General features: G+C 41.8%; 9 protein-coding genes and 1 long non-coding RNA gene across 12 annotated transcripts; 6 read left to right on the forward strand and 4 right to left on the reverse strand.

The window, feature by feature from the left end:
* Positions 1 to 723: 723 nt before the first annotated feature.
* Positions 724 to 2,587, reverse strand: LOC149907351 (uncharacterized). The gene is made up of 2 exons (XM_090102441.1): positions 1,755 to 2,587; positions 724 to 775 (listed from the first exon to the last, which is right to left on the reverse strand). The coding sequence occupies exons 1-2, from the start codon at positions 2,585 to 2,587 to the stop codon at positions 724 to 726; spliced, it is 885 nt and encodes a 294-aa protein (XP_089958567.1).
* Positions 2,588 to 11,197: 8,610 nt separating this feature from the next.
* On the reverse strand, positions 11,198 to 16,558 carry LOC149907352 (uncharacterized). The gene is made up of 2 exons (XM_090102450.1): positions 15,731 to 16,558; positions 11,198 to 11,305 (listed from the first exon to the last, which is right to left on the reverse strand). The coding sequence occupies exons 1-2, from the start codon at positions 16,556 to 16,558 to the stop codon at positions 11,198 to 11,200; spliced, it is 936 nt and encodes a 311-aa protein (XP_089958576.1).
* Positions 16,559 to 20,399: 3,841 nt separating this feature from the next.
* Positions 20,400 to 22,087, forward strand: LOC149907353 (neuronal acetylcholine receptor subunit alpha-2-like). The gene has a single exon (XM_090103302.1). The coding sequence runs from the start codon at positions 20,854 to 20,856 to the stop codon at positions 22,066 to 22,068; it is 1,215 nt and encodes a 404-aa protein (XP_089959428.1). The 5' UTR covers positions 20,400 to 20,853; the 3' UTR covers positions 22,069 to 22,087.
* A 2,970-nt stretch (positions 22,088 to 25,057) lies between these two features.
* Positions 25,058 to 27,099, forward strand: Xpac (DNA repair protein complementing XP-A cells homolog Xpac). 2 transcript variants are annotated; one of them, XM_090102354.1, is made up of 4 exons: positions 25,058 to 25,275; positions 25,573 to 25,847; positions 26,190 to 26,402; positions 26,506 to 27,099. In XM_090102354.1, exons 2-4 carry the CDS (start codon positions 25,609 to 25,611, stop codon positions 26,936 to 26,938), a joined length of 885 nt encoding a protein of 294 aa, XP_089958480.1. In that variant the 5' UTR covers positions 25,058 to 25,275; positions 25,573 to 25,608; the 3' UTR covers positions 26,939 to 27,099. The 2 variants fall into 2 exon arrangements, with proteins under 2 accessions (XP_089958480.1, XP_089958481.1); XM_090102355.1 differs by having other exon boundaries at positions 25,067 to 25,200.
* Positions 27,100 to 29,875: 2,776 nt separating this feature from the next.
* LOC149907355 (transcriptional regulator Simba1) lies at positions 29,876 to 32,968 on the reverse strand. Of its 2 annotated transcripts, none has more exons than XM_090102356.1 (3): positions 32,850 to 32,968; positions 32,120 to 32,264; positions 29,876 to 30,144 (listed from the first exon to the last, which is right to left on the reverse strand). In XM_090102356.1, exons 1-3 carry the CDS (start codon positions 32,879 to 32,881, stop codon positions 30,055 to 30,057), a joined length of 267 nt encoding a protein of 88 aa, XP_089958482.1. In that variant the 5' UTR covers positions 32,882 to 32,968; the 3' UTR covers positions 29,876 to 30,054. The 2 variants fall into 2 exon arrangements, with proteins under 2 accessions (XP_089958482.1, XP_089958483.1); XM_090102357.1 differs by lacking the exon at positions 32,850 to 32,968 and adding an exon at positions 32,530 to 32,843.
* A 3,858-nt stretch (positions 32,969 to 36,826) lies between these two features.
* Positions 36,827 to 45,341, forward strand: Acadvl (Acyl-CoA dehydrogenase very long chain). Its single transcript, XM_090102378.1, has 7 exons — positions 36,827 to 37,100; positions 39,265 to 39,454; positions 39,532 to 39,869; positions 39,963 to 40,104; positions 40,184 to 40,342; positions 40,757 to 41,005; positions 44,459 to 45,341. Exons 1-7 carry the CDS (start codon positions 37,033 to 37,035, stop codon positions 45,176 to 45,178), a joined length of 1,866 nt encoding a protein of 621 aa, XP_089958504.1. The 5' UTR covers positions 36,827 to 37,032; the 3' UTR covers positions 45,179 to 45,341.
* Positions 42,225 to 43,515, forward strand: LOC149907357 (uncharacterized). The gene has a single exon (XM_090103303.1). It carries the CDS (start codon positions 42,570 to 42,572, stop codon positions 43,239 to 43,241), a length of 672 nt encoding a protein of 223 aa, XP_089959429.1. The 5' UTR covers positions 42,225 to 42,569; the 3' UTR covers positions 43,242 to 43,515.
* On the reverse strand, positions 45,272 to 48,938 carry beg (malonyl-CoA-acyl carrier protein transacylase beg). Its single transcript, XM_090102379.1, has 5 exons — positions 48,785 to 48,938; positions 47,898 to 48,298; positions 46,506 to 46,731; positions 46,244 to 46,432; positions 45,272 to 45,667 (listed from the first exon to the last, which is right to left on the reverse strand). The coding sequence occupies exons 2-5, from the start codon at positions 48,242 to 48,244 to the stop codon at positions 45,272 to 45,274; spliced, it is 1,158 nt and encodes a 385-aa protein (XP_089958505.1). The 5' UTR covers positions 48,245 to 48,298; positions 48,785 to 48,938.
* Positions 48,939 to 51,324: 2,386 nt separating this feature from the next.
* LOC149907359 (uncharacterized) lies at positions 51,325 to 51,953 on the forward strand. Its single transcript, XR_016456778.1, has 2 exons — positions 51,325 to 51,465; positions 51,769 to 51,953. It is a non-coding gene; the product is annotated as an uncharacterized LOC149907359 (long non-coding RNA).
* A 3,758-nt stretch (positions 51,954 to 55,711) lies between these two features.
* Positions 55,712 to 64,719, forward strand: Hydr1 (abhydrolase domain containing Hydr1). Its single transcript, XM_090102358.1, has 5 exons — positions 55,712 to 55,952; positions 56,109 to 56,278; positions 62,232 to 62,451; positions 62,726 to 63,221; positions 64,516 to 64,719. Exons 1-5 carry the CDS (start codon positions 55,848 to 55,850, stop codon positions 64,713 to 64,715), a joined length of 1,191 nt encoding a protein of 396 aa, XP_089958484.1. The 5' UTR covers positions 55,712 to 55,847; the 3' UTR covers positions 64,716 to 64,719.
* The last annotated feature ends 5,119 nt before the right edge of the window (positions 64,720 to 69,838 follow it).

Genomic DNA, 69,838 nt, shown 5'->3' on the forward strand with positions numbered 1-69,838 from the left:
GCGATCTGGACGCCGTGACGCGGCGATAAACGTCCGCCAGCATCTCGGCATCCAGGTCCCACGGGGGCGTCCCAGCCATGACACACGCGGCCTCGAAGGACACTGTGCGATATGCCCTCACGACTCTGAGCGCCATGACCCGCTGCGGTCTACGCAAGTATGGTCTGGTACGGACGCTCAAAGAGTCGGCCCAAATGGGCGCACCATAGAGGGCCATGGAGCGAATGACGCCGGTGTATAGACGACGACACGCACCCCCAGCCCCTCTTAGATTCGGGAGCAGACTTCCAAGTGCCCCGGCCACCCCAACAAGACGGGGGGCGAGGCGACGAAAGTGCTCCACAAATGTCCACCGGCTGTCCAGCACGATGCCCAGGTAGCGCAAAGTGGAACCGACGCCGATGGACGTGCCACCCACCTGGATAGCTGAACCAGCAGCCTGCGCCCTTCGACGGCCGCGAAACAAAATTGCCTCTGACTTGTTCAGAGCGACCTCTAAGCCAAGTCGTTTGATTCGGCGCACAACATCCGCCACACCAGCGGTCGCAATGAGGGCTGCCTCCCTGTACGAGGCCCCGCGTGCAGTTACCAGGGTGTCATCCGCGTAGCAAAGCACGCTGACACCCGGTAGATAAGTGGCACGCAGGACCCAGTCGTAGCCGATGTTCCACAGAAGGGGCCCAAGAACCGAGCCCTGTGGAACACCGCACGTCACTTCCTTTTCTAGCCACCCACTACGCGCGGGGTACGCCACAGCCCTCTCCGATAAGTAGGACTGCAACAAGCGCACCATATACCCGGGCACGTTGTGATAGCGGAGCGCTTCGATCACGCAACTCCACGGCAGAGTGTTGAATGCGTTGGCGATGTCAAGGGACACCGCCAAAAGCACTCCGCCTTCATTATCTGCATGATCAGCGAGGTTCCGCAATTCAGCAATCGCATCGATAGTGGACCTTCCCCGGCGAAATCCAAATTGGTTCTCGCTTAGGTCCGGCCCCACTCCCTCCAGATGGTCGATGAGGCGAGCTGCGAAGACGCGCTCAAAGAGCTTGCTCACCTCATCGAGCAGCACGATCGGCCTATAAGCCGAGGGCGAGTCGCGCGGGCGTCCCTCCTTCTGCAACAGGACCAAGTTCCCGGTTTTCCACCTACGGGGAAATTGGCCCTGTTGGAGGCATTTTGTGAACAGCTGTTCCACCCTGGGTCCAAGAGATTCTAGCGCCAGCACCCAGGCCCGCCCGGGAACACCGTCAGGGCCGGGGGCGGCATTCTTCGCCTTAAGGCGCTCTACTGCCACAGCGAGCTCGTTGCGAGTGACTGGAGGGACATTTTCGTTGTTGAGCTCCTCCTGCGCAGTCATCGTGGGTGCCATCGGTGGGGGAGAATGTCTTCCCCGACTTGGAAACAAGGACGTCACCACTTGCTCCAGAAATCGTGGCTCGAGACTTTGAGACAAGGGCGGGGCCCAAGGGCGAAGCTTTTGCCTCACCCTCTTATACGGCCGACCCCAAGGTTCGCGGTTCAAACTCTCGAGCATCTCTTCCCATGCACGGGTCTTAGCGCTGCTGATGGCGTGCTGCAGAGACACAATGCAGTCCCTATAGACGGCGTATAACCGCGCTTCCTCCTCTTCGTCACGCCGCCTACGGCGCCTGTGCCTGGTGTACGCCCGCCTCGCAGCCACGCATGAAGCACGCAGCTGGGCAACATCGGCGGACCACCAGTACATTTGGCGCCTACGTGGAACCGACCGCACCCTCCGCATGCTCGCGTCGCACACCTGAGACATAGCTTCGGCAAGCCAAGTGGCCTCCTCCTCTACGTTTTCGCCGCCATTCTGCTGCGACGGGAGCCAAGCCTGCACTAAGGCAGCCTCAATGAGGAGCTCCCTATCGAGGCTACCAAGTGCCCAGCGTGGACGACAATCGCCAGGGGGGAATTGACTGGGAGCCGTCGAGGGCGTGGAGACGCTAAACCGGATATAACGGTGATCCGAGAGCGTCTCCACGTCCAAAAGAACCCTCCAGTCTTGTATACGACGAGCGAGAGGGGGGCTCGCAAACGTGACATCCACAATGGATCCACCCCTCTGCCGAACACACGTTAATTCTGCTCCACGGTTAACAACCGTCAGTCCCGACGCAACTGCCCAGTCAGCGAGTGTCGAGCCACGTATATCACTTGCCACGCAGCCCCAAGACACCGACTTGGCGTTCAGGTCCCCGGCCAGAAGTACAGATTGAGGTTGTGCGAAGTCTAGCAGATCCCTCAGCTCAACCAAGAACTGCTCGAAATCGGCGAGGCAGCGGTTCGGCGAGAAGTACGCCCCCACAACGGTGAAGCCATTGACAACCGCCGAGACGCATCCCCGTCGCCTTATGATTTGCTCAAGCTGTGTGTCGCCTTGAGCAACCAGCGCCACCAAGCCATCCAGATCGCCCACCCAGTTATCCCGGGGGGGCAGATTGTATGGCTCAGACACTACCGCCACGTCAATCTCCCACTCTGCCAGACTCTGATGTAAAAGGTCCTGGGCCCTGGCACAGTGGTTGATGTTGGCCTGTAGAAAACGCAGTGGGGCCATTACTGCGTTTCCATGGCTGCCTCCGTTTGCGGTACCTCATCAGGCACCGGAGCAGAGCGTGATGGCGTTGGAGCGCCATCTTGCTTCCGCATTCCACCTCTTTTAGGCTTCGGGGCCTTACAGGCTGCGCTTCCAAGCCGATGCTCTGCCGGTAGCTTTGCCTCCGTGCATAGGGCACAGCGAGCGGAGGCGGCATCGCATCCACCAGCTTTATGGCCTGTTTCACTGCAGCGGAAGCAAGTGGCACTCCTGTCCGTCGGCGAGGAGCACGTGGCGCTGACATGGCCCACCTCCAGGCAGCGGTAACAGCGCAGGGGCTTCTGCTCGGTGAGAGAGACTTTCGCCGAAGCCCACCCAACCATTACGCGCCCCGCCTGCGCCAGCTTCTTCGCCGCAGTCACCGGGCAACTAACCCAGGCTGATACAGCACCTCGGGGGCCCGTGCGCAGGCCACCACACTTCACATGCTCCGCGGTACACTCCCCTGCGCGCGATACCGCAGCCGCAATGTCCTCGACTGTGGCCGAGTCATCCAGGCCAGTGATTCGCAGGTCTGCGCACTTGACCGGCCTGGACACCTTAACGTTATCCTCACCGAGGACCTCCCGCAATTTGGCGGCAAGGGAGTCCGCTTCCTTGGTGCTGGTAGCACCGGGGATCTCTAGTATCCTGGCACCAGTGACAGCGCGCTTAAAACGCATTGCACTGATGCCAATTTCGGCGAGGTCTATTCCACGCCGCGCCTCCGTTAAAACACCGGCGTAGGTTACGCCACGCTCCTTCGCACTTGGCTGCAGGGTAAGGACGACAGCCGAGGAATTCGGAGCGTGGAGCTTTCGCGACTTCTTCTTGCGGGACTTAGCCGCAGGCTTCTTCCCTTTCCCCTTATTTTCTTTTCCTCGCTTTCCGACCACAGTCCACTCTCCGACCTTTGACGGCTGCTGCGGGAGGCCGGATGACGTGGCCAGCGTATCTTTTCTGGGGGGCTTTGAACCCGCCGGATCAGGCTGCACGGGGACCCTTTCCTTCCCCTTCGCCAATTTCTTTTTCCTCTTCTTCGAGGTTGCCTCGATCTCCAAAGCTGGGACCGCCGTCTGCTTCGCGGTTTTCTTAATTGCGGGCCCAGACACCGATCTACCGGGTTGCGATGAAGCCGCAACACCTGCATATGTCCTCGCCTTTGATGGAGGGGGCGGTGCGAGGTCATCAGCCATCGCTTGTTCAGCCGCCTTTGCCACTTTCCTGCTATCTGCCGCCAGTGGAGGTCTTATGCGCTTTTCCGGCAGCAGACGCTCCTCTAGAGCCTCAAATCTCGCGTTAATCATTGCTCCGACCTGGCGCAAGATATCCGAATCTTGGGGCTGAGCAGGCAGCGACGAGCCCTGAGAGGCCTTCACCTCTTGGAGTTCCCTTTTCAGGGAGTCGAGCTCCGCCTGTAGGCGGGAATTGGCTGCCTGCAGCAATCTCGTCTCCTCAGAGACAGTGTGTTTCTCTAATAGAGCTACTGACTGCTCAATGTCATCGTGGGCCAATTTCAAGGCCTTTTTGAAAGTGCCCTTGAGATTTGATGACTTGGTCATCACCTTCACGATTGCAGCCAGGTCATCGGCAATGCGGCGACTGAGAGCCTCCGACGTGTTTGTCTTTGCTGGAATGGGAGGGAGAGGAGCGCTAGCTTGCGCCACTTCAATGCGCTCGGCGCACTCAGCAACCTCCTTCTCGGCCTGCGCCTCCAACTCCCTCTTACGCAACCTCGTCATATCGAATGTGGCCTCGCGCCGAGTGGCGCTTGAACCCGATGGGCGGCCCTTCCCTCTTTTTGAGGTGGTCTTAATAAATGGGGATGTAAAAACCCCTGTGCCATCCTCTGTGTCGGAACCAGAACAGCTGGTGTCCAGCGTCCGCTTCCGCCACAGCCTGTCTTTTCCATCCATTTCTATGATGCTGTTGACAGAGCTGGAGCTTGAACGCAGCACAGCCCTGCCCCGCCTTGTCTCGACACGCGCCGGAGACATACTTCCGTCAGTGTCTTCGAGGTCATAGAAGTTTTCAGTGTCCATAATTGTGTGTTTGCTAAAGTCGTCGTTGATCGGTTCAGAGTTAAAGGACATTTTTGTTCCCACGAGTATGGGGGATATAAAACGTCCATCCGGGCGGTGCCCCCTGCACCCGGATAACCCTTTTACACCATGGAGGTCGGGCGGTATCCATGGGTGTACACAGCTAAAAGCTCACGCTCTCCCGAGCCAAACTGTCCAGGAAGGACAGGAAATCCACGCCGCTGGACTACAACGCGGATTTGAGGGTTTTTGATGAGGTGTCCTTCCTCTCAGGCCAGCCGATTAAGGCAAGCCTCCTGGTCCGTCGTAGCTGCTAGACGTGACAACAACACTACGACGGATAACAGGTTGCCCGACGGGAGGCCGAAGCCTCTTACCAGGCGACAGAAAAGCCTGCCGCCCAGCCCGCCGCGCCGCGATTGATACAACCGCCATCCCTCGCTGCAAAGCAGCCCGTCGTCCAGTAGGACTAAATCGTCCGCAACCACTGGTCGCCATACCTCGCCGCAAAAGCAGCACTGTTCGAAAACAAACCCAGCAATTTCTCTGCAAAGCAGAGATTGCAACGAGGACGTGGTAGCCCTCGAGTTCCTCCACGCTGATTTTGGTCCGCGCCGGCAAGACCACCGGTACCCCCCATATCTGGGAGGCCTTCCCCTATCCGCCACCTGAGGACGCGCCCGATGGGAGACCAGAAACTCCACACGGGAACCTAACCTAACCTAACCTAACCTAACCTAACCTAACCTAACCTAACCTAACCTAACCTAACCTAACCTAACCTAACCTAACCTAACCTAACCTAACCTAACCTAACCTAACCTAACCTAACCTAACCTAACCTAACCTAACCTAACCTAACCTAACCTAACCTAACCGAGTCATTTGCCCGAACGCGGTCCGTAGACAGCGAAATCGCATCGCTCCTGAGTTTATTTTTTGCAAAAGTGGTATTTTTTCATCTTACACACTAGTGTAATATACCAGTGGATGCGCGCTTGGACAACAGATACGGACGCGAAAACGGTTTTAAAATCGAGTGAGCCTGTGAAAAGTTATTACCGAAAGAAATTTTTACTAAATTAACAAAAGTACGGCGTCGCTGGGAAGTCCCGATTTATATCGGGGACTTCGCGAACCGGAACTGTGGTGTTGTGGGTATTAGTGAAACGAGTGCCTGTGAAAATTTTGGGATTTTTAGGACCCATACATAAGGTAAAACAAACAATTTTCGGCAAGCCGGGCGGTGGCAATCCTCCCTAACTCAGTGCATGGTGGAACGATACAAGTGTAAATAGACGCGTCTTATTAAAATAAAGCCTGTGGTTTTTGTCCCGGGGAAATCGGTTGAAAATTGGCGAAGATAGACACCAAAGAGTGTTCTAACCTACAAGTAGAAACTTTCTTCTGCCAAAACTATACTTTTCCCCCTTTCCCCCCACCGTGTTTCCTACTTAAATTAGTGTGTTGATATTCTATACATCTTCCCGCACAAAGATAATAAATTATCTTAACTTCTCATAACGTATTTCGGGAGAAATATCTAAGTAGGTCACGGGTGCAAGATTCAACAAAACAGTAAACACGTGGTGGCGAATTAATGTTTTCTTTTTAACCTAATTTATATTTTGTATTTGTATATTAGTATTTTGTAAAAATAGACCAGCTACATCATTTTTGGTGTAGCTGTTAGACTAAGGTATTATATACTGAGTGCTTAGGGACCATATACCACACAACACAAATATATATATATATATTTATAATATTATTATTTATAATAATTTTATTTATAATATTATTATCTTTCATTCATTTATTTCTATTCATCATAAACAGGCGACTCCCCTATTGGGAGACCTGATAGTCTTAAGTAAAAATAATAATTATTAATTATTGACTTGAGTGGTTAGTACTGACTAGCTAGCTTTAGTAAGCTAGTGCTAGCTTAGTAGGTCGAACCGTACGATAATAATATCGTATAACTTATAGATTGACTTTTTAAACTGAACTATAGACTATAATACTTGCTGCTCATTTCCATTTTTATTTTATTTTTTATTGTTGACCAATTGTAATTATTACGGACGTATTAATATTAATATTTTATTAATATTTTAAATAGTGATAAGTTGACAATTTTTAACTTTCAGTGACCTATTAATATTTTATATTGCACGCCTCATAAGCGAAGCGTTGAGGTGGGTACTACTGTCACTTCGCGCAAAACATCTGATTTTTCCAACTTAAAATGTCTTTATGTATCATACATTGCACTTGTAAGATAATACATACACACACATATTAAGAAAAAACACTATTTTTAACGTTCATGATATTTTTGATGTCATTTTTGTTATTTAAACTAGTTAAAAAACAGTTTAAAAAAGTTCTGTCTTGGACGTCCGTGTGTCTGTATGTGCGGATCCTTTTTCTTGTTAACACGATAGCGACCGAAATACTTTACTAATCGAGTCTTTTTTTTTCTCTTACGCTTGAGTATGCTCAGGAATAGAACCCTTTCATTTTTCAGGGTCTGATTCGATGTGGTTTAATTGTTATTAAATAAACAAAAATAATAATTAATAAATAATTATTAAAAAAAAAATTATGAGGCGTGCACTTTTGGATTTTCCAAACTATTTTTATTTTATATTATATTTTTATATTATTATTTTATATCTTATATTTATATCTGTGATATTTATTTTAATTGTAATTATTGACAGGTATCTCCCCTATTGGGAGACCTAATAGTGTTAAGTTGACCATTTTTAACTATCAGTGATCTATTAATATTTTATATTTTATATTAATATTTTATATCTTATATTTATATTTGTGATATTAATTTTTAATTGTAATTAGTGACAGGTATCTCCCCTATTGGGAGACCTAATAGTGTTAAGAATAATTATTATTGACAGGGGTTTTTTTTTTTTTTTTTTTTTCCCCTAAGTCATCATGATCCACACTCCCCAGAGGCGTGCCAGTGACACGTTCACTATCTCCGAACCAGTGAAGAAGCCTGCAACACCTAAAAGTCGGACTGCAGAAGGGAAAGCCCTTCTGCTGAAAGGGAAAGCCCACCTGCGCGAGTCTCGAAATTTAAAGACAGACATAAAGGATGGGGTTATTACGGCGCTAGAAAGGATGTATGAAATAATAAAAGAGGTGGAGTTTGAACTCACCAATGCCAGGGCTGGTAGTGGAGGGCGTAGTGGGGACCCTATACATCCCCCCCCGCCATCCGATGCTGGTCCCAGCGTAGTTGACGACGCATTGGTGAGAAATCTGGACCTAAGTGAAGGAATGAAAGAAAGTATGAAAGAGATGATGACAAGAATGGAAGATATGAGAGTAAGCATGCGGGAGAATGAAAATAAAATGGACAAATTGAGCTCGCTTTTGGAGGGCAACATGACTGTCGCCAAAACGGCGAGTTATGCGGGCGTTGTCTCGAAGGGAGTCATAGAGAAACTCCCCGAAGCAAGAGCCCTGCATTCGGTCATGGTGTCATCCAAAGACGAACAAGAGACGGGTGATGAGGTGTTAGAAATGATCAGAAAGACTGTGGATGCAAAGGACGGATGGGTGAAAGTAGAGAGGGTAAGAAAGGTGAAGAACAGGAAGGTGGTCGTCGGCTGTGCGAATGAGGAAGAAAGAATCAAGGTGAAGGAAAGGCTGAGAAAGAATGAGGGATTAGTAGTGGAAGATGTAAAAAATAAGAGCCCTCTACTAGTCTTCAGGGATGTAATGAAATGCGAAGTTGACGATTTCGTCACAGCATTCAGTAATCAAAATGCAAGCATCCTTGAGGGCCTGAAGGGGGAAGAGAGAAAGGTAGAAGTAGCGTACGTGATGAAAGCAAGGAACCACCTCCAGAACCACGTAGTGGCCAGGGTGAGTCCACAGGTATGGAAGAGATGCACGAGTGAAGGACACGCCCATATAGGGCTAAGTAGAGTGAAAGTGATGGATCAAAGTCCGTTAGTGCAGTGCTCGCGCTGTCTTGGGTACGGGCATACGAGACGAATGTGTAGGGAGGAGAAGGAACGATGCAGCCACTGCGCCGGTCCTCACATGAAGACCGAGTGCGACAAGTGGCTGCGGGGAGAAGTGCCTCACTGCATCAACTGCATAAAGGCTAAGAAAGGCAGCGCAGAGCACAGCGCCTTTGACAGAGAGTGTACGGAAAGAAAGAGGTGGGATGCTCTGGCCAGATCGGCGGTAGCGTATTGCTAGGGTTGCCCAAGGTGAGTCCTTCCAGTACCGAATGCTGCAGGCCAATCTCCAGCGGAGCCAAATCGCCACACGGGAGCTACTGCTCGAAGCCACCAAGCGTAAGGCATGCGTAGCATTGCTGCAAGAGCCCTACGTTGGTGGGGCGAAAAGTATGAGGACATACAATGGAGTGAGGATCTTCCAGAGCGAAGGGGAAGGGGGTGGAGCAGTAAAGGCGTGTATTGTAGTACTCGACGACACACTGGATGTCGAACTACATACACGCCTTAGCAGTAACAACATCGTTGTGGCCACTCTCAGAACCAAAGCCTGGGAGATGATTGTAGTGTCCTTCTACTTCGAGCCCGATAAACCAGTGGGGCTCTACCTGGACCATCTTAGGCGGATAGGGAGTGAGCTGGGTATCCATAGGATGGTCCTGGGAGGCGATGCGAACGCAAAAAGCCCGTGGTGGGGTGGCGAAATGGAAGACTCGCGAGGAAGAGATGTGTCTGCTGTACTGGAAGAAATGGGAATGCACATACTCAACACCGGGGACATCCCTACGTTCGATACCATTAGAGGTGGGAAAAGGTACTCTAGCTACGTGGATGTGACAGCGTGCTCCGACGATCTGCTGAACCGAGTGGACAACTGGAGGGTTGAGGAGAGTCTCACGAGCTCGGACCACAACGGCATATCCTTCGGCATCAGACAACATAAATCCACAGGCACGAACATAATACGAACTACACGCATATTTAACACACACAAGGCAAACTGGACTCAGTTTCATGAGAAACTGACCCAGCTGATGTCGGACAGACAATTAACTATACAAGACATAGACACAATACACAGCACACAACAAATAGATGACGCAATAGACAGATACACTGAAGCAATCACACAGACATGCAGAGACACAATGCCGACCAAAAAACACACACAGAAATTCACCTTGTCGTGGTGGAATGATGAGCTCGCGCAGATGAAGAAGCAGGTGGCCACGAGGAGACGCAGGATCCGAAACGCAGCACCTGATCGCAGAGACCGCGTGGTTGGATTGTACCTGGAAGAAAGAGAGATGTATGAAAAGGCAGTGAAAGAAGCGCAAGAGAAGAGTTGGAAGGAGTTTTGCCGGAAACAGGATAGGGAGGGGGTCTGGGAGGGCATCTACAGGGTGCTTAATAGAGCCACAGGGAGAGAGGAGGATCTGCCCCTTTCGAGGGGCGGTGAGAGCCTCGATGCCCGGAGCTCGGCAGAACTGTTGGCGGAGACCTTCTACCCCGAGGACCAGGAAAGTGGTGAAAGTGAGGGACATCGTCGGGTGCGCGGGTGTGCGGAGTCCTTGGACACCGAACCACCGGCGGGCCCGGATGACCCTCCTTTCATCATGGAGGAGTTGAAGAGAGCCGTAAGGTCCTTCAACCCCAAGAAGGCCCCCGGGGCGGATGGCCTCACGGCCGACATCTGTCAGCACGCTGTGGATTGTAACCCGGGATGGTTCCTTGCCTTGCTCAACAGATGCCTCTCTGCCGCCTACTTCCCCGCACAGTGGAAGTGGGCGACCGTGGTTATACTGCGAAAGCCGGGCAAGGAATCATATCGGGTACCGAAAGCCTATCGACCGATCGGCCTCTTACCTGTGCTCGGCAAAATCTTCGAAAAGATGCTGGTCGGCCGACTCAGGTTTTACCTGTTGCCCAAAATAAGCCCCCACCAGTATGGCTTTATGCCACAGAGGAGCACCGAGGACGCCCTCTATAGACTAGTGAACCACATCAGAAATATGAGGGAGGAGAAGAAGATTTCTGTTGTGGTATCGCTGGACATAGAGGGAGCCTTCGACAGCGCCTGGTGGCCAGCCATAAAGGTGCGGTTGGCTGAAGTTGGGTGCCCGGGGAACGTGAGGCGGGTGATCAGCAGCTACCTGAGTGAAAGGGGAGTGAAAGTTAGATATGCGGGCGTGGAAGTGAGTAGGGGGACCAGCAAGGGGTGCGTGCAGGGATCCATAGGTGGACCAATCCTGTGGAACCTCTTGCTGGACCCTCTGCTATGGATGTTAGAGGAGATGGGAGTATTCTGTCAGGCGTTCGCCGACGACATTGTGTTGGTCTTTGAGGGTGATACGGCCCTTGAAATAGAAGGAAAAGCGAACCGTGTCCTAAACGTAATAGATGAATGGGGAAAGGAAAATAAACTTAAATTTGCACCACATAAAACTTGTGCCCTCCTGTCCACGAGGAGGTTAAAATATGACGTGCCACGGCTCGCTATGGGGAATGTGGAAATAAAATATTTTTCTCAGATTAAGATATTAGGCCTAACGATTGACAGCGGCCTCACTTTCAACGCCCACGTCGGGACGGTATGCCAAAAGGCAATCGCTCGATATAAACTCTTGGCTAGGGCAGCCAGAGTTGGTTGGGGACTTAGCCCAGATATTATTAGGACTATTTATGTAGCTGTTATCGAACCGACTATTATGTATGCATCGGCAGCGTGGGCACCCACCGTGGAAAAGATGGGGGTCCAAAAAAGGCTGAACACCGTACAACGGGGCTTCGCCCAAAAGATCTGCCGAGCATATCGGACCGTCTCCCTGAACTCAGCTATGCTGTTGGCTGGGATACTCCCCCTTGACCTCAGAATTCTCGAAGTCTCGAGACTATATGGGATCAAGAAGGGGGTGTCGCACCCAGCGTTGGGAGACAGGGAGGTGGAAAGAATGGCTCCGGCGATTGAGGACCCACATCCGGCAGAGCAGGAAGGGCTGGGGTTCGGGCTGGTGGACGAGGACTCGTATTCCGACGTGGCTAATAGCCACGTACATAGGATCTACACGGACGGCAGCAAGATTGAGGGTCGAGTCGGAGCCGCCCTTTCCATATGGGAGGGGGAGGCCGAGACGAATGCCGTCAAGCTTGCTTTGCCGCCGTATTGCACCGTCTACCAGGCCGAACTCCTAGCGCTCCAAAGAGCAGTAATTAGAGCCTGCAAGAGTGGAGTGGCGAAAGTCGGCATCTTCAGCGACTCCAGATCGGCCCTCCAGGCAGTCACACTCGGTTCCCCCCACCCCCTTGCTGTGCAAACAAGAGCGGCCCTCCGAAAAGCTGCTTCGCAGAGGCGGGAGGTCGCTCTGTTTTGGATCAAGGCGCACGCAGGGCTAAGGGGGAACGAAAGAGTGGACCAGTTAGCCAAGGAGGCCGCTCTGGGGTCGAAGAAGAAACCCGACTACGATCTGTGTCCTGTTTCATTCGTCAAGCGTATCCTGAGACGGGATACGATCGGGGAATGGGACAGGAGATATGATGTGGGGGAGACGGCTGGAGGCACGAAGCTCTTTTTCCCAAGCGCTGCTGCTGCATACAAAATAGTACGGAAAATAGACATCACACACCACACCACACAAGCACTGACTGGACACGGTGGATTCGCCTTCTACTTGAACAGATTCAAGCTGAAGGAGAATCCATCGTGCCTGTGTCAGCCCGGAGTCGACGAGACGGTTTCTCACCTGTTGCTCGAGTGTCCGATTTTTGCAAGAGATAGATATGTTATTGAGCAAAAATTGGGCATCGCGATGACGGGTGAGAATCTGCCCGCGGCCCTGGGGGATGAGACGAGAACTGAATTCTTGGAGTATTGTAAATACATTGTTGGGGTGGTTAACAAACGAAACTGTGATAAGCTGTGATGTTAGGGTTAAGTTTAGGATAGTTGTGCCGTGATAATTTGTATATTTATTTGTATTGGTTTTATTTTTATTGTAATCTTTGAATTGTAAATTTTAATGTGATCTTTAATTATTGTATTTTATTATTATTTTGAAAATTCCATTGTATATTGTAAATTCGTATTTTAAAATTTGATTGTATTTTAATATTATGTGCCCATATTGTAAATAAAGAAAATTGTGTTTATTATTTGATTAAAGAAAAGAAATGTCTCTAGACTATACTCTAGAGAAAAAGCAGACAACACCCTGCGATGGCGGGTGCTTTTACAAAAAAAAAAAAAAAAAAAAAAAAAAACCTAACCTAACCTAACCTAACCTAACCTAACCTAACCTAAACTAACCTAACCTAACCTAACCTAACCTAACCTAACCTAACCTAACCTAACCTAACCTAACCTAACCTAACCTAACCTAACCTAACCTTTTTTTTTTTTTTTTTTTTTTTTTTTATAGTGGAGAATGCATTTAGGCATACCCAGAGCGCTCGGGGAAAGGGCCCTGGGTTATGTCGGACTCACACCGCAGAATGCGGCGACTACCGACTAAAGTCCACTGTGTTCCGTCGCTCCGCTATATTGGCAGGGTCGCGGGTATTTGGTGTAACCGCTTCCGTAACCCTGTCAGCGGCAGCCTATTTTTTATATAGGCCCATCGCGATTTAGACCTGGCTAGTGTTCGCCAGTTCCTCCTTCCTGGGGGGCGGCGTGAACGGAACACGTCTCACGCCGCCTCACCGCACCGGACGATGGATTATGTCCCCGTTCCACCGTCCGCCACCCAACATTAGGGAAGCAAGTCGCGACCGTGTACAGCGGTCGCGACTCGGCGACTGCGCCCAATAAGACGTCGCCGCCGAATAGGATCCGCGTTGGGATCTCCCTCGCGGACCCGCTCTGCTTCCTCCTTCTGCGACATCACATCTTCACAGAATGTGATAGCCGCGCGCCACGTTCTGTCGCTGCCAACCATTGCGCGAGCTATGGAAGGCAGGGAGAGATCAGGGCCGACGACTGCGACTAGGTGAGCACGGGGCTCGGACCACGCGGGGCACACGGCGAGAGTGTGGTCTGCCGTGTCCTCCGGACTGTCACACCAATGGCAAGCCATTTGCGGCTCCCGCCTGGCGACTTTGCACAAGTACCACCCGAAACAGCCGTGTCCGGACAGCACCTGTGTCAGGCGGAAGGTAATTGCCCCATGCCGCCTGTCGCACCACTCGCGTAGGACCGGTCGAATAGCTTCGACCGTCCTCGCTCCTGCGCTGGGCCTCTCGAGCCGGCGTTCCCACTCCCTGAACCGCCGCTCGAGAGCATCAGCCCTCCATTGCTGGACTTGCTCCAGATATGGATTAATTCCATGCGATCTGGACGCCGTGACGCGGCGATAAACGTCCGCCAGCATCTCGGCATCCAGGTCCCACGGGGGCGTCCCAGCCATGACACACGCGGCCTCGAAGGACACTGTGCGATATGCCCTCACGACTCTGAGCGCCATGACCCGCTGCGGTCTACGCAAGTATGGTCTGGTACGGACGCTCAAAGAGTCGGCCCAAATGGGCGCACCATAGAGGGCCATGGAGCGAATGACGCCGGTGTAAAGACGACGACACGCACCCCCAGCTCCTCTTAGATTCGGGAGCAGACTTCCAAGTGCCCCGGCCACCCCAACAAGACGGGGGGCGAGGCGACGAAAGTGCTCCACAAATGTCCACCGGCTGTCCAGCACGATGCCCAGGTAGCGCAAAGTGGAACCGACGCCGATGGACGTGCCACCCACCTGGATAGCTGAACCAGCAGCCTGCGCCCTTCGACGGCCGCGAAACAAAATTGCCTCTGACTTGTTCAGAGCGACCTCTAAGCCAAGTCGTTTGATTCGGCGCACAACATCCGCCACACCAGCGGTCGCAATGAGGGCTGCCTCCCTGTACGAGGCCCCGCGTGCAGTTACCAGGGTGTCATCCGCGTAGCAAAGCACGCTGACACCCGGTAGATAAGTGGCACGCAGGACCCAGTCGTAGCCGATGTTCCACAGAAGGGGCCCAAGAACCGAGCCCTGTGGAACACCGCACGTCACTTCCTTTTCTAGCCACCCACTACGCGCGGGGTACGCCACAGCCCTCTCCGATAAGTAGGACTGCAACAAGCGCACCATATACCCGGGCACGTTGTGATAGCGGAGCGCTTCGATCACGCAACTCCACGGCAGAGTGTTGAATGCGTTGGCGATGTCAAGGGACACCGCCAAAAGCACTCCGCCTTCATTATCTGCATGATCAGCGAGGTTCCGCAATTCAGCAATCGCATCGATAGTGGACCTTCCCCGGCGAAATCCAAATTGGTTCTCGCTTAGGTCCGGCCCCACTCCCTCCAGATGGTCGATGAGGCGAGCTGCGAAGACGCGCTCAAAGAGCTTGCTCACCTCATCGAGCAGCACGATCGGCCTATAAGCCGAGGGCGAGTCGCGCGGGCGTCCCTCCTTCTGCAACAGGACCAAGTTCCCGGTTTTCCACCTACGGGGAAATTGGCCCTGTTGGAGGCATTTTGTGAACAGCTGTTCCACCCTGGGTCCAAGAGATTCTAGCGCCAGCACCCAGGCCCGCCCGGGAACACCGTCAGGGCCGGGGGCGGCATTCTTCGCCTTAAGGCGCTCTACTGCCACAGCGAGCTCGTTGCGAGTGACTGGAGGGACATTTTCGTTGTTGAGCTCCTCCTGCGCAGTCATCGTGGGTGCCATCGGTGGGGGAGAATGTCTTCCCCGACTTGGAAACAAGGACGTCACCACTTGCTCCAGAAATCGTGGCTCGAGACTTTGAGACAAGGGCGGGGCCCAAGGGCGAAGCTTTTGCCTCACCCTCTTATACGGCCGACCCCAAGGTTCGCGGTTCAAACTCTCGAGCATCTCTTCCCATGCACGGGTCTTAGCGCTGCTGATGGCGTGCTGCAGAGACACAATGCAGTCCCTATAGACGGCGTATAACCGCGCTTCCTCCTCTTCGTCACGCCGCCTACGGCGCCTGTGCCTGGTGTACGCCCGCCTCGCAGCCACGCATGAAGCACGCAGCTGGGCAACATCGGCGGACCACCAGTACATTTGGCGCCTACGTGGAACCGACCGCACCCTCCGCATGCTCGCGTCGCACACCTGAGACATAGCTTCGGCAAGCCAAGTGGCCTCCTCCTCTACGTTTTCGCCGCCATTCTGCTGCGACGGGAGCCAAGCCTGCACTAAGGCAGCCTCAATGAGGAGCTCCCTATCGAGGCTACCAAGTGCCCAGCGTGGACGACAATCGCCAGGGGGGAATTGACTGGGAGCCGTCGAGGGCGTGGAGACGCTAAACCGGATATAACGGTGATCCGAGAGCGTCTCCACGTCCAAAAGAACCCTCCAGTCTTGTATACGACGAGCGAGAGGGGGGCTCGCAAACGTGACATCCACAATGGATCCACCCCTCTGCCGAACACACGTTAATTCTGCTCCACGGTTAACAACCGTCAGTCCCGACGCAACTGCCCAGTCAGCGAGTGTCGAGCCACGTATATCACTTGCCACGCAGCCCCAAGACACCGACTTGGCGTTCAGGTCCCCGGCCAGAAGTACAGATTGAGGTTGTGCGAAGTCTAGCAGATCCCTCAGCTCAACCAAGAACTGCTCGAAATCGGCGAGGCAGCGGTTCGGCGAGAAGTACGCCCCCACAACGGTGAAGCCATTGACAACCGCCGAGACGCATCCCCGTCGCCTTATGATTTGCTCAAGCTGTGTGTCGCCTTGAGCAACCAGCGCCACCAAGCCATCCAGATCGCCCACCCAGTTATCCCGGGGGGGCAGATTGTATGGCTCAGACACTACCGCCACGTCAATCTCCCACTCTGCCAGACTCTGATGTAAAAGGTCCTGGGCCCTGGCACAGTGGTTGATGTTGGCCTGTAGAAAACGCAGTGGGGCCATTACTGCGTTTCCATGGCTGCCTCCGTTTGCGGTACCTCATCAGGCACCGGAGCAGAGCGTGATGGCGTTGGAGCGCCATCTTGCTTCCGCATTCCACCTCTTTTAGGCTTCGGGGCCTTACAGGCTGCGCTTCCAAGCCGATGCTCTGCCGGTAGCTTTGCCTCCGTGCATAGGGCACAGCGAGCGGAGGCGGCATCGCATCCACCAGCTTTATGGCCTGTTTCACTGCAGCGGAAGCAAGTGGCACTCCTGTCCGTCGGCGAGGAGCACGTGGCGCTGACATGGCCCACCTCCAGGCAGCGGTAACAGCGCAGGGGCTTCTGCTCGGTGAGAGAGACTTTCGCCGAAGCCCACCCAACCATTACGCGCCCCGCCTGCGCCAGCTTCTTCGCCGCAGTCACCGGGCAACTAACCCAGGCTGATACAGCACCTCGGGGGCCCGTGCGCAGGCCACCACACTTCACATGCTCCGCGGTACACTCCCCTGCGCGCGATACCGCAGCCGCAATGTCCTCGACTGTGGCCGAGTCATCCAGGCCAGTGATTCGCAGGTCTGCGCACTTGACCGGCCTGGACACCTTAACGTTATCCTCACCGAGGACCTCCCGCAATTTGGCGGCAAGGGAGTCCGCTTCCTTGGTGCTGGTAGCACCGGGGATCTCTAGTATCCTGGCACCAGTGACAGCGCGCTTAAAACGCATTGCACTGATGCCAATTTCGGCGAGGTCTATTCCACGCCGCGCCTCCGTTAAAACACCGGCGTAGGTTACGCCACGCTCCTTCGCACTCGGCTGCAGGGTAAGGACGACAGCCGAGGAATTCGGAGCGTGGAGCTTTCGCGACTTCTTCTTGCGGGACTTAGCCGCAGGCTTCTTCCCTTTCCCCTTATTTTCTTTTCCTCGCTTTCCGACCACAGTCCACTCTCCGACCTTTGACGGCTGCTGCGGGAGGCCGGATGACGTGGCCAGCGTATCTTTTCTGGGGGGCTTTGAACCCGCCGGATCAGGCTGCACGGGGACCCTTTCCTTCCCCTTCGCCAATTTCTTTTTCCTCTTCTTCGAGGTTGCCTCGATCTCCAAAGCTGGGACCGCCGTCTGCTTCGCGGTTTTCTTAATTGCGGGCCCAGACACCGATCTACCGGGTTGCGATGAAGCCGCAACACCTGCATATGTCCTCGCCTTTGATGGAGGGGGCGGTGCGAGGTCATCAGCCATCGCTTGTTCAGCCGCCTTTGCCGCTTTCCTGCTATCTGCCGCCAGTGGAGGTCTTATGCGCTTTTCCGGCAGCAGACGCTCCTCTAGAGCCTCAAATCTCGCGTTAATCATTGCTCCGACCTGGCGCAAGATATCCGAATCTTGGGGCTGAGCAGGCAGCGACGAGCCCTGAGAGGCCTTCACCTCTTGGAGTTCCCTTTTCAGGGAGTCGAGCTCCGCCTGTAGGCGGGAATTGGCTGCCTGCAGCAATCTCGTCTCCTCAGAGACAGTGTGTTTCTCTAATAGAGCTACTGACTGCTCAATGTCATCGTGGGCCAATTTCAAGGCCTTTTTGAAAGTGCCCTTGAGATTTGATGACTTGGTCATCACCTTCACGATTGCAGCCAGGTCATCGGCAATGCGGCGACTGAGAGCCTCCGACGTGTTTGTCTTTGCTGGAATGGGAGGGAGAGGAGCGCTAGCTTGCGCCACTTCAATGCGCTCGGCGCACTCAGCAACCTCCTTCTCGGCCTGCGCCTCCAACTCCCTCTTACGCAACCTCGTCATATCGAATGTGGCCTCGCGCCGAGTGGCGCTTGAACCCGATGGGCGGCCCTTCCCTCTTTTTGAGGTGGTCTTAATAAATGGGGATGTAAAAACCCCTGTGCCATCCTCTGTGTCGGAACCAGAACAGCTGGTTTCCAGCGTCCGCTTCCGCCACAGCCTGTCTTTTCCATCCGTTTCTATGATGCTGTTGACAGAGCTGGAGCTTGAACGCAGCACAGCCCTGCCCCGCCTTGTCTCGACACGCGCCGGAGACATACTTCCGTCAGTGTCTTCGAGGTCATAGAAGTTTTCAGTGTCCATAATTGTGTGTTTGCTAAAGTCGTCGTTGATCGGTTCAGAGTTAAAGGACATTTTTGTTCCCACGAGTATGGGGGATATAAAACGTCCATCCGGGCGGTGCCCCCTGCACCCGGATAACCCTTTTACACCATGGAGGTCGGGCGGTATCCATGGGTGTACACAGCTAAAAGCTCACGCTCTCCCGAGCCAAACTGTCCAGGAAGGACAGGAAATCCACGCCGCTGGACTACAACGCGGATTTGAGGGTTTTTGATGAGGTGTCCTTCCTCTCAGGCCAGCCGATTAAGGCAAGCCTCCTGGTCCGTCGTAGCTGCTAGACGTGACAACAACACTACGACGGATAACAGGTTGCCCGACGGGAGGCCGAAGCCTCTAACCAGGCGACAGAAAAGCCTGCCGCCCAGCCCGCCGCGCCGCGATTGATACAACCGCCATCCATCGCTGCAAAGCAGCCCGTCGTCCAGTAGGACTAAATCGTCCGCAACCACTGGTCGCCATACCTCGCCGCAAAAGCAGCACTGTTCGAAAACAAACCCAGCAATTTCTCTGCAAAGCAGAGATTGCAACGAGGACGTGGTAGCCCTCGAGTTCCTCCACGCTGATTTTGGTCCGCGCCGGCAAGACCACCGGTACCCCCCATATCTGGGAGGCCTTCCCCTATCCGCCACCTGAGGACGCGCCCGATGGGAGACCAGAAACTCCACACGGGAACCTAACCTAACCTAACCTAACCTAACCTAACCTAACCTAACCTAACCTAACCTAACCTAACCTAACCTAACCTAACCTAACCTAACCTAACCTAACCTAACCTAACCTAACCTAACCTACTTATAAAACTTATAAAATTCTATTAGCTGTAAAAATTTGTATAAGTCAGGAAAATTTCCATAAGTCCGGAAAATTTCTATACGTCGGGAAAATTTCTTAAAGCTAGCAAAATTTCTATACGTCAGGAAAATTTCTATACGTCGGGAAATTTTATATAAGCCAGGAAAATGTGAGGATGTGGGTGTGTGTGTGTAGTATGTGTGTGTGCATATAGTAGGTAACTTGGATTAACACAAAGGGGAAGGTTTTATCCTGGAAATCCCACGGGAACGGGAACTATGCGGGTTTTCCTTTGAAAACGCGGGCGAAGCCGCTGGCGGAAATCTAGTAATTAATAATGCGCTTAGATGGATAAAATTAATTAATATTACTTGAGTATGGTGATAATAGATGGCGGTAATTTATTTATAGTATATTCTGTATCGCACTATAATTATTGTTTTTTCTCGAGTCGATAATATATTGACAGGTCAGTGTAGCTCTGAAATTGAATATAGGGTTGGTTCTTTGCAAGGGCGTCGCCCCCTAGAGATTCTAAAAAAGTTGAAAATTTTGATTGCTCTCCATACACGACGTGTACGGTAGAGTGATCGTTTAGCAGCCTCAGGAGACTAAAAACCTGGCTAAGAAGCACTATGAGTGAAAGTCGCCTCAATGGTCTGGCCATGATGAGTGTGCACTGAAAACTTATACATGGAAACTTACAAGATTTGAATAATAAAGTGGTCGAGAAGTTTACAATGAATCCCCGAAAATTATGTTTTAGGCTTTAGGTAATTAACCTAATATAAACAAACAACGACCACTATAATATTAAAATCTGGTAATTAAAAAAAATATGCTGTACGCTGTACATTTATTCAAATTCAAACTCCTTTTTATTCTATTTTTCTTATAAATGTTATTATAACTTATTTACTAGTTTTTTATTGCATAGTCAGGAGCTCGTGTTCGTGTAGCTTTACACATTGGACTCTGTAGTCTGTACTGTCACAGAATATAATATACAGGATAGACTTATATTTCTTGGCATTTAAATTTCTTGAGTTCGGAACTTGAAGACCCGATGCCAACACAACTGGGCTGGTTCTTTGGTTCTATGTACTTCGTTCTTTGATACTATTATTCTTATAATAAATGTAACTTTCAATCTTATTTTTTTTAACACGCCGTTCTCTTCGTACTCGCAGTCAATTAATACTGGCTCTCAATTCCACTCTATTTTCATTTTTATTTTGCGTACCTAGCGAGTTTCTTGATAAAAATCAAATATTAAATGAATGATTTGCGCTAGAGTTACAATCGCGTTATCGGTATCAGGATATCATTGAAACCATAAGGGGCGTTCCCGGCTCTCGTTACGGACCGGCCTGGGCGCATGCCGGCGCCAGTGCGCACACCGCCATGCTGCTGCTCGCGTGCCTTCTCGCCGCTGTGGCACCAGCGCGCTGCGCCGACTGCGTTATCGACAACATCACTCCCGACCTCTCCTGGGAAGCTACGCTTTTTAAAGACTTGAAAACGAAATGCGCTTACACTCGATATAAAGCTCCTAGCTCCGGAAACGCAACCATCGTTTCACTGAAATTTATACTGAAAAACTTTTTCTTCGATGCTGGAGAGGAATCCTTAAGTATCTACTCCTGGATGTTCATGGACTGGCTCGATCCGCGGTTGACATGGAATCCGAAGGACTACGGCGGCATTGATAGATCAAAAGTTTTCGCCTCGACTATTTGGACTCCAATGCTAAAACTACGAAACTCAAAAGACGCGTTCGAGGTTCCCTTCAGCTTCATGATGCACTCCGGGTGTCACGTCGGCAGCGAGGGAAGAGTCATGTGCGTGATGAGGATGATGCACGAGATCGCCTGCGCCACCAAGCTGAGTGACTGGCCCTACGACACGCAAACTTGTAGATTCGAATTCAGCAAAAAAGACGCTCTCGAAAATAAATTTTCCTTCACGTTCGGAGGGACGAGAGGCGTCAGAATGTGGGGCGCGGAGTATGGCCAAGGTTGGAATATCATAGAATACGAGCAAGGTGAAAACGACGCCAAGGCCGACGCGCAGATCTACTTCGTGTTGACGCTAGAACGGCAGGCGTGGGGACTGGGCGCGCTGGCCGTGGTTCCGACGCTGGCACTCAGCGCGCTCACGCTGGCGGTGGCACTGCTAGACGCGCGTGGCCCCTCTCGGACGCCGCTCGCCTTGCTGAGCGAGCTCGGACACTTCACCGTCTTACAGATTGTCAACTTCAGTATTCCACAGCACAGTCGTGATTCGCCCACTATTTTAAAATACCTGCAGTGTTCGCTTTTCATAACCACCGTGTCAATTATAGTGACATTCGCTCTGAATCATCTGTCAAAGAGATCGCGCGCTCCACCGATGTGGGTCGCGCAGCTGAACGCGCGCGCTCTAGGCTCACAATTGGGGCGCGTCTTGCAGCCGGCGGCGCCGGCGCGGGACTCTGTCGCCGAGGCGGTGTCAAAGCGATACCGAAGAGAATGGATAGATTTTTCCAGTTTGTGTAATTGTGTTTTCTTCATCAGTGTTGCAGTTACTTACTGTGTTTTGTACTTTACATATATTCCTCAACCGCCATCCCTTTTTTAATTTAATCTGTATAACAAAATATAGATAATATATACAGTCAAAACACAATATAGTAATATATACAGTATATAGTACAGTCCCCAATTGAATTAAAATTCATTTCCGTGGGACCTATCTCCGCCGTACGAACTACTGATATCCTAAGTGGATCAGCATGTTTTTCTGAACACAAAAAGTGCGGTAGTCAAGTCCTAGGGGTATGGGGGAGCAAAGATGGCCGTCAGGCCATTCTATTGTGCGTTATAATATGTAGATAACTACTGGACCGATTTACATAAAAAGGGTGTCAATTTAAAGATAATGAAATAAACATTATTTGATTCCTAAAGTTCAGTAATGTAAAACCTTGTAAAACTAGCACCAACTGAAATATTTTCAAAAAGCAACATTTTATGAAATAATATTTTTGAAGTGAAAACTTCTTTAGCGGCGTTGAGCACTTTTTCTGTAATGGGTATAAAATCTTAAACTCGCGTCTATGAGAAACGAAAACATTGCATCAAATTTGTAAAATACACGTATATATATACCTACTTTACTTTGGTGAAAACGAGGGGTTATAATTTCTTTTAATAAAAAAAACTTTTGTGAGATGTATGTATGTTGAAAACTTTATCCAACAAACATGGATAAAGTTTAAAACTTGTTTGTTACTAGTATTATACAGAAATTGCAATAAAATAAACAATACTTATCTAAACCACGGCTGTATTTTATAGGTGAGAAGTGAGAACGCTATCAATGGATCAGACAAGTTCTAACATGTCACAGACTTCAGTGTAAACGCAAAATATGTGTTTTATACTTATACTTGTATAAATATTTGTTGACTACAAAGTGTGAACGAAAGAATGTTTGAGACAGTCTAAATACATGTATAAAACAAATGATTATGTTTTGAAAAGTATTCTACAAGTTTTGTATCAAACTAGGGTCATTGCGCCTGTTCGCGTCCACTTAGTGCAGTTGGAAAGTTTGAAGGAGAAAATAAAAATGTTCCAGAACTAATTTCAACGCAAAATTTATGTAACGTGTTCATTACATAGTCTATTTTAAGATTTACTTTCGATTGTGTTGGAAATATCATGTGGTTTTTATTTATCTAGACAAATAGCAGAATTAGGCGTTTTACCCAGTTCGCGTCCAAAAATTCCAGTTTGCGTCCACCCGTGGACCAGTTCGCGTCCACCAGCTTAGAAAAAGAATTAAGAGTGTATTGGGTGATATTTTATCAGATAAATGCAAATAAAAATTAGATTTTAATAAATTATTTATTTACGAATATAGTTATTTAATAAAAACCGACCAAATGCGAGTGGGACTCGCACACCGAGGGTTCCTGTATAAACTGTTTTTTTTTCATATGTTTTAACTGTAAATGATTATTTTTTCAATGTTTCCCTTATTTGTGCTATAAGACGTTGCTTCGTACCAAACTTCAAGTGTCTGTGTTCACGTAAAGTACCCTGTAGGTTTTGATTCCCTTGCGAATGTCGAAATTTGCGAAAATTTGCAGCATAAACGGCTGTATCTTCTGATTGCTTTGGCTTATAAGTTTGATTTTTTCACTGCTTCAAGGGACCGTAGACTTGAGTATTCAATATAAATTTCAGCTTTATATCTCAACGCGTTACTGAGAAAAAGGGTTTTGACAGAAAGACAGACCGGCAGACGGACATACAGACGAAAGGATATCAAAGTGATCCTACAAGGATTCCGGTTTTTCCTTTTGAGGTTCGGAAATTTCACTGTAAGGAAACTGGAAAAACTTATTTATATTTATCTTCTCATCATTTAATAGAACTAAAAATTAACAAAAAACAAAGTAACGTTATGTAAATAAATAATAATCAGTTCTATTAAGATTACCTACCTACCCTATTTTTAGTTTCTAATGAATTAAATTTATTTTTTGTTTATATGATTTTCTTAACCACAGACTTATTGATTCTCATTCTCAAAGATACTAGTCTCATTCTTAGAAAACCCATTTTAAAATGAAAAAAATTGCATAAAAATTTGCTAATTTGAATGAAAATTTAAATTATCAACTTGTAGTCCTAGTCAAAAATTTACAATCTATTTTAAATTACATATTTTAACAAACAATTCATTGCTACTTAATGAAAAACAATGTGGACGCAATATGTTCTATTGTTATGCACTATAGGTATAGTTTGCGCCCACCGTGGACGCAAAATGGAAGTTGTACAAATTCGGTGTAGTAATTCGCGTCCACCTTATTTTAGCTATTAATTGAAAAAGAAATAACTAAGCTGATTTATAATCCATACTATTCCATGTTTTGTTAGCAAAGTAAAGAAACAGTTACATATTCAAAAATTCACATTTAACAATAAGATACTCACCGTCAAACGCGACGCTGCGCACTATTTTTTTCTCAAAATCCCGCGCGTTTTAGCTCTCTCGTTTAATAACCAAAATTAAATATTTTTTTTAAATAGGATAGGCGGTGCGCAGGCATATTTTGAATGTGTGTGCATGTCTCTTATACATTGAGGTATTATCGGAAATTTTTCTTATTACAATTTTACTTAAAGTATACTTATTTTCGTGAATTTTCTAAAAGATATCCGCAAAATGGACGCGAATAGGCATGTGGACGCGAACAGGCGCAATGACCCTAGTATTTAACTCGTTTCTTGGTGTAAACGAGGGGTTAAAGTAGGTACGACTGAATTTGTCTCGAATTCTACAAGTATTGCTACAACAAAAACAAGAGATCATAAACATGTAGGCAAGTAGAAGTTTTCAACCAACAAGTTCCATATAAGTTATCCTACATGCATCAAATTTTGTATGTACAACATGTTTTACACATGTCTATGAGAAACGAAAACATTGCATCAAATTTGTAAAATACACGTATTATACTTTGGTGAAAACGAGGGGTTACCATCGAGATATATGGGGGTTACACGTCTTGATCGTGCTGACACTTGACAGGTGACAAATGACATTTACAATTTACAATGACAATTGACAATAACAATCGGCCGTCGGCGGAACGGCGGGTCGGACTTGGGAACAGAATAATTGGGAATTATAATGATGTAAAATAAAGTTCATAATATAGAATGTGATAATAATATATACTGATTGTAATCAAAGGTATCGTTAAAAAAACACCATTAAAATAGTCTAAAGAAACTTAAACATAAATAAACAATAAGTAATTTTAAACAGGTGGGTAGGTTTTCATTGATGTTTTTCCCAATAAATTTGCGAATATGTTTTTTTTTTTTTGCGCATACTTTATCGACATCCTTTTCTAGTTGGTTAAAACAACCAACTAAAGGGGTCCATAGCGATCAAGGCCCTCAGTTGACCTTCTGTGTTGTCTTTTAGCTTAAGGTATACAACAGTACAACTTCTCTTTATCTCTATTTTGCTGCATTGATAAATTATAAAATAAAATAATTTATATATAATAATCAAGTGACTTATGTACTTATATAAATAAATAAAATTCATTTATTTCAGGCCGCTTAGCCCATATAGTATTAGTAAAATCTTATAATGCACGAAGAAAATTTGGCAAACGGGCAACTCAGGAGTGAAAACCTCGAGATACATAATTCAGGAAGGAACAGTAAAAGGCCTGATAAAAGTATAGTTTTAGATAGGCAAAACATTGAAGATGTAGACAAAGAGAAAGATGCCAATGCAAGTTTAAGTGCAGCGCAGCGTGCACGCGCAGAGCACAACCGGCAGCGCGCCAAGGCCCTGCGTGAGGCACAGCTCATCAAGCAACCTCTGTTAGTATATATAATGAGGATTAATAGAGTAACCTTTCATAGTATGTTGTATTTGTATAGCTAACAATAGAAACAATAATACAGGAGCCTATAAGTGCTAACAGACCTTATAATATACATGATAATTCATAATTGTATTAATTCGTCTTCTTTCGTTCGTTTTGTCGCGATTCAACTGATACAGCTACCGTGCGAATAGCATGCACATGTAGATCTTGACCACGACTACTTGCGCAAGTGGCCTGTGTCTTGCTCCAGTTATATGCACCATGTATAACTCAAACTGTTTGTGTAACATGACCATAAAAGATATTCAGGTTTTAATTGTAACTTTTTTTTAAGAAACAAATTAAGTGAAAACTGTATTTCACGAGCAATTGACTCTGGTGGTGGCTTCCTGATAGAGGAGACGGAGGAAGAACCCTTGCGGCCTGTACCAGCACCTGCACCTATCGTGCACCACACTGAGCAGCCTCACTGTCTAGAGTGCGAGCGGCCCTTCCCCCAGTCGTACCTCTTCGATACATTTGATTACAGCGTGTGTGATGAATGCAGGTAGGTTCCTTCATCAAGTTATCAACTAATATGTATTCGAAAAAACAATGTCAATTCGCACCATAAGTTAAAATATAAATTTAAACATTTCTAACATTTTCAGGGACGACGACGATAAACACGCGCTCATCACGAGAACCGAAGCTAAAAGCGAGTTTCTACTGAAGGACTGCGATCTAGACGCGCGGCCGCCCCCGCTGCGGTGCGTGCGGCGCCGCAACCCGCACCGCGCGCGCTTCGCCGAGATGCGGCTGTACCTGCGCGCGCAGGTGGAGGCGCGCGCGCGCGAGGTGTGGGGCGCGCCCGAGCGGCTGCAGGCCGAGCGCGCGGAGCGGGACGCGCGCCGCGAGCGCGCCGCGGCCACGGCGCAGCGCCGCCGCCTGCGCGCGCTGCGCATGGACGTGCGCTCCAGCCTGTACGACCGCACGCGCGACCTGCACGAGCACGCCTACGGGCCCGAGCGCTACGACGCCGACCGCGACGTGTACGAGCGCTCCTGCGCCTGCGGCCACGTGCAGATGTATGAGAAAATGTAGCACTTAATAAGTCTATTGAAAGTGATGAGTGGATTTATAACGCGCAACGGGACAAAAGGAAAAGAAACAACAAAACTGATATATTGTGATTTTATCTTTAAGTATTTGTGTGAATGAACTTATAACTTCTTACATGTCCCCAAATAGATTCTTACTTTATCCTTTTTTTTTTTACTACTGCCTCCTTTTTTTATTATTTCTTATAAAAACTATTAGTTCAGTCAAATTTAGACAAAAATGGTGGTTCAATAACAATTATTCCCAGAGAGCCAAGTTTTTATGTGTTCACCAAGTTAACTAATTAGGAAGATCAAAGATCAAAATTTTAAGTATTTTGTATTTGACCCATTGAGGTATTAATACGTAGTACATAGTAACTCAATGATTTGACCCGAATTTATCCCAACCAAATTCGTGAGTCACACATCTACGCCCTGTTACTTATATTATATCGTTGGATGCGGATTTACGATCAGAACGTCGCGTGGGCGTTAGCTATTATCAAGTATTCTGTGGAACCGCATCAAGGTTCTCCTGAGGGTCGGCGCAGATATGGCGAAGCGCAGCGCACTGCGCTTTTTTTGATGTTATTTTAATTAGGACAATGTCAATAATAGTTTGACAGTGTAAGAGCTAGCGCGCACGAGCAACTTTGTCTTTGCAACTATTTTGTCTCTCCCATCAATTATTTGTGTGGGGAGTTGCATCGCTACGTGCGCGCACTTTCATACTTGCCCATGGGTGGAGAGACAAAATAGTTGCGGAGACAAAGTTGCTCGTGCGCGCACTATCTAAATTGGAAAGTGCGCTGTGCTGCAAGCGCGGCGGCCGCGGCGCGCGCGGCGCTGGGCGGCTAGTGAGTCATAGATTAAGCGATGTCATCGGCTCACCGCTATAGAGGCGACACTTTGTAAATATACTATGCCTATTACTTATCAATTAAAACCAATCAAATCAATGTAACAAAAAAATTTATACATAGGTAATTGATTTTCATCTTTCATGATTTAACCTTTTTTTATATAATATCCACAGTACATTATTTTCTAAATGTGTAAAATTATTATTTTCCACTATAAAAATTTACGTCATCTAATATTACGAATTACGATCCATACTATCCAAACATCTTTAATACCCAATGGCCCCAATGCCATTTCTTAAATGTTTAGTCTATGAGCATCTACAGACGCTCCGATTTGGTTGGTGCCAACCTCAGGTGCCAACCATATTGGAACCGACATGGCAACCATTCCAACATTGCTACAGATTGTCCGACGGTTGGCCTTCCAACTGTCAGTTGACCATAGAGTAATATGTCAGTTGACCATAGTACGAAGAGAATGGGCTAAATTCTACTATAGAAATAGAGAAAATTACAGTCATATGCGGCTCATAAAACTTATTTTTTAAGGTTTTTAATGTAGCCGCACTGTCAATTTTTTTAATACTTCTAACATAATAAAATACACTTGATTTCTGGCATCTCTATTTGCGTAATCTTTGTTACTTAAGTCCCACAAACAGGGAAAGTCTTTATTAGTTCCAGTAATTTTATTAATATGTCACGTTCGGTGACCGTAACTCCCTCGGCGTTCATGTTGACGTCCTACACCGGCGGCGTTGCAAATGTGAATGAGCCAATTACCTCTATTACTCTATGGAATGAGCCGATTTGGTCGGAACAAAGCTTCCAAACGTTCCAATTTGGTTGGATCGGATAGGAAGTTGGTTTGGTCGGAATTGCTGGCGCATCCGACCACGTCAAACCAATATTAATAATAATTATGTCGGACCGACCGCTCTCTACACTTTCCGATTTGGTCGTGGTCGGATGGTTGGCACCAACCAAATCGGAGCGTCTGTAGATGCATTATCATGACAAATGACGCAAAATGGCGCCCGCCAAAAATATTCCTCGAACCAAGTTTTAAAAATAATTATCTAATTAATTACCGACGAAACTTTGCACTTTGCCGCATTACTTGAATTATTAGTCAACATGAAATGCCCATCATACAGATGTTCTAGATCTTGAAATGGTATACATTTACTCAGCAGAAACCGCTCATCACGTGACACAATTTTTGTTATAGCACAATTTTCGCTCATAAAGTTTTTAAGTGGTCGGTTGCGATTCAGAATCAGGCGATCTAGTTTCCAAGAAAATTTATAGCCTGTATGATGCCTATACTAAAACCTACACTACAAAAAAAAATCATCCATTTCCGTTAATATCCGGAACTACTGAGTTCCGGATATTAACATGTACAAACAAACAGATAAATTTTTTATTTGTGCTCAATAGTGCACGAATAGAGATAGAATGTTTCTAAACCCCCTGCTTATTAGCAAAGTAAAGACACAATTCTTTTTTTACTGATTTATTATATTATGTATAGATATAATAAATAACTACAAGTTCACAACTCCTCAAGATTATTCATTTATTTAAATACAAAACTGACGACTTGAGATATCCTTGTGACAGGTAGTTGGATGTAATATCATTTTACTATTATCATCTTCATAAGAGACACAATACGACATATTGAAGGGTGAAGAACTCATAATATTCAATGGTATTATCCCTTATTTTTACCACAGTATATACAAAATAAAAACAATTCTTTATTAAAGTGAAACTTTTATTACATCGTCTCAAACTTTTTGGTCTGTGTAGCGCATGTCGCGTGTATCGCGGCTGCCGAGTAGGTATACCTACTCGGCAGCCGACCGACACGCGACATGCGCTACACAAAGCAGTGTTCGGAACCGTTCGAACAGTTTCACTTTTACCGTGGTTTCATAAAACCACACAACATTTTTTTTTATTATTATATTAATAATACATATGAGACTGTAAATAAATGCTTTTAATTTATGGATAAGATGCATGTATGGAATTGCAATAGATAATAAATTAATTAAAAAACCTTTCAACAAATGAAGACTATTTAATATTTTTGTTTCATTAATATTTTATCTCAATAACACCTCCAACAGAAAAGAGAGACCATTTAATGCTGCAATTGAGATACTTTCACTGTGTTTTTTAAGTGTTGTTTAAATGCATATACATATAAAAAGGTGATTTAATATTGAGATGGACTTATTTAAATAGCCTTTAAGTCCTCTGGTAGATCATTCTTGGGATGCTTATTTTCAAAGTGTTGTTTGTAAGTCTTGGGATCGGGCATTTGTGCCTGTGAACAATAATGAGCTCAGTTTAACATTTTTTAATACTGTACTGTAATGAGACAATATTCTTAAGGGCATATTTCATAAATGGTAGGAAAAGCCCAAAATATATAAACCTGAAAAAAAATTAAAATATTTCTTGTTAATAAAGTTCAGAACCTAAAAATAGTAAATTTTTCATCAATAACATAAGACAGAGGACCTGCAGGCAGTATAAATACAAAAAATGTTTAGCAGGGCAGTGTTTATTGGATTGTGTTGCATTTACATTATATAAACATAGAGCTAGAGCAAGAGCATTTTTTTGTGATCTTTTAGTGTAAGCGATTGAAAGGACGATGTTTGAGTGTTGTTCACTATAAGAATGTTGCATAGAATCCTTTAGAACACACTAAGGCCACTCTCCCATTATGATATGCACAGGTGATTTAAGTATTCTGCAAGTCTCGGAGACTAGTCGCCGAGGAGTATCTCACATACATTAGTATGTAGGCTCGCACACTACGCTACCGGTACAATGCAGTCCGAAAGGTAAGGCATCTCACCGATGAAGATACAGCTAGATTGGTTTATTTCAGCTACTTTCATAGTATTATGTCCTATGGAATTCTACTATGGGGCAGGGCAGCAGATATAGAAACTATATTTATCTTACAGAAAAGAGCCATTCGCTCTATATATAATTTACGTGCTCGGGACTCACTAAGAGATCTCTTTAAGAATACTGGTATCCTTACTGTACCATCACAGTATATATTTAATAATATTTTGCATGTACACAAAAATGCCGACGTACACACAAGAGTAGGAGATAGACACTGTTATGGCACAAGGAACAGAAATAGAATTGAAATGCCATTTTTCCGATTAGCTAAAGTTAAAAATTCATTTATGGGTCAAGGTATACGCTTTTACAATAGAATTCCTCATAATATTAAAGAGTTTGGTAGTGCTAAATTTAAAACTTATGTAAAAAGTATATTAGTTCAGAGAGCCTATTATAGCATTAAGGAATATATGGAAGATGAAAATCCATGGAGGGTTGTCGCGTAAGAACCACAGGACAGTTCTTTGGCATATTATGATATATTATGTAGTTAGATTTAAGTTACAGATTATGTAATATTGACAATATGATTTTAAAAGAGCAACTATGGAGTTTCTTGCCGGTTCTTCTCCATAGATACTGCTTTCCGAATCGGTGGTAAATGTTAAAAATACTTATGTAATGACGATTCGAAAGTGCTACTAAAAGTAGTCTAATTGAATAAATAAATGTTTGAGTTTGAGTTTGAGTTTGAATGTATGTGAGATATACCGCGGCGACTAGTCTCCGAGACTTGCAGGATACTTGAATTGCCTGTGCGTATCGCAATAGGAGAATGGCCTAAGACAAACGAATGCTCCATGTCTGTTTACACTAAAAGATTTTGAAATAGTGGGATTAGAATGAGCATTTGCTTGTTTGATGTAAATGTATCGTAATAAAATACTATCTACAGACCCATTTGTAGTCTAGAATTTTTTACAATAGAGTATAGTATAAGATCTCAGGATTACTGCGTTGTTTTTTTGCTAAAACCAAAATTTTATGCATATTTATATGTTTGCGGAGGCGTACTCATAAATCATGATAGTTAGACATTTGTTTTGCATTTTAATGAAGTTTGTGAAATTAAGGTCGCGAGTTCAACTTGTCCACTATTTGTATGGACAATTTTTTTTTATTGCCAATATGGAACACAAGCACACTATGTGTGGCGCTTGCAGCTTGTAAATGGCTCAATCCTGTAGGATCACCTCTAAGATTGTAAAAAAATAATTGAAATTCAGTATATAAAGTCATGTCAGATTACTGGGCATTTTCTGTACTCAAAGTTGCATATTAAGATCGCCTATCATAATACATAATTTAATATTTGTGCACTAAAAGATAAAAGATTTCTGATAATAATATAATATAATAAAGGGAATAATTACCTTACACACAACACACACATGCACTAATGCCTTTTGCGCAGCTTTCTTTTGGTCAGTAGCGCTATGCCCTTGCTGCTTTTTCATTTTTGATAACTTTTCAGCAGCCTTCGCTTGGGATTGAAGTTTTTGTTGACCACGGGCCATCCTTGAAAGTATAAACACTATTTGATTATCTTTTATCTAAGCCCCTACAACCTCAAATAGTTCAAGTAGAACATCCACAGTGGGAACGGTTCGAGAGCAATAATTTAGTTACAGTAGCAAATATTTCAAATTAACCATTTCCCACCAGGGCGTAACTGTTGTCAAACTTTTGCCTATCAGCCATAAAAAAAATATGTTAACTACAAAAATAACATTGTGATCGTGACTTACCACGACTTAGATTACTTTAAACGAAATAAGCATACCTTTTCTATAAATTAATATCAAATGTGCGGGCGATACAAATTCTTATAATTGTAAAAAATTATAGGCTTGTATATGTTTGCTACAGAATAGAGAAGAGCAATGTTGAAGATCTTGCTAACACCAGCTGGAACCCGTGAAGTGGTCTACGTCTGTCGTTTACAGACTTTTTCGGGTTAACAACAAAACTTTCTTAGACTTTGTGAAAGAATGTGGAACTTTATACTCTAAATGTAACGCAACACCGATTTTCTATCAAACGCTAGAGTTCTGTGAAAATTCGGTTGTAACTTGTAGTACGAAAAATTTAGTTACAACTTGCCTATTAACAATTGGAAACAATCGATTATACATCCAATCATAACAACCCACTGTGCGAATTTCAGATTTACTACCAATAGGGAAAGGCTGTCAACGAAAACTTGCCAATAACAAAAGCTCACACTTTATATTATTTATATTTGCAATGGCTGAAATCAAGGCTGAAGCCTGAAATTATGATTAGGTACCAGAAAAAATAACTACGTTAAAAAAAACACAAAAAAAACCGACTTCAAAAACGGAAAAGTAAAAAATAACAAAGATTTGATAATTTGATGAGATTTGAAATATTAATAAAAAAAAAAATAAAAAATAAAATATCCTTTATTGAATTATTATGTACATTAATGGACGACTAAGATCCGTTAGGCAAAAATAAAAATACAATTAATTACTGCGTATTATTTAGATTGCTATTTATTAAAATAATTTGGAAAATCCAAAAGTGTACGCCTCATAATTTTTTTTTAAATAAATATTTATTAATTATTATTTTTGTTTATTTAATAACAATTAAACCACATCGAATCAGACCCTGAAAAATGAAAGGGTTCTATTCCTGAGCATACTCAAGCGTAAGAAAAAAAAAGACTCGATTAGTAAAGTATTTCGGTCGCTATCGTGTTAACAAGAAAAAGGATCCGCACATACAGACACACGGACGTCCAAGACAGAACTTTTTTAAACTGTTTTTTAACTAGTTTAAATAACAAAAATGACATCAAAAATATCATGAACGTTAAAAATAGTGTTTTTTCTTAATATGTGTGTGTATGTATTATCTTACAAGTGCAATGTATGATACATAAAGACATTTTAAGTTTGAAAAATCAGATGTTTTGCGCGAAGTGACAGTAGTACCCACCTCAACGCTTCGCTTATGAGGCGTGCAATAGATTTGATGTAGGTGTTCATCAAGTTAACGGGCCGTTCAGCGTTCATCTGTCTCGGTTGTCGGTATAGGTAAACCAGAATCTGATGGCAATTAGGGAAAACAAAATTTTGAGTGTGCAATACTAGGGAAAATGGACTGAACGATCTTGATACTGCTTATCATTAGTCAGATAACAAAGTGGATAATAATGAGATATCCACATGTAGGTGGACAAACTTACATGTATCTATTAAACATATTACTTTTAGATAGGTAATACATATCATGTATTTACACATACCTATATAATATGTACATAATCCCATATGAAAATGTGTATGTAATGATAATGCAGATGAAAACTCGATTGTTTATTAATAAGCTATTGCATAGCTTCTATGGCGGGCCTTGAGCGTGGGGACCGAATCCAAAAATTCCGTAACGAAAAAACCTCACGCTCCCCACTCCGACGGGCACGGAGGTGTGGCTTAAAGGCATAGCATGCAATAGCTTTACCGCGGCAGTCCCCGAGTGCCACACGTCTTTTTATTTTTTCATGTTGTGTGTCAGCTGACTTTGTTTTTCTTTCAAGACACTACATCATAAAATTTAATTTGACAATTTTTCAAATGAGAGGAAATGACTGAAAAAAATTCGATTAATTTAAACCAAAAACTATACCTCTATCTATAAGTGCCACACGTCTTTTTTTATAAAATAAAATAAAAAAATAAATAATATATGTTTATTTTCGTAAGCATTAACATATACACACATTATAAATTTGACTTGGACAGCTTACAAATACTCCTTCAAGAAATATACATACTAAGTATACATAACTACAATAAATATACATACTAGGTATACATAACATATCATCCAGAACTGGAAAAAGATTCTGAGTATTCCACTTCCATTTCTAGATCTTCGGATGAAGATGACTTTATAGAACTAAGAAGAACTAAGAAGTGTATAATAAATTATAAAACGCTCTTCGATTATTACTTAAAATATCTTGTGTCATATAATCGTTTTCGATTTTTCTGACGTGTTCACAGCATTTCAGTTATTGCTCTGGCCCAATTTCAGAAAAAGCTTTTTCTACTATTTTTTTGATATCCGTAGCAGGTCTATTAACATTCTTCTCAAATCATTTCTATTGGATTAAGTTAGGTAAGTATCAAAACGGGTAAGTCCAATTTATCAGTCAAATCTTCCACGCGCTTCAAAATTGAAGATTGTGATGTGTTTGACCCTTCTTCATCCCATATTTTTCTATACACATTGTAAACAACACCTCTTGCTTGTGATCGCAGCGGCTTTTTCAACATTTTCGAAGATTTTGAAGACAAAATCCTAAAAATTTTCATCAACTTCGAAGAAGACAAATAATTTGACAACCAATTTGATAGTTGTCAAATAAAGTTGTCACATGAAAATCGTTGTCTTATTATAGTCCTTTTCATTTAGGATGATTCCTGTGACCCTGTGACACTTCATCGTGTTCCGAATTACGTATTTTATGTTTAAAAAGTCAAAATAATTTTAGTGCATAATATTTTTATTTTATGGCGGCATTATTACCAAAAATATAAAAATGAAACATCTTAAGCTTATAAATCAAAAACAGTATTGTTTAGTTTAATATAATGAAAAATAAAATAAAATAACACAAAAATATAATACCTACGCAATTCGTGTACATGAAATGGATCGTTGAAAAATCATAGAGTTGGAAAATCATATAATCGGCGCCACAATCGGCGCCCATCTTGTGATCGTTTGTCAATCGAGTCAATCGCCTGTACGAGTACGTCAGCCTTGTATACAAGTTGCATTTTTATATTGATACTTTACGTGGTATTCTGTTATTTTTACTAATTGTTATTGTTGACTTTTTGTTGCTGTTGTTTGCTAAGTTTCCTTAGTTAATTGTTGGCGAAATGCCGAAAAAACTAAATTTGGTACTTTATTCAAATCGATTTCATTTCCATATAGAATATTATCGATTATCGGAAACAACTGATACGATTTCAGTAACCGACATCTCTACACGTGTCAAAAATCGATGTGTCACAGAAATCATCTTAGGTGGAAAGGACTATAAATTTAAATATGCCATCAGATTCTGATAAAAACACTGGTACAGTGCCACAAACTTATCTGACCCGGTGGCAAAAACTGGAACTACGTGCCGCCATTTTGAAATGTCACATTTTCACATACTTTTCATACGGAATCTCTCGTTAGAGAGTAGTATATTCTTTGTACGGAATATTTTGTTTATATAAAAGAAAGCGACATCAGTGACACTGTCACCGGGTCAGATAAGTTTGTGGCACTATAGACCCTCAGAGCAATAAACCTAGACCACCTAGACCTCGGAACCTAGACCCAAGACCTATAAACATCCCCCGTTTTCCAATTACAGCACTAGAGCGCATTATGCGGCATAATGCTTAACGTTGAATGTTCCAACTACAGCAACGCTTCGCACAATCGAGCACTAGAAAAAGTAATGCGCGTGAATTGATGCGTGCAATCGATTTATCGTTAGTAATTATTAATTGTTGGAAAAAATTTTAAAGCTTTCGTTTCATTGTAGTTTTTTCGAAATAATCAAAGTTAATTCAAATTGTGTTAAAAAAATAAATATAAGTATGGATGAAGGTACAAACATTGAAAAAAATGTTAATGAAAAAATCAAAATCCAAATTACTTAAAATAACCGTAAATATTTTTCGACAAATTATTATGTATACCACTTTATTTACACATTAATGAGGTTATTGCTAACTCTATGAATATTTTTTTTTTTTCAACACTGAACTTAGCGCAACCTGCTGGTGCGTTTCACGTTCCAATTAAGCATCAGCATAATTCGGCATTGTGCGGCACTGAGTCGCATTATGCTCTGTAATTGGAAAACGGGGATCGTTTCACGCCTTCACATCTCTGATATCTGTGTCTGACATTGTCATACTGTCAGCTGTCATCCAAAATATACCTTTTAATCTGTATATAATAGTTTAGAACGGTACTTAGAAGAATACGATTGCGACTTATTTTACGTAGTAACTAATACTTAATCTGTGCTTATTTCGAAAGTTTGTTCATACGTGTTCAGAGGTTTTGCAATTTTAAATTTATGTTTTAAGCAAAAGTGTAAGATACATCATAGCTTCTTTTAGTCTATTTTAATAATAATCATATTATTATGCATTAAATAGTATTAAAATATTGTTATTATACACATTTTTGTTCAGTTAAGTACATATTTACTTTCAAGACTCTTTGGAACGTTACAATGAAAAGCTCAAAGTTGGTAGGATGTGCAAAGAGATGTTTGTGTGGTCCCCGTGTAATGACCCGCAGGTAAGCTTTTGACTACTTATATTATATAGTATTCCATTACCTTGGACTTTGTACTGGTGACCTACATTATACATAGCTAGCACCAAATATTAAGAGTTTATAATTATGGCAAGAGTACAAAGTTTAAGGTCAATTTATAATTAATGTTTTGAGTTGCATTAACCAATCAAAGTACAATTAAAGTTTCTAGGCAGTGCAAAGATTTTATTTTTAATTAGTATTGTATTAGTATGTTTTGAACTATTTAACTAATCTTTACATTAGGATTCTAAAATGGTATTGTTAATTTATTTTCAGCATTTACTTCATATTATATGAGTCAATAGTCATCATCATTCTTAATAAATTATAAAATTTATATCATACTTTCAAATAAATTAAGAAATTTTGATTTAATAAGTGTGTTAGTTTTATTTATTTTATTGCGCTCATGCAAGGTGATACACACATTCTAAAATGGTATTGTTAATTTATTTTCAGCATTTACTTCATATTATATGAGTCAATAGTCATCATCATTCTTAATAAATTATAAAATTTATATCATACTTTCAAATAAATTAAGAAATTTTGATTTAATAAGTGTGTTAGTTTTATTTATTTTATTGCGCTCATGCAAGGTGATACACACATTCTAAAATGGTATTGTTAATTTATTTTCAGCATTTACTTCATATTATATGAGTCAATAGTCATCATCATTCTTAATAAATTATAAAATTTATATCATACTTTCAAATAAATTAAGAAATTTTGATTTAATAAGTGTGTTAGTTTTATTTATTTTATTGCGCTCATGCAAGGTGATACCTACGAAAATTGATCAATATTTTATCTCTGAATTGTTATTATGCTTCATGCGCCTCAGTTTCTGCATGGGAGGAGGTTAAGAAGCATTTAATGCCACTGTTTTGATTATTCATTGTCCGGCAAATGGTGTGGATGAGGTAGAAGTGGTCAATGGGTTTGTGACACCCACCTTGCCCTACTTGTAATGAATTTCAACAAACACATTTTATTGCACGCCTCATAAGCGAAGCGTTGAGGTGGGTACTACTGTCACTTCGCGCAAAACATCTGATTTTTCAAACTTAAAATGTCTTTATGTATCATACATTGCACTTGTAAGATAATACATACAAACACATATTAAGAAAAAACACTATTTTCAACGTTCATGAAATTTTTGATGTCATTTTTGTTATTTAAACTAGTTAAAAAACAGTTTAAAAAAGTTCTGTCTTGGACGTCCGTGTGTCTGTATGTGCGGATCCTTTTTCTTGTTAACACGATAGCGACCGAAATACTTTACTAATCGAGTCTTTTTTTTTCTCTTACGCTTGAGTATGCTCAGGAATAGAACCCTTTCATTTTTCAGGGTCTGATTCGATGTGGTTTAATTGTTATTAAATAAACAAAAATAATAATTAATAAATATTTATTAAAAAAAAATTATGAGGCGTGCACTTTTGGATTTTCCAAATTATTTTATTATATCTTCTAATTATGTTACCTATATTATTTTGGTGTATTTTCACTATAAACATCTAGAATGTTGTAAAAACACAACCAACAAATATAATCAAAATACAGATTTTTGAAGAATCTGAAGCCATTTTTCTGGTGACTGTGGAAGTGAAAGATATATTGATAATGTTACCAAAATAAGCTTTGAAAATGAGATAAAATAGGAGTAGAGATGATGCTGCACAGCCAGTAAGATCAGATAAAAAGTGGAGATAATGGAAGCTATTTGTTAGGGAAAAATACAATCAAATGGTTCAAAGTTCAAAACAGGTAATATGTGTGCAGCAGGTTGGAGAATATTGTAATTATTTTTTGGTGACAAACACTTGCCTTCAATAATAATTAATGTATGTTCAAATTGTTAATTTTGTATAAATATCTATCAGTCATAACTTTTTGAACTAATAGTTAATTTTAATTAATAAAAATTTTACTTTTACTTTGTACATTGGCTATCTGCCAGTGATAAGCCAGAACAACAGACAGACTGAAAAATGTTTAAAATTACTCTTTTAGTATATCTATTGTGTACATACATCCATATGCATTTAGTATACTCCTACGGACGGAGGTGACTCGGCCCCCAACTGTTCTGGAAATATTTGCAAAACTAATGTTCATCTGTGAAACATTATAGCGGCATGGCGACAGCAGCCGCCGCCACGGCCCAGCAGCGCGGTGCCCGCCAGAGCGCCTCCTTCACGCTCAACCTGTTCCGCGGCCAGCTGGAGCCGGCCCAGGTCTTCCCTTTTCCTGAGCCTCTCTCCGATGAACAGAAACAGACCCTCGCCGAACTCGTCCCCCCCGTGGAGAAGTTCTTTCAGGAGGTAAACGGTGATAAATCGGGCAACATCGGCGCTCGTTTTCGACGAACGTATTGATACGAAAGTGTGCACTTGTACAGGTGAACGACCCCGCGAAGAACGACGCGGAGGCGCAGATCGAGGAGGGCACGCTCGCGGGGCTGTGGGAGCTGGGCGCGTTCGGGCTGCAGGTGCCCACGGAGCTGGGCGGACTGGGCCTGAGCAACACGCAGTACGCGCGGCTGGTGGAGGTGGTGGGCGCGCACGACCTGGGCGTGGGCATCACGCTGGGCGCGCACCAGTCCATCGGCTTCAAGGGCATCCTGCTGTTCGGCTCGGAGGAGCAGCGCGCGCACTACCTGCCGCGCGTCACGGGCGGCGAGTACGCGGCCTTCTGCCTCACCGAGCCCTCCTCCGGCTCCGACGCCGGCTCCATCAAGTGAGCGCCTGCCGGTTGCACGTTTATTTGTCTACACTCGCATGTACACTACTACGCGTTCCGTAATCTTATTGAAATCCTCGAACGTTTCAGAACGAGAGCGGTGCTATCTCCCGACGGCAAACATTACATTTTGAACGGATCGAAGATTTGGATCAGTAACGGTGGAATCGCGGAAATCATGACCGTGTTTGCGCAAACTCCAATCGAAAAGGACGGCAAAACCGTGGATAAGGTCAGGGCGACATCTCTCGCTTCCCTATAATCGTAAAGGCTATAAAAGTGAAACAATACAGAGGTGACGTTCCCGGCAGGTGACGGCGTTCATAGTGGAGCGGTCGTTCGGCGGCGTGTCGTCGGGCCCGCCCGAGAACAAGATGGGCATCCGCTGCTCCAACACCACGGAGGTGTACTACGAGGACGTGCGCGTGCCCGTGGCCAACGTGCTCGGCGGCGTCGGCAACGGCTTCAAGGTGCACTACACTCTACACCGTACATTCTATCAAAACGAATGCCGTATATGTTCAGTGAGGTGTTGGTGCCATTGTGGGGCGTATATGACATATTATCATAGCGTACATCGTTTCTGACCGCTTCGACAATGCTATCGCCATCCTAAATCTAATCGTTTTCGGTATAATATAACCCGTTCCATTAAAGAAACGAATATTAAATGGCGTCCCGAGCAGCCATGAGTCAATTTATGATCGGGTTTCGCTTAGTGTTCGGCAGGTAGATTTATATTCGAAAATCAAATTCATTTCACTCTACCCTATTTTGTTGCACACCGGACGGCCGGATAAGCGACGCCATTTAGATTCGTGTCTTTAACGAACGAGACGTTCGAGATGTCGCTCACTCGGGTCGGGTGTCGCGCGGGTCGGCAGGTGGCGATGAACATCCTGAACAACGGGCGGTTCGGCATGGCGGCGGCGCTGGCGGGCACGCAGCGCGCGGCGCTGCGCCAGGCGGCCGAGCACGCCGCCACGCGCGTGCAGTTCGGCCGCCGCCTGGCCGACTTCGCCGCCGTGCGCGAGAAGTTGGCCCGCATGGCCATGCTGCAGTACGTCACCGAGGCGCTGGCCTACATGGTCAGCGGCAACATGGACACGGGCTGCCAGGACTACCACCTCGAGGTGACCGATATTCTATATAATATCGTGAATCGTGACCGTAGACACGCTTCACTATTTTTAATTTTATTTTATTTATATGATTTGCCAACAGATTGTACATCCTATACGTGTATGTATATAATAAATGTTTCTTTTTTAAAGGTAGCACACTGTTAAACATTTTGCAATTTCTCCATATTATAAACCCAAGTAATTTTAGAGATTTCGTAACTATACAGGATGTCCCACTATCGGTATACTAAGCGCGAAGGGTAGTATTGCATAATTAACTGATCAGTGATCACGTTAAAAATTACCTCAAAAATTCACAGCCGACATATATACTGCTTCGCTAATGTGAGCATTTTGTCTATGAAAACATAATCTTAAAAGATAGGTAGTTCAAGTGCGGGTGGCAAAGTTGGGCGGGTTGCTTGTTAGCGGTATACACATAAAAGTTTTAAGAATTCCTCTATTTGGAAAAAAATGCGGCTGATGCAAAACTACAACCTCCTTTGATCTTAGTATACCGACGGTGGGACGACCTGTATTATATTATATGATTAATAAAACGTAATTTTTATATCAAATGTCAGTCTCGCACTTGGGTTATCTTTTCAAGGATGATATTTAGTCCATTGAAAAGTTACATTTGGGGTTGCATTTTTTAGAGGACGCAATTTAATTTTTTTGATGTGGAAAAAGTTATAAGCGAAAATGTTCAGAAATTAGAGCTATTTATCCACATGAAATTGCCCATATCTTTAAATGTCATTTTTCTGTAAAACCTTTGCAAGTGGCTTCATGTGAAGAGGTGCCGGATGCTGAGACCTCCGATGATATTACTATTCGGTTATATATTCAAAATAGAATAAACTGCGTAACTCGAGGGAAATCACCTGGTCATGATGGTCTCAGCATCGAGCATCTGCGCTATGCTGGACCCCACATGTCGCGTGTACTTGCTTTACTGTTCAATTTATGTATCAGTCATTCTTACCTGCCTTATGACATGATGAAGACAGTAGTTGTACCAATTGTAAAAAATAAAACCGGCGATCTCACAGACAAGGGCAATTACCGACCCATTTCACTGGCTACGGTGATTGCCAAGGTCTTTGATGGGATGCTTGAACCGCTTTTAAAAACCTCTATAAATCTACATGATAACCAGTTCGGTTTTCGAGCCGGACTAGGCACTGAAAATGCTGTCCTGTGCTTAAAACATTGAATCAGGTACTATACATCAAAGCAAACCCCAATCTATGCCTGCTTTCTGGACCTGTCCAAGGCATTTGACCGGGTGTCATATGAGGTCTTATGGAGGAAGCTTAGAGATTACCACTTGTCTCCTGAATTGATCAGGATTTTACAGTTTTGGTATGGTAACCAGGCCAATACAGTTCGTTGGGCTGGTGTTCATTCGGACACATTTAAACTTGAATGTGGGGTAAGACAGGGAGGGTTGACTTCTCCAACACTCTTTAACTTGTACATTAATGCACTTATTGTTGAACTTAGCAACACTCATATTGGGTGTCATATTGATGACACTTGTGTCAATAATATTAGCTATGCAGATGATATGGTCTTATTGAGCGCGTCAGCATGTGGGCTCCGTAAGTTGATTACTATATGTGAAAGGTATGCCGATGGTCATGGCTTGCTCTATAACACATGTAAAAGTGAGGTTATGGTTTTCGAGGCAGGCCGGAAATCACCCCGGTCAATGCCTCCAATCACCCTGAATGGGCTTGTTTTAAAAAGAGTCAATGAATATAAATATCTTGGCCATATACTGACATCCGACTTGAAGGATAATGCTGACATAGAGAGGGAGCGTAGAGCGTTGTCGGTCCGTGCGAACATGGTGGCCAGGAGGTTTGCTCGTTGTTCCACTGAAGTGAAATTAACACTATTCAGAGCATATTGCTCTAATTTCTACACGTGCAGCCTCTGGTATAACTATGGTCGTCGGGCATACAATGCTCTGCGTATTCAATATAATAACGCATTCAGAGCGCTGATGGGGCTGCCTCGCCACTGTAGCGCATCAGGGATGTTTGCTGAAGCTCGGGTAGATTGCTTTTATAGTATAATACGGAAGAGATGTACATCTCTGGTGCGCCGGGTGCGGGGCAGTACCAACACTGCTCTAAAAATGATCGCAGACAGATATGATTGTGTGTACTTGCACCATTGCGAGCAAGTACACACATCCTATATCAATAAAAATAAAATGACATATAAATGGTAAATTGTAAAATGATAATATTTAAATAATTAATGTAATGTACTAACATAGTAATTAAGAAATTACTAACAAGTGGACCTATGATGTCTTATCAATAAATAAATTATTATTATTTATATTTTTCAATAATTTTTTTTATCATTTTACGAAGAAATGATATCAGACCATTTTTGTAGATTGTTTTTCGAGGAACAACTTTTATTTACAACATTTTTTCTATAATTTTAGTAAATAATTTTAGTACTGAAAAAGAGTACTCACTTCAGAGCGCTGTAAAACCTTATAGTCCGGGATACATCGCCCATTTTTGCAAGTGATTACTATCAAGCTAATTTTTCGTGAGTAGCTTTATTTTGATGAGATGCCCAATAATTTCATGTACAAAACTCTCGATTGTGGTAGCTACCAGAGGAAACAAGGATAAAATATTTTGATTTGATGGTTCTCAAATATTAATTACTAACTGAATGTTTTTTTTTGTTCAATCTCAAGATAATTATCTAAATTATTCGAAAAAATATTTGTCCTACAAAATCTATGGTTTGATTAAAGAGTCCCCCTTTCCAATGTGTATCGATAACGATGTCATCATAAATGATTACTAACCAGCTGATTTTTTTATTTTCACTTATTTAATACTTATATAATTCAACAGACATATTGTCCTACAAATTGCGTAATAAATATTTGAGAACCGTCAAATCAAAATTTTTTATCCTTGTTACCTCTGTAAGCTACCACAATCGAGAGTTTCGTACATGAAATTATTGGGCATCTCATCAAAATAAAGCTACTCACGAAAAATTAGCTTGATAGTAATCACTTGCAAAAATGGGCGATGTATCCCGGACTATTAGTTATTGACGTAATGAAAAAATGTTGTACATAAAAGTTGTTCCTCGAAAAACAATCTACAAAAATGGTCTGATATCATTTCTTCGTAAAATGATAAAAATAAATTATTAACTGTAGCTTATTAGATACTCTTCATTCCGAAATTCGAGTTCTCATTGAAACAGTGGTAAATGTTAAAAATACTATGTAATGACGATTCGAAAGTGCTACTAAATAGTAGTCTAATTGAATAAATGAATGTTTGAGTTTCATTTTGGGATTGCCAGAAAAGAAAAATAAACGTAATCCTGACTATGATTTAATCTTTAAACTTTCGTATTTACAATATACAAAATATTATGTAACGCGAGGACCGTTGGCGACAGGCCGCCGTGTCGAAGGTGTTCGCGTCCGACTCCGCCTGGAACGTGGTCGACGAGGCGATCCAGATCCTCGGCGGCATGGGCTTCATGAAGGCGACCGGGCTCGAGCGCGTGCTGCGCGACCTGCGCATCTTCCGCATCTTCGAGGGCACCAACGACATCCTGCGCCTGTTCGTGGCGCTCACCGGCATCCAGTTCGCCGGCTCGCACCTGCAGGAGCTGCAGCGCGCCTTCAAGAACCCGGCCGCCAACCTCGGGCTCATCTTCAGCGAGGCGGGGCGGCGCGCCGGCCGCGCCGTGGGGCTGGGCCGCGCGCCCGACCTGGACGCGCACGTGGCGCCCGCGCTGCGCCCCGCCGCGCGCCACCTCGCGCGCCAGGTGCTGGAGTTCGGCGCCGCCGTGGAGGCCGCGCTGCGCAAGTACGGCCGCGGCGTGGTGGACGAGCAGCTCGTGCTCAACCGCCTGGCCGCCGCCGCCATCGACGCGTACACGTCCGCCGCCGTGCTGTCCCGCGCGTCGCGCGCCGCGCGCCTCGGCCTGCCCGCCGCCGCGCTCGAGCTGCGCCTCGCCGAGGCGTGGACCGAGGAGGCCACGGAGCGCATGGCGCGCCTCGGCGACGCGCTGTCGCCGCGCACGCTGCAGCACTACGCGCGCCTCTCGGACCTCGGCCGCGACGTCGCCGACGCGGCCGGCCAGGTGACGCGCAACCCGCTCAACCTGTGACGCGGCCCCGCCCGGGATGCGATCAGGAAATAGGGAGCCCGCTCGCGTATAGACTTAAGGAACTATAAAATTGTACATAATCTATTAGGTAGGCTAGACGTCGACGTGCAGCGAGGCGTCCCAGGCGCGCGCGTTGACCAGCTTGAGCGTGGCGCGCAGCGCGGAGCCCGGGCCGAGCGCCAGCGTGAGCGGCTGCGGCGTGTCGCGCGGGCGCGCGTACAGCGCGTGCAGCGCCTGCTCCCAGCGCACGGGCGCGGCGGTGAGGCGCGCCAGGCGGCGGCGCGCGCCGGCCGCGGTGCGCACGGCGCGCGCGTCCACGCACGACACGAGCGGCACGCGCGGCGCCGCCACGGCCACGGCCCGCAGCGCCTCGCGCACGGCCAGCTCGGCGCGCGCCATGAGCGGCGTGTGGAAGGCGCCGGCCACGCGCACGCGGGCGCTGCGCCGCACGCCGAGCCGCCGCCCCTCGCGCTCCACGTACCGCAGCGCCTGCGCACGCGACATGTCTCGTACAGTCTCTGTAGTGTTACGTGATGCCTCCCCCCTCAGATTTTGTAAGAATGTAATTTAAAATATTGTAATAAAAAGTATTTATATTTTTAAAATGATTTTTACTCATAATAATATTACATCGATTCGACACGACACTTCGTATTGTGACGGACGAGCCTACGCTTCTACCGTACACGGTAGAAACGTAGGCTCGCTGAACTGTTGAGTCGTTTGCTAATGCAGACTTTATAAAATCCTGTGTAAATGAAAAATAATCTATTAAAAGAAAGAAACTGCATCCACCATTTTTTTTAAATCAATTGCCACAACAGGGAAGCGAAGGTCTAATCTGTTAAAATTACACCCTGTACTTTTATTGCATCAAACATGAGCGTCCATTATAATGATGAATGAAATATCCCTCCAAGCAATTTTATGATAATATATTTTTTCTGTCCGGTAAGATAGTTAGGAGTCTAGGACACGAAATTTTTTACTGCGTGGAAACATCTCATCCCCATAGGAATCTCGTTCGATTACGCGGATAGCTAGTCAATAGTAAAACTACAGCACCTGTTCATCGCCGGCGAGCACCTTGCAGCCGGGGTAGAGGTAGTTGGCGACCTGGCACACGCTGTCCGGGCCCGCGGCCGCGCGGGCCGCGTGCAGCAGCGCGCCCAGCGCGGCGTCCGGCGCCAGCCACACCGTCAGCATGCCGCCCGGCCGCTCGCGCGCCGCCGCCTCCATGGCCGCCGCCCGCACCTGCGCAGCACCAGTTACTGTACCCGCGAGCCGGTTAGCCGACAGGCTTTCGAAATGCAAACGACCGCCCGACCTCGACGAGGCGCAGGGCCTGTTCCAACTGCAAGGCTCCCGCGTACACCATGGCAGTGATTTCGCCGAGCGAGAAGCCGGCGACCGCTCGCACGCGCTCGAGAGCGCCGGGCCGCGTGTCGCGCGCCAGCTCCAGCGCGCCCAGTGACGTCACCAGCACGGCGGTCTGGCAGCGCCTCTGCAGCTCCTCCTCGGGGCCTTCGCGGCAAACCCGCGCCACATCCCAACTGTACATGTGAACATAGATTGGCTTCATTTCCAAACATTTGACTTTTAGGTGTGCCCTTAATAAGTCTCAGTTATAATTTCCTTGCCTAGCCTTCAATCCGACAATGTTATCAAAAGATTGAACCCGAATTTATGAAAATTTGTACTTGAAATTATGAATATAAATTGAAAATTTTGCATGTTGCATGTAAAGATACTACTTTTTCAACTTCAAAATACCAAGTGAGGAAATTTAATATTGTAAGGGATTAGAAATAAAAATATTTAGATATTAATATACAAACGCAATAGAGAACAATAAATGTTGTAACAATAACATTGGGACTCCATGTAAATGAGTCTACCTGTTTCATTCTTGTTTTTTGCATTATAATAATATGTCGCTGGCAAATTATATAATTTCGATGTCTTCAAAGTTCAAATGGCATTATAATTTTCAAAACACTCAGAATTTTATATTATTGTGAGAATTCACATTTTCAAATGTCCACATGGAGTCGTGAGACAACTATACTTGGCTAGTTTTAAATAAATCTTACACACCCAACCAATGATTTTTTTAAGCTGATGATACCCTATACACTCACAAAACAAACAGAACATTTGTGCTGGTCATGAGCAACTGCACACATATGCAATTATTATTAACAACATAGACAGAGGTGAAATAGATAGCATAATTATTGAAACATGGTAAATGCATTGAGCTATTATTAGTAATAGTAGCTCATTGGGTAAATGTTAAAAATATGTAATGACGTTTCAAAAGTGCTTCTAAAAGAAGTCAAGTTGAATAAATGTTTGAGTTTGAACAGTAAGAACAATGAGAGTTGGTAACTCTCTGCTATGCAAAAGTGTAAGCCAAATAGTCACATATTGACCAATCACAGCACTGCATTCAACCTAACCAAAAATGACTGGTCCCATATTCTCAGCATAATATTATAAATAATATATAAATTGCCAAGAATTTTTAATTAGTGCAATTATACAATTTGCACCAATGTATGATTATAAAAAAAATAAATGATTATAAATTCCTGAGAATATAAGAGTACCTTAGATTAAGATTCAAGTATAAAAATTGTTAGTTGTGCCATTATTAAAAGATAACATTAAATTAAAACAGAGACCTCAAGAAATCAACAATTAGCTAAATAATTACCCAACCACACTAGAAGCTAGTTCATATAGTTCCTTAGCAGAGGGCACATTGTCGAGGCACTTTCCCATGCCAACGCGCTGCGAGCCCTGACCAGGGAACAGTAACACCGTAGTCTCCGCAGGGTCGACCTGGTGAGGGAGAGACTCCTGGACGCCTGTCGCGTAGGGCTGTGTTGCCCATAGCAACTCGCCCTCTGGCGCTTTTGTGGGGTCTGCTTCACCAAATGCACTTGCATCGCGAAGCAGGCGTCGCAATGGACTTTCTGAGTTTGGCTTCTGTTCGATTGAACGCTTTTGAAACCGCAGACAGGCACATGTGCGATTTAATAACCGTATTGATGACAACATTCCGAACTAAGCAGACAAAAGAACAGAGAAGATAAATTAATATTATAACATAATTTAATGACTAGACATGGGTAGGTAATGCGTGTAATAGTACAAAAGTAACATCACTTTGACACGTAATGCAACATCACGCATTACGCATCAGTTACAAACATCACTCGCATCACTCACTTTTTTTTAGTTTGTTTTACATTTGCTTGCGTTCATTATAATTATTAACAAACAACATAAAGTACGTGGCCAAGTATGAAGGAAAATCAACTACATTTTTTAAATATTTACTTAAATTGTAATTTTACGATATGTAATAACTAATAAGTATTGCAGTTATTATTGCTATTTTTCAATATGATCTGTAATACTTCACATATCACCATTAATATAATATAAACCTCAGATATAAACATTATAATATTATTAATGTCATCATTTCATTAAAAATCGATCGGGTAATGTGTGATGTTACGGAGTAATATCACTTCCGTGGAAGAGATGCGTGATGTTGCATTACTATTTGACGTACTGTTTTGCGCATGTCTATTAATGACACAGAAATTATGATATACTAAGAACAAAAGTAAGTATACAGAGCCACAGTAAATCTTTTTGGTACATATATTTAAAGTTTACTGTTACGATCACAGCGCACTATGCTCCCCAAGACAGTTTGTGTTATTGTGTTTACTCGTAGAGTGAGAATGAACTATAGAGACGTCAGACGACATCGGCCTGAGACATCGGCGTATACCCGAACGAGATGGCGAATCCCTACGTCAATGTTGCCAACTATTACAAAAACTTTTTATCCGAAAAACTGGCAAAATGTCTATAAATGTTTGGGTATTTTTTTGTAAGATAGGTTTATGAAGAAAAAGACAGATTTGAAAAGATTTTGTTATTTATTAACTTAACTAGCGACCCGCCCCGGCTTCGCACGGGTGCAATGCTGATACTAAATAGTAAATACACTACAGAAAAACTGTGAACGTTGTATATAAAAACATAGCGGCCCGCTCCGGCTTCGCACGGGTATAAAATATATAGTCGGGCAATATAATATTAACTTTTGAAATTAACAAAGTAATATTGTTCAACATGATTTTTTATTAACTTTTGAAACATAAAAGTAATAATAAAGAACAATGAAATCAATTTCAAACGGAAGAGAATATAGGTAACAAAAATTAGAGGAAAAGTTATTTACGATCGATCTGAGATCGGGATTAAAAAAAACTATAACTGTGGAATAAAGTTTAATGGTAAAGTTGTAGGTATTTAAAATATTTATTACAACTTTTGCTTTTACACTTCTCGCAATTAACCACAAATATCGAAATATCCCAGTTCATATATTTTTTATAAAAAAACAAGGCTAAAGTTTAGATATCATTTCAATCAATGGTAAATAATAATAGAAAATACAGTAAAATTAGGACAAAAAAGGTCAAGTGCGAGTCGGACTCGCGCACCGAGGGCTTCGAACAAACTTAGGTAATTGTTTTATTATGTTGACTGTTGTATCTTTAAATGTTGCTTGTAGCAATTTTTTGTTTGTCTGTGCTATTGGACGTGGGGAGTACCTTGTAGGTTGTGATTCCCTTGCAAGTAGTTGCTAGTTTCAGAATATGCGGTTTTAATTGCTATTTCTTCTGATTCAAATTCAAATTGAATTTGAATCAGAAGACAGAATAATATGTTATAAAACAGATACGGGAATAATTACGAAAGACAAAAATTTTTTATTACGTTATATAAAAAAAAAATATTTTTATTTTTAACTTATAACCCCTTTACTCATGAACGCAAATATTGTAATGTATTCAATTGATATTCACATCAAAAACTTAGCTTTATAGTCATAAGTGTATTTCTCTCACGCATTACTTGTCATTTTAGTGCCTATTTATAATAAAAAAGTACTGGGAATAGTTCAAATTAAAAGCAAATTAAACGAAATACATTTATTTGAAAATGAACACTTGAACAGCAAAATGACGGTAGAAATAAATGGGTAGAGGTTCCGCGATAATGTGCGCGCGAGTAGCAGACGAAAGCGCGCCGCACCGCGGTGAGGAAGGCGCGGGGGGTGGCCTTCCGGATTTTACTCCAACACGGCCTCTCCTGACGGGGCAGCGTCCTCGCTGCCTTCAGTGGCAGCTGCAGCTCGTGTGGAAGGGCCAGCTTCGCAGTCTTCAGCGTTATGATGTGCATCGTAACCTGGAATATACAAAAAAACCGACATTGAAAAAAAAATACTTAAACCAATGCAAATGAGGAAAACTGAACCGGAAAACCGAACCGTGTAACAAACTTTACACAAACATTAACATTTAATATTAAAAAAAACATTTCACGATTTTGGGGAAAATTTTACCCTGTACTGGTATCCCTCATGTTAATCACATGATTATACCATAAATTTGAAACTACGTAAAAACAAATGGCGTCCTGAACAACAAGAACACTTCGTAATTTAGTCGGATAACACAAAAAAATGTTTACGTCTATTTCGATGAAAATATTATATATTTGTAGATAATTTCACATTAGAGTTAATGAAAATGTATCAACTATATCCAGTTCTATAAAACAATATACTTCAAATAAGTTTACTTACGTGTGAAAGGTAATATTTGGTAATCTTCGTTCCGGCCGATTTTTACAACCAATCACACTACAACGCACCATATTTTCACTTAAAGTCGGATTAAAACAGATCACTGTCAATGTTTATTAAACTTTGAAGTCACATAACAGCGAGAGAAAACAGAAAACTAGCAAAACAATGGACTGTAGCCGCTTGTTTGGGACAAACTGCCTTTGTCCCCAACAAAAGAAATCGCATAACATGAGAGAAACAAAAAACAATGTTTCTGTCTCGCTTGCTCTTAGCTTTATAGTCATATGTGTATTTCTCTCACGCATTACTTGTCATTTTAGTGCCTCCTCTATGGTTCATTCTCACTCTACGTGTTTACTCACAGAACAGTAAAGTAGATAGAAGTGTGATGTGGGCGTGGCCCACGTGTCAATGATAAGTTTAGAATTTAGATCACCTAACTTGATCTCAGTTGTGCGCAGAAAAATATTCGAGTCGGTTGTCAGCTGTCAAACCTTTTTTCCATATTTATTTATTAATTAGGACGTGTTGTTCGGTATAAAGAGTGCAAAAATGATAGCAGACGAAATAATATCAGCAATGAAGGCATTTCATACCGTCGGTAAGTCTTATTTTAATTTATTTTAATTATATTTTATGTTATAACTTCGCTTGTCGTAATTTGTCAAAATTGTATACAAATATCTAGTCAAAATGAACCTTAATCCATAAGAAATTAGTACTATTATAGATTGAACAGCAAACAAGACTTTCTGGAATATTATTGCAATAAACAAACGAATTTCGCTTTAGTGATGCTTGTGGTGCATATCGACAGTATCGATACTTTAGAAAAGACAAACATTATAAATATTAAATTTTATTTTATTTTTCCTTAGCTTTCATTTGTCTAATTTATTTATAGATTTCCCAAAGAGGCTAATTGAAAAGAGAAATGGATAAATGCAACGTGACGAGTTAACTGGATGCCGAACAGTACTAAGCGGTCTAACAAAGGCCACCGATACATCAAACCTACAGCAGTTCCAAGATTTAAAATAATGCATATTTTCTGTTTGTATTTTGTAAATATAGATTTATACTATTCTATTCCGTTTTTATTTAATAATAATAATATAAAAAGACGTACTTAGTAGTAATAAACATACTCCAAAATCTGACGCATTATACTATACTCATATAAAAGAAAGAAAAAAAAATACACAAAAAATATTTATTTGTGAATTATCGATAACAAGGCTGACATCCCTCAGAGCATAGCATCAGATAAATATCAAGTTAATGTCATTAATGTTGAGTGACACAAATTTCAACCTTATCTCTATGTGTTGCGTTTCAAATTTATATCTATCGAAAACTAACGCCCTCTGTTGTGGAGTAGCTGAATGTTTTCGAATTTGGAATTTCTGTGCAATGAGAAACAAAACAGCTAATATACCTAGGGATGTTATACTAAAATAAACCGTAACATGGTGCGTTAGGGTACATATTGAAATGCTGAATTTATAACCTAAGTCAGTTTTTACTCAAATTAAGCTGTCCAATCAAAGGCATAGTTTACTTGTAGTGTACTGTATAACTATCGGTTTAAATGTGTGGGTTTGGCGACACTGGTTTTCATACTAATTAGACATTACAGCACTTCTATATGTTTTTACTGTTCTGTGTGTTTACTCATATATCTAATTGCTCCGAGACTCCTATGTATCCAAGGTGACAGGTGAAGTCAGCTGTCAGATACTACGTTCATGCCATTCATGCACATGTCATATTATTAGTATAATGTCAATGCCACCCTCGACATATTATGTGTGACATTTATCACGGAAATATAAGACATACCAAGAAGCTTATCTAATACACTGGAGATTTCAGTATGAACAAGAAAACTTGTAACAAGAAAATATGGCCAGCTTATCGGTCTTCTATCGGATACACTTTGGAGAGTGCGCTGCGGAACTGCACGATCTCGTTCCGCCATCCCCGTTCTTCTATCGATCGTCGAGGCGCACATACTCTAGGCATCGCCCTTCGCCATATGGTGGACGTTCCATGTACCCGGACTAAGCGGTTTGGTTCCACATTCTTTATCCGAACCGCGAGGGACTGGAACATGCTTCCTGAGTCTGTGTTCCCCGACGAGTACAATATGGGGGTCTTCAAGCGTAGAGTGAACAGGTACCTTCTAGGGAAGCGCGTTCCATCTTAGACCACATCTCAGCTTAACATCAGGCGAGATTGTGGTCAAGCGCTTCCCTATTACCAATAAAAAAAAAAAATATGACCTTGAATGACGTATGTATGTTTTTTTATCCCTTTCACACCCACTTGCCAAGTTAGGTGTGAAAGGGATAAAAAACATACAGACGTCATTCAAGGTAATATTTTCTTGTTACAAGTTAATGTTCATACTGAAATCTCCAGTGTATTAGATATAAGCTTCTTGAAACATACTTAAATTTCAAAATAAATAATTCGTGAGATAGTGCCATCACAAAAAACATTACTTAGAATAGAATAAAGAATAAGAATAAAATAATTTTTATTAGGCACACCAAATTACCACCACCAACACAAACAAAAAAAAGAAACAATATAAAAATACACTCTTAAATATAATCTAACATAAAAATTAAAACTAAGAATAAGATTTGTGTGGCGACTGGCGACCTGAAGTATTTACGCTTGAAGTATTTACTGAACTTATATTTTGATCTATCTGTCTGTGGATAGTGCAAACTGCAAAGTCAAACAAAATTCATCGTCACCTGTGAGAGCGTTTTCACATTATCCGATCCGATATCGGATATCGGACACCGATAGCCGATATCCGATATCGGATAAAATTTTCCCTTTCACATTGTCCGATAAAATCCTTCCGATATCATCATGAGTGTTGCCAGAAATTTTTAGAGAAAACTAAACTAAATTGCCAGTTGATAATAAAGGTATAATTAAAAAAAAAAATCAAATGATAGATCATAGTTGTACATACATTAAAAATAACTACGTAAAAAAAAACAACTTCAAAAAAAGAAAAGTAAAATGTAAAAAGATTTGATATCATTAATTACTGCATATTATGTAGATGTGCTATTTACTAAATAGTTTTGATATCGGTCATTTGTATAGTATAGGCTTAGAGTATAGGTATGTTAACACATTATAAATTAAATAAATTTATATCAATACCTACTACAACCTAGTATTAGTTAATGATTTTAGTAATACATAATATTATGTATCAGTAAATACCTTTCAAAATCTATGAAATGTATTTTTAACAAGACGTACCTAGTCATTTAGTCATTTTTTCACTATATACATTTATAAAAGTTCATGTAGTACCTATGATAAATTTATTAAGTGATACAATCTTTGTTCACATTTTCTATTATTTTTCTTATTACACTGCAAATAGAATATTGTCTAATATTGTCACCCGTTCAAATATATATTTTATAATATGATTGTTGTCATTTCCTGTAAGTAAAGATACATAAATTATTTTATTGTCACAAGCAATTATTTTAGAATTAGGAGTTTTCAAATATTATTTGTTGTTAATTCAAAATAAAAATAAAATCGGTGTGAAATCTCCTCCTTTTTTTGAAGTCAGTTTAAAACAAAGCACTCAATGACAACAATACAATAAACAGCACAACCACAGAGCACAACCAACATCCGAGTAGGAGGAGGAGCGAGGCAGAATGAGTTAAAATAAAGATGAATATTTTCGAAGATAGATATTTGAATTTAAGAACGCAATATATTAATTTTGTTTACTTCAGTTCAGTTCAGTTCAGCCAATTGCCGTATATTTTAATATGACAATTAAATTAGCTGCCGTATAAATCGTATTTTTAATGCCTATAAATACTTAAATGTGTGTTTTCTTAATAAAAAAAGGTTTCTTTTAATAGAAAGGATTTTAGGTTAAAGCAAAGAATTTTTTTAAAGATTTAGCGCCCTATAAGACTGAAAATACACAAACTACTGCTTTTTTGCTGTTGGTATACTGCCTTTTCGAAAATTGTGTTGGCAACACTGAACATTATCGTCCGATAGCTCACCCTCAGAGCGTTTTCACATTATCCGATCCGATATCGGAGGCCGATATCCGATATCGGATAAAATTTACCCTTTCACTATTTCACATTATCCGATAAAATCGTTCCGATATTCTATATTTTTTGAAGTGAAACTTCTTTATCGGGATTGGAAAAAATTTAGTGCAACATTTTTTCGTTACGCGTGACATTTTTCCGTTACGCGCCATCTTTTTCTTATCCCGTCCATGCGTGATTCGACGTATTTCTGTAAAGTTGCATATACATAGTAAATTAATTTTGAAAAGTTTCACTTCTTACGTGTGTACACTAGTACACGCACACATTTTTTTTAACATTTAGCGCACTCTAAGACTGAAAATACACAAACAAGTGCTTTTTTGCTGTCGGTTTAGTGCCTTTTCAAAAATTGAGTTGGCAACACTGAACATTATCGTCCGATAGTACAGTTCTAGTTGGCATATCGGTGTCGGCTTCGATATCCGATATCGGACCGGAAAATGTGAAAGAGGTACATAAATCACACATTTTACTTACCCCCGATATCGGATCGGCGTCCGACACCGATATCGAATCGGATAATGTGAAAACGCTCTAATTTTAGACATATGTGCGCTCAGAGCAATAAACCCCATGAATAAACCTATGCTCTCAGCTCCGAGGTTTTTGCAGTACAGCTTGAGTACAGCCACAAACGGCTGACTGTTGACAACGCATTTATGACAGTCGTATGACAGTTCACAGCTGACGCCTGACAGTAGTGAGTAGTTGGTAGGTATAATAGGTAGAGGTAGTTGTGATGTCAATTTCGCAAAAACATTATTAACATTTTAAACTTACGTGTTATCTTTTTTTATAGTTTATATATTATTTATGTATTAAAGAATTTATTAGTGTTTTATTCTGCTACATAATGCTTAAAATGATATTCTATATTTTCGAATTGAAGAAAGAGTTGCTGGTGTGCTTATCGTTATCGGTACTTTATATTACTTACTACCTAGTGGAAGTCGTCAAGGTAAAACCAATTGTTTCCTAAAAGTAATTTGATCATAGATAAGTGTATTGAGATAAATATTTTTAAATTTTTTATTACAAAATCAAATTAAGTAACATTAAAACTGAAAAATAAGCCGAAGTTTATAAATTTTCTATTTGATTTTATGATTTTCAGAAACCATTGTTAATATGCGGCAAAGGAGAATTTCGACAAATGCTTGAGGAGAAAGTACCTCTACTAAATGAACCATATTGGCCTACTCCATGGTGTGTGGAGTCGAGGCTTCAGACAGTGATTGCCTCTGTCCTTCGTTCACGAATTTTGCCAACTGTGAATTATCGAAGGTATCATCAGTTCATATTACAAAATAAAGACCCTCAGTCGGTCTGTCTGCAACAAACTGAAAAATGACTGTTCTGATATCCATTGTCTTCACTATAGTCTGTCCACTATAAGAATTGCTTTTTGACAGCTCGACGGGTGATACCAGAAGTGATGTTCAAAAGATTATCGATTGTGATACCATTTCAATTATAAATTCAAAATATTATCATAAATCGAATCAGGTACGTAAATAATAATTACAACGTAAATGTACTAATAAGATGTGTAATAATAAGACCACATATCTATGCATTGTATGTTAAAACTAAACTAAACTAATATTTTATTATTTATTGGTTTCTATCTTACAATTTGGTTGTCTCTACGTTTAAATTATATAACATAATAGAAGAGTTTTTCTGTATCGGATATATTTCACAGAGTATTTCTATCGATTATTTTAATCTATCGACCCATCATTGAATAATTCTGTGTAGGCATCACTAAGTGGACGGGACCTGTCCATGAAGTACGATAATTATTTGTATGACATTTTAACATAGACAATACAATCCTACATGGGCGTGAAGCTGTCAAAAAGCAAATAATATAATGGACAGAGTATAGTTGTTAATGTGGTTCTCGAATAGGGTTTCAGACTATGCACTATGCAGCCAGAGCTACATTGGAGAGCTAGCATTATACAGTGTGGAAGTATTCTATGGGCCCTGAAGGGAAAATACTTAAAATACTGAAGATAGCGAATTTTGCTGAAAGAAATTTTTAAAAAGAAATAGAACTGAAATTTACTTGCATCAACCGGGAATCGAACTATAAAAAATGAAAAAAATTGAAATTTGTTATTTTATTTTTAAAATCTACTCAAACATTGTTAAAGATATTTAATTGTTAGTTTCGCTTTAAAATATTTGCTTTTAAACAGAAATATCATGGAATTGAACATTTAAATTAATTATAAAGAACGTTACTAAGTTAACTCTATTTATCTAATAAATTGTTCAAAATGAAACTTGTAATTCTGGATATTTAATTTATTTTCTTCTGGAATTACATATAATAATTAAAAGTAAAACAAATGAAAAATACAAAATAATAATCGAATTTTAATACTGCAGTAGGGTGTTTAATCGCGGTGCTCTTAAAACCGCGTTTAAAACTTCAATAAAAAAGAAACATCTAAGAAATAAAATGTGTAAGTATTTAAAAATTATTTATTTATTAATAATGGAACTGTTTACTTACCTAAAATTCATATCTTTAATAAAACATCTTCGGATGCATAAGAAAATTATAACTGGTTGTTTCACTTGACAGACGGAAAATTTTTCAAAGACGGCATCAAGGCCCATATGTACTCCATAATAAAGATTTAATATTTTACGGATGTTATTCTATAAAATGCTAGTCTAAACTTATTTGTATCGATTTGAAGAATAAAATAACAAATATTAATTTTGAAAAATTTTTGTTAGTTAGATTCCCGGTTGATGCAATACAAGTACCAAAATTTTCGGAAATCTTTATATGCAGTTTTATTCCTTTTTAAAAATAAAGGAATGTTTCCTTTCAGCAAAATTCGCTATCTTCAGTATTTTAACCCGTGACGCGTCCTATGTACAGACGGTTGCTCATAACTAAAACTGTACTGTAGCGTCCTGCGTAACAACGACTGTTCATAACGCGGCCAATGACTTTGAAGGTCACCTGTAGTTCTTACAAGTGAATGTTTCCAGTATAAAAAATATTTCTCTATGCCTTAAACATTTATAATTCGAATCGACACGACTCCGAGACAGGCAATAGAGACCAAAACCACAAAATAAAAAAAAAAGTGAATCATTGATTGAGTTGCGTCATCGGCCATAGTTTGTGACATTTGTCTTGTTAAACGAATATTTGGATTGTGAATTATGCCGAGAGGAATAATTAGATGAGTGATAATTGAGACGTATATTACTGGAAATTTTACGTAGAATACGTTTATGATATTGGTTTTAGGGATATTTGAAGAATACTCAGTGAAAAAGTGTCTCAACTTTTCAGTGCGGAAGACGCAAAATGGCGCTTTTTTTTCTTGTTTGTGAATAATGGAGATTTGTTATTATTCATAGTGAAATACGTTGTGTTAAATGTGTGAAAATATAAGTGAATGTATTTGGCAATCGTGTAGTGATATGAAAACGTGAATATGATCATTTGATGACTCAGCATTATCATGTAAGTGTTAGTATGTAAGCAATTAAAATTAAAACAAAAGAAAATCAATTTTTTATAATTTTATAGAAAAAATATATCGTCATGATTACATTTTTATGCTATAACTAGTTTCTTCCTCTTTCCAAAAATATATCATACATGGCATATAATTATAGAACAATAGGGTAAATAAAATTTTCAAACTCGGTAGTCATAAAAAAGCTAGATTTCGTGAACTCCCTTGACACTATCGGGATCGGTGCCGGCTGTGCGCTAGGCATGGGCGTTGAATCAACGGACTAGTTAAATTAACCGTCTATGTACACTCAACGATTCGACTAGTCCATCGTTCATCGACGGACTAGTTGAATTCAACGACTAAACAAAAGAGTCGAAACGCTCGTCAACGCGTCCGCGACGGTTAACGCTTCGACGTGGCCGTATAATAGTCCACCGTAGACGGCTAAACGACTCGACGTAGACGGCTCGTCAGTCGACACGTTTGTATCAACTACCAACTTGCGACGCGACGCGTCGCGAGTTGATAGTTCAATATTTTTACCGTTAATTCCGTTTGACTTTTAATGAGATTACTATGATCAATGCTCGAAATATTGAAAAAAAAGGAGATTAATTTGTATTAATTTGATATTATTGAATTGTCTTAAAAATCTAAGATATTTTTTTTATTCAGTTAATTTATTACATATCATAAGGATTACCTACCTATAATAATATATTGAATAATGTTAAAATATCGACTATAACTAACGACTTAAAACGACAAGTTAAAACATAAACAAAAACTTGGTAATAGATAGGTGATATAAATATAATATAATTGTTAAAAAACAGCTCTGACTTTTTCTTTACTAGAGACAACCCTGACATTGAATTCTTTGAAAATCTATAATTCGTAATAACTTCGTGTTAAGAATGTGGAATTTTACATGTAGAGTGTAGACCTCAGTTCAAGGTAACGAACGTTCGATTACCAATACCGTCGCGCGTCGGTCGACCGTGTTAATTCGTTTGGGGGTTTACACATCGACTAGTCGAAGATTTTAACTAGTTGATCGACTAGTTGATGAACGACATTTAACGGTCTAGTCTCGTTGATGAAAAATGCGTCGACGACCCATTCCTACTGTGCGCCGGACGCGTCACGGGTTAAGTGCCTACTTTCCCTCAAAGACCCATCGAAAATTTCCACACTGTATAGTAAGGGTTCATTCGCACTATGCGGGTAGCGGGCAGCCGCATTCGCAACCGCAACGTGCGGTTGAAGAACCGTTGCGATTTGCGGTCATGTCGATCCAGTTCAAAGAAGGACGTGGAAGAAGTTGCAGCTATTTACTACATTTACACACGTTACGTCAAGAAGAAAAAACAAAGAAAGAAGTTCTGGGTGCATCCATTTTGCAATATTTTTCGAAGAACTAAAATAATATGAAGATAAGTTTTTTTTACTAGAATGTGCATACAAACGTTTGAAGAATTATTGAAAATTTTAGAAAAATTTATAACAAAGCTCAATGGCGGGCAGCCGCAGACTGAACCGCACAGTGCGTATAGCAACCGTCCGGCTGGCCGTCACTCGGGCCGCAGCTCTCCGAGCAACCGGAGCGGTCTGCGGGTAGCCGCATCGCAGTGCGCATAGAAATGAATATTACGTACATAATTGTGCTTGCGGTCAGCCGGACGGCTACCCGCATAGTGCGTATGAACCCTAACAAACAAATGCAATGTGCACTTAGCAAAGAAATGCTCACAATGCATTGTGGTCCCAACATCCACAACATGAAGCTTGTGGTGGCTGTAATGATTCACAATGAGTTTAGGCAATTACAGAAACACCACAATTACACCCTGAATTGTGTTATTACTTTTAAATTTAATTACTATATCAGTGTAACTTGCATACCTACATATAGACTGGGGTAGAAGCCTTTGAAAATAATGAAAAGATAAAAAAAATCGCAGTCGGATGAAACCCATTAGAGAAGGAGGGGAATATGATAAAAATGTAAGGAAAAATAAATTACGGTCAATCCGAGTTCGGGAAGCGGGAGGGGGGAGCTTTTAAGAGAAAAAAATGGTTTCTCTCAATTTCCGACAAAACTACAAGTCCTATAGAAAAAAGTTCAATGGCAAAGTTGTAGGTAATTAAAAGTTCTACAACTTTTGTATTCACAATTTTTTCACATAACCTAAAAATTTAGGTGAAAAATTCAAAAAACCAAGTTTTTGGTTTTTTATTTCTATCTACTTCAAAATTTATTTTTTTTCTACGAAATTTGGTGGAAACTTACTTTATTATGTCCCAAATACACTGTAATTTATTTGATTGAAAATATTTATTTTTTCGCCTTATTTTGAATTAATACCAAAAAAAAAACCTAATTTTCAATCGAGAAGTCACCCGTCAAAATATCAGCTTTTTTCAATAACTTGGGGTGCCTTTTATTCATTGAAATCTCTACTTTCATATGGTGTAAAAAAAATTAACACCACCATAGTAAATGTTCTCAGGAAATGCATACAAACAGTCTGAAAATTAGCTTTTACTAAATCAGGCACAATTCTTGAACTCTATATCTTCTCTTGTATCGGCTTTTCGGCAATATTTCAAAAGAAAAATAATTATCTGTTCTAAGTTTAATATTTTACAACATATTCAAAAGCAAAATGATGTCGATAAAAACATTTCAGGTAGTTCGAGAAGTGTGCCTGATTTAGTAAAAGCTAATTTTCAGACTGTTTGTATGCATTACCTGAGAACATTTACTATGGTGGTGTTTATTTTTTTTACACCATATGAAAGTAGAGATTTCAATGAATAAAAGGCACCCCAAGTTTTTGAAAAAAGCTGATATTTTGACGGGTGACTTTTCGATTGAAAATTAGGTTGTTTTTTTGGTATTAATTCAAAATAAGGCGAAAAAATAAATATTTTCAATCAAATAAATTACAGTGTATTTGGGACATAATAAAGTAAGTTTCCACCAAATTTCGTTGAAAAAAAATAAATTTTGAAGTAGATAGAAATAAAAGACCAAAAACTTGGTTTTTTGAATTTTTCACCTAAATTTTTAGGTTATGTGAAAAAATTGTGAATACAAAAGTTGTAGAACTTTTAATTACCTACAACTTTGCCATTGAACTTTTTTCTATAGGACTTGTAGTTTTGTCGGAAATCGAGAGAAACCATTTTTTTCTCTTAAAAGCTCCCCCCTCCCGCTTCCCGAACTCGGATTGACCGTAATTTATTTTTCCTTACATTTTTATCATATTCCCCTCCTTTTCTAATGGGTTTCATCCGACTGCGATTTTTTTTTGTTTCAAAAATTATCTACTCTAGTGTAATAGAAACCTATTATTTTATGATTATATTAACTAATTATAACTTTTATATTTTTTTACTGAAAACATTAAGATGACATATTAATTATTATTGAAAAGCAACACAGTGTGATTGAAAAATGAAAAATACTAGTTGTTAAATGTGGAATTACAAATCTCTCTTTCTGCCGCCATACTGCCAGGATTTTTCATTGAATTATCTACTGTATTCTTAAAAGATTGTAGAAGATAAATTAAAAAAAAAAATGGATTTTGTATAAGCAGGAGTTAACTATAGTAATTAGTAATTTATTAAGGGAAGTACCTTGATTAAAATAATATGTATTATATTTGAGTGGTTAAAATAAATGCAAATAGTGGCATCTGCATAATTTAAATAAAAATAAAATTTAGAGAAATACTCCGGTTATCGGACGGGGGACAAGTGGCACTGGACTGGGCGGACGCGCCGGGCGCGACCGGCGACAAGGCGCGGCCGCTGATGCTGGTGCTGCCCGGGCTCACGGGCGGCTCGCACGCGGACTACGTGCGCTGCCTCGTGGCCGCTGCGCGCCAGCTCGGCGCGCACTGCGTCGTCTTTAACAACCGCGGCCTCGGCGGCGTGCCGCTCACTGTCAGTACCATATCTTTTATAGATTTTGCTACACACTGTATGGAATGAATAAAGCTTTTATAGATCATCAGTTAATTAACCTCGGCTCCACCCGGGGAGTCGTCGATTGTAGCTTTTTAAAAATTTTCAGCTGTTAGCGTAATTCACGCTGAGACAAATCCGACGAAGCTAAAATCTTCAAAATCCTTTCTGCTGCGAGTTAATAACGGTGAAACTGAAACATACTCGTAAATTTAAAAAATGATAAAAATCGCCGTTTGCATCATACGTACAGACGCCCCGGCTGTACTGTGCCGTGAGCCACGAGGACCTGGCGGAGGTGGTGGAGGCGGTGCGCGGGCGCGGCGGGCCGCTGCTGGGCGTGGGCGTGTCGCTGGGTGGGCTCATCCTGGGCCACTACCTGGCGGCGCACGGCGAGCGCGCGCGCCTGCACGCCGCGCTCATCGTGTCGTCGCCGCTGGACGTGGAGCGCGGCTCGGCCTGCATCGAGCGGCCGCCGCTCAACGCGCTGCTGTCGCGGCACATGGCGCGCAACCTGCGCAACACGGTGCGCGCGCACGAGCCGCTGCGCGCCGGCCCGTGGGACTGGGCCGCCGTGGACGCGAGCCGCTCCGTGCGCCAGTTCGACGCCGCCTTCACCACCAAGCACTTCGGCTTCCCGTCCGTGGAGCACTACTACCGTGCGGCCACGCTGCGCGGCAAGCTGGCCCGCGTGCGCGTGCCGCTGCTGTGCCTGTGCGCCGCCGACGACCCCTTCCAGCCCTTCGACGGTGAGTGTTCGCACACTGTCACATAACTAATATAACTGTACTGTTTGAGGCCAATTGAAAATTGGCCCTACCTCTATCGCTTGTTGAACAATAGCTCAACCGATGGTATAGTATTTTTATGAACCCAAAAAAAGTATTTGTCAGTAGTCGACATTTTAATATATCTTAACCACATCTTAATAGTCCGATCCTTAATAATACCGTCGCAGGATTAGTACGTTCATTGTTTTTTTGATGAAATAAAAATTTTATGTATATTTAGTATAATTAGGAGAATATATTATATCGACTAGGTTGCCAGTCTAAATTTGGCCCCAAGCATGTTTAATTAAATTTTTTCTAATCCATTTTTGGGAAAAAAAATTTTTGCCGCCGGCAACCCTTATTTGCGGGCGGATTTAATTAGGCACCCATATGTGATAATTAATAGAAAAAAATTAGCTTTAATAATATATGATTCATAAATGTGCGTGATGAAAGTATAAATGGATCGAAATCATACCTGTTTGCACCAGGCTGCGAAGAGGTTGCGGTCAGGTGAAAAACGGCAACCGTGATTTTTTTTAAATATTTATGTATATAATTTGCCATGATGTAGACTACATTTTACATAAAAAACAAGTGAACGAAATTTTTTCCCAAAGATCCATTATAAAAAATTTAAATAAACATGCTTGCGGCCATATTTTGACTGGCAACCTAGTCGATATAATATAATAATAATCTCCTAATTATAAATACATATAGGTACATACATACAATTTTGGTTACATAAAAAAAAAACTATGAACGCACTAATCCTGCGGTGGGATCTAGTACTATTATGTACATTTTTATTTTGTAACGCCTAATAGTTTTACTATGTAGAGAATTGTGATTATTATCTTAGATTATAGGGTTCCGTACGATATAACAGGACCCCATTATTGTGACTTCGCCGTTTGTCTATCCGTCTATCTGTCACCAGGCTCTATCTCATGTCAACATTTGAATTCAGAGATAATGATAACGGTAACGATTTAAGACATTAAAAAGGTGATTTTATGCATGTTTTCTATTGATAAAAGCGACATCTATTCTGGCACAAGAATGAAAGAAAATGTTTTTTAAAATATTAATATTATTGATTAATATTGCGATTAAAACGGGTCATTTAAATTTTTAAGTAAAAAAATACCTAATTCGTATATTCCATACGAATCCTAAAAAAAAACGCTCAAAAGAGCGTCGGCGCCGTCGGCTCGGCGCGTGTGCCGACGGGCCGACGGCGCCGCTCACGGGGCCGCGTGCGCAGTGCTGCCGCTGGACGAGGTGGCGCGCTGCAGCTGCGTGGCGCTGGCCGTGACGGCGCGCGGCGGCCACATCGGCTTCCTGGAGGGCTGGTGGCCGCCGCGCGCGCCGCGCCGCCAGTACATGGCGCGCCTCGCCGCGCAGTACTTCGGCGCGCTGCTGGCCGACCCCGCGCGCCTGCACGCGCCCCAAGTGTGCGGCTAGCGGCCCGCCGCCCGCGGCCCGCCGCCCACGGCCCGCCGCCCGCCGCCCACGGCCTGCCGCCCGCGGCCCGCCGCCCACGGCCCGCCGCCCGCGGCCCGCCACCCGCGGCCCGCCGTCCGCGACCCGCCGCCCGCCGCTCGCCCGGCCCGACGCGGTCTCGTACATCTTTCATAATTTCATTTTTCATATTTTGTTATTGGTTAGCTCACACGATAGACGCCGTTGGCCGTATCGATCCCCGTCATATAATTCTGTACGAAGTGTACCGACTTATTAATGTAAATATTTAAACTGCAGCTGCGACTACTGAGCTTGAAACTTAAGGAGATAGGCATAACGAGTTCGGCATAATGCTAACAGCGAGTGTACACTACAGTGTACATGTCTACCTGTTACGTTTCATTGAAAGATGTAACATATGTAGTTAAGTATTTTAATACCTATATTTGGCATGTGCCGTGTTTATCGCAATGAATTGCATAAATATATATTAAAAATTAAAAATGTTGTGTGGTTTTATGAAACCACGGTAAAAGTGAAACTTAGGCACAAAATTATCGTATTTGTACGATAATTATCGTACGGTTCCGAACACTGCTTTATACCTACTCGGCAGCCGACCGTCACGCGACATGCGCTACACAGACCAAAAAGTTTGAGACGATGTAATAAAAGTTTCACTTTAAAAAAAGTAATCCGCTATAATAGGCATGACGACAGTATCCATAAATGATCGTATTAGTGTTTTTAAGGGAAAATGTATAATAAATAAATTAAATATAGTGACTTAGAAATCTTAAAAACGTTAAGATTAATGAGATTATCAATAAAATAAAACATTGAAATTCTGCAGTTGGCCATTTTGACTAAAACACGCGTGACGTCACGCTTAAGTAAACAACTCACGTCAGATGTGTTTAGTCGTTATGAATATGTTGAGAATACGCATTTTATTTATTTTCTATTGTTTCACGTATGCTTTATCAACTCAGAAAAGAAATATAATTGCGAATTCACGAATACATGGTTCGGGGTTCTCCGCGATAACTTTATACAATCATTTCTTATTATTTTCTCGCTTGAAATAATTACTAACACATTTTTGAGCATTAATTTTATGTGGATTCAAACTGCAATACTGCACACCACTTATAAACTTTGTAATTCGTTTCTATAACACATATTAAATAAATATTTTTTTTAATTTTCTTCGCAATGCGTACGTATATACGTAATTACGTACGTAATTACGTATTTACTAAAGAGTGACGTCACGTCTACGCCATGACACCTGCGAGCTGTTTTGGCACAGTTAATAAATATTTTTTGAAAAAAGGCTTTTATCTTCGTCAAATTCAAGTATATTACCGAAATATAGGGTTTTTCTTGTATAGTAAACGTATACACACATTATGGAAGAGGATTTCAAAATCTTTCGTCATGCCTATTGTTATCAATAGAAGAAAACACACTTCTTTCAAGGGAATGCTCTTGTTTATCAGCATTCAGCACCCTCACTCGTTGATCATTTGTGGCCTGTACCTTCTACCTAGTCCTTTATAATTATTGGCATCTATCAATTCATAACAATTATAGTTTTATATAGAGTCATGAGTAGATAAACTGTACGGAAACAAAGCATCAAACAACCGCGCGAATCGCCTGCGTGGTGCTGGTTGCCTAAAGACGCTGACAGGTAAAATCTACTTTGATTGGATAACAATAAGTTCCTATTTGATCAAAATCGGTTAAGAAACATTCATATTAGAATTTCCTGTTTACCCTCTAAGTGAGGTAGCGTCATTTTATGCCTATGCGTTATTCTGAGTCTTCAGCTACATACATGCATACAAAATTTCATCGTTATCGGTTCAGTAGCATCTGCGTGAAAAAGTAACAAACATCCATCCATCCATACATACATACATACTCACAAACTTTCTCCTTTATAATATTAGTAGGAGTACATATTTCAAAAGATATCAGTTAAGTAATAAATTAATTTACTAGTGAGGTAACAATGATACAATTTTTATGTTTTGTCCGAAACAAAAACAATTCCAGATATTTTTACACATACACAAGCAACCCTAGTCCGCAACTTTTCCCTCCAGGGCCCATCGAAAATTTACACACTGTATTTAACTTATTCTAAATTAAATCATATTGTTTATCAGATTGAGTACATATTTCTTTGAAAACCATTGCGAAGAAAGGCTTATGTAGCTGGTTACTAGTTATTATTCTGTGGTTTTAGTTTATTTTTGCATCCATTAAATTAAGTAAGTATCGCATATAAAGCGCACAGATAAAGGAAAAATGTGAAATGTATAAATTTACAGTTACAACATAATATAAGAAACAGATTTACACGGAACCCTCAGTGCGCGAGTCTGACTCGTACTTGGCCGGTTTTTATTTACTTGCGCCCTACCTGTAAGTTGTAACCAATGCTGCCCTACCTCAAATTCGCCTACAGCCCTGATTAGGTACACAGCACAACACGAAAGAAGGAGAAACGAATGTTTCTTCTCTGTACAGTTTATCTACTCATATAATCATCATCATGTGATAGCACCTATTTATTTTTCAGAGAATTCGTCTATTTACAATCCGTTAGGTAATACTTTTAATTTTAGATAATTATAAATTACGTATACACTGTTGAAGCATTATTTATTTATACATTGTTTTATTAGCTAGGTACTTGAAGTATTTTTCTGATATTATAATTATTGTTTGTTTTAAAAATTGGAATAAAATGAAAAAAAAAAAAAAATCTTATTTTAGACTTTCCAAAGTATCACAGTATTAGCTTAATAGAATATTATCACATTACTGATCATCATCATCATCAAGCGACAAGCATTATAACCGTCACGCGCATTGCTGTACGTATCTCTATTCTTGTTTATAATAATGTTATTCATCACAAGTTTGATTAAGAGAACAACGGAAAAGACAATATTATAATGCCTACTATTTAGTATTTTAATCATTTATCAGGTGGAAGGCTGTGTTGACCATTTAAAGTTATAATTAAGGCACCTATCTGTAATGAAAAATGAACTATATCTATATCAACTTAGTACTGTAACTATACAGATAGTTATATGTAACAATAAATGTAAATGTTAATGTATTTAATGTTGTAATATATATATATATATATATATATATATATATATATATATATATATATAAATACCAACCTGGGCACTAAGTTGATCCAGCCCGACTGCCGTGCATTCCTGACTCCACCTTTTCCCCCATATTACTCGACTCCGGTTGCATAGATCTTGCCCGGAGTGGCAACGGCGCAAATATTTGAGCGATGTTGCCAAACGTATTCATAGAGAAATTGATGTACTCAACATTTTTATTGCTAAGATCTCGAACTAAATCGACTCCGTAACGGCCGAAATTCAGAAACCCATAAACACTTGTTGGCTCCGTTTTATATACCAAATCCAAAGACGTATGTTGATCAGATCCATATATATTATCAAAATTACAGCTTTATTTGATCCGACAAAACGAAACTGTATATTAAGTAACGTAGATTAATTTTTCGTAAACACTACAGTATTTGTTGGCTCCGTACACAAACATATTATAGTTAGGTAATGTTCCATACATTGCTAAATCCGCCTAGACTAGACGAACTCGACTCCGTAACGGTTCAAATTTTGAAATGCTCAAACACTTCTTGACTCCGTTTTATATACCAAATCATAAGTCGTATGTTGATCTGTTCCATTTATATGCACTTGCATGACATTGACATGGGGATATGAAATTAGGGCTAGCAAAAAATCTCCTGAGTTTTATGGAAGTTGAAGAAGTCGACCGTAATTCAATTGAAACTTATAGAAAACGTTGTGAAACTAAAAATACGGAACCCTAAAAAGATAGATATTTGGACGAACCTTTCGTCATACAGTGACGGTGATAATTCTCAAGTAGTATGCATCCTACATAGACTGTGGTAGAAGCCTTTAAAAATAATAAAAAGAGAAAAAGAAACCCATTAGAAAAGGAGGGCAATATGATGAAAATAAAAAAAAATTAAATTACGGTCAATCCGAGTTCGGGAAGTGGGAGGGGGGAGCTTTTAAGAGAAAAAAATGGTTTCTCTCGATTTCCAACAAAACTACAAGTCCTACGGAAAAACGTTCAATGGCAAAGTTGTAGGTAATAAAAAGATCTACAACTTTTGTATAAACAATTTTTTCACATAACCTCAAAATTTAGGTGAAAAATTCAAAAAACCATGTTTTTTGTTTTTTATTTTTATCAACTTCAAAATTTATTTATTTTCTACGAAATTTGGTGGAAACTTACTTTATTATGTCTCAAATACACTGTAATTATTTATTTTAATGAAAATATTCATTTTTGCGCCTTATTTTAAATTAATACCAAATATACAACCTAATTTTCAATCGAAAAGTCACCCGTCAAAATATCAGCTTTTTTCAAAAACTTGGGGAGTCTTTTGTTCATTGAAATCTTTGTTCTTTGTTCATTGAAATTCAGCATGTATGATAATTACTGAACAAAACATATTGAATAGTAATATTTTCTCAATTAAAATCCCAGATCAACCAGGGTGAGAGTAAAATAAAATCAATGGAATTAAATCTTCAATCAATAAATCAGTCAGCCAATCCATCGGGTTTTACGTCTAAAAATCAACTTCATATAAATGAACACTTAATCAAGGAACTACGGGACAGAAAGAGCCGCGAAAAAAATGTAATTTTTGCTGGTTTCCCAGAATCGACATCTTATAACTCAGAGGAGAGGATATCTAAATACAACTCAAACTCAAAAAATTCAAAGCTCATAACAAAATTATTCCACCACACGCTCCACTTAAAATTAACGGTGTTGTATTAGAACAGAAAACCCACGAGAAATACCTAGGTTTGCGAATCGACAGCTCTCTAAAATGGAATTATCACATCGACCACCTAAAAAATTAATTATCAGCACTTCTTAGATATCTGCGTAATATCACTTTTGCATTCCTCATAAATTACGACACACCATCTACAACACGTTAGTAAAGCCGCACCTAATGTATTTAATAGAAGTATGGGGGAGTGCTTACAAAAATA

This window comes from Colias eurytheme, chromosome 6, assembly GCF_061535395.1.
Source record: "Colias eurytheme isolate Ceu_HAF_F1 chromosome 6, ilColEury1 Martin Lab GWU primary, whole genome shotgun sequence".
NCBI lineage: Eukaryota > Metazoa > Arthropoda > Insecta > Lepidoptera > Pieridae > Colias > Colias eurytheme.

Excerpts from the sequence above, each read along its gene's own strand:
- Acadvl (XM_090102378.1), top strand. The coding sequence starts at position 37,033 with ATGAAAAGCTCAAAGTTGGTAGGATGTGCAAAGAGATGTTTGTGTGGT. Across the intron at positions 39,870-39,962 it reads TCCGACGCCGGCTCCATCAA|AACGAGAGCGGTGCTATCTC; the intron begins GTGAGCGCCTGC and ends CGAACGTTTCAG. Across the intron at positions 40,105-40,183 it reads ACGGCAAAACCGTGGATAAG|GTGACGGCGTTCATAGTGGA; the intron begins GTCAGGGCGACA and ends CGTTCCCGGCAG.
- LOC149907352 (XM_090102450.1), bottom strand. The coding sequence starts at position 16,558 with ATGGCCCCACTGCGTTTTCTACAGGCCAACATCAACCACTGTGCCAGG. Across the intron at positions 11,306-15,730 it reads GCGACGCGAGCATGCGGAGG|TCCCCAACCAACTCTGGCTG; the intron begins GTGCGGTCGGTT and ends ATCTGGGCTAAG.
- Xpac (XM_090102354.1), top strand. The coding sequence starts at position 25,609 with ATGCACGAAGAAAATTTGGCAAACGGGCAACTCAGGAGTGAAAACCTC. Across the intron at positions 25,848-26,189 it reads CAGCTCATCAAGCAACCTCT|AAACAAATTAAGTGAAAACT; the intron begins GTTAGTATATAT and ends CTTTTTTTTAAG. Across the intron at positions 26,403-26,505 it reads AGCGTGTGTGATGAATGCAG|GGACGACGACGATAAACACG; the intron begins GTAGGTTCCTTC and ends TAACATTTTCAG.
- LOC149907353 (XM_090103302.1), top strand. The coding sequence starts at position 20,854 with ATGCTGCTGCTCGCGTGCCTTCTCGCCGCTGTGGCACCAGCGCGCTGC.
- LOC149907355 (XM_090102356.1), bottom strand. The coding sequence starts at position 32,881 with ATGTATAATCGATTGTTTCCAATTGTTAATAG. Across the intron at positions 32,265-32,849 it reads TTGTTTCCAATTGTTAATAG|GATGGCCCGTGGTCAACAAA; the intron begins GCAAGTTGTAAC and ends TATACTTTCAAG. Across the intron at positions 30,145-32,119 it reads ATGTGTGTGTTGTGTGTAAG|GCACAAATGCCCGATCCCAA; the intron begins GTAATTATTCCC and ends TATTGTTCACAG.
- LOC149907351 (XM_090102441.1), bottom strand. The coding sequence starts at position 2,587 with ATGGCCCCACTGCGTTTTCTACAGGCCAACATCAACCACTGTGCCAGG. Across the intron at positions 776-1,754 it reads GCGAGCATGCGGAGGGTGCG|TCCTACTTATCGGAGAGGGC; the intron begins GTCGGTTCCACG and ends CGCTTGTTGCAG.
- LOC149907357 (XM_090103303.1), top strand. The coding sequence starts at position 42,570 with ATGGTCTTATTGAGCGCGTCAGCATGTGGGCTCCGTAAGTTGATTACT.
- Hydr1 (XM_090102358.1), top strand. The coding sequence starts at position 55,848 with ATGCTTAAAATGATATTCTATATTTTCGAATTGAAGAAAGAGTTGCTG. Across the intron at positions 56,279-62,231 it reads CCAACTGTGAATTATCGAAG|AGAAATACTCCGGTTATCGG; the intron begins GTATCATCAGTT and ends AATAAAATTTAG. Across the intron at positions 62,452-62,725 it reads TCGGCGGCGTGCCGCTCACT|ACGCCCCGGCTGTACTGTGC; the intron begins GTCAGTACCATA and ends TCATACGTACAG.
- beg (XM_090102379.1), bottom strand. The coding sequence starts at position 48,244 with ATGTTGTCATCAATACGGTTATTAAATCGCACATGTGCCTGTCTGCGG. Across the intron at positions 46,732-47,897 it reads CTAGCTTCTAGTGTGGTTGG|TTGGGATGTGGCGCGGGTTT; the intron begins GTAATTATTTAG and ends TCACATGTACAG. Across the intron at positions 45,668-46,243 it reads TGCTCGCCGGCGATGAACAG|GCGCTGCGGTACGTGGAGCG; the intron begins GTGCTGTAGTTT and ends TCGCGTGCGCAG.